Genomic DNA, 72,089 nt, shown 5'->3' on the forward strand with positions numbered 1-72,089 from the left:
ATTCCTTTAATGAAAGACCATTGTTTTTTCTAATGTTTTCTTATGTTCTATTACAAATAAAAATACATTGGATACCTTCATGATTATAGCTTTTTATTTTCCTTAAATTATTTTACTGGGATAAATTCATAGAAATAGTTATCAACCAGTAAAACTAATCATAAAGCTGGCTGAGAAACTAGAAGAAGAAAAGTGAACTACTTAAGTAGCATCTCTTAATTGGGTATAAATGAAATGATATTTTCTACTCTTAAACAGTAGCTAGCCAAAAGGGGAGGTGCTGCTCTTGACTTTTCTCAGTTGTAAATCTTAAAATATGCACTCTATGATGGTGTTGGCAGAGTAATTATTTCTAGTAGCAATTAATAGGGATTAATATTCTTTCTTTCATGAAGAACTTGTACTTAATAATTTCATAGCATTTTTAAATGAAGTAGACACACTGTTCTTCTAGTGATTCCCTTTCCCAAAGGTAATGCTTATTATTTTTTTGTTACTGAGGATGGAACACTCATAAGCAAAGCATGAAGTAAGATTCTTTATTGCACATGGAGGAAGAGTGGCTAAGACATATACTCTGGAGCTACATTGCCTTGGTTTAAATTCCAGAGCAATAATTAACATATAATATAAATGCTTAGAACAAATTAGTTAAGTTGACTGAGGACTACATATACAGATGTAGCTAGAGATATAGATTGATATAGATAACCCTAATATTTTCTTAATATACAAGATATATATGAGGTATGATCAAAACTAAGGTGAATGTTTCAATAAGAATTTTAAAACATTTATTACAGTAAAAGACACATTGTCATTTTCTCCCTCAAAATGCTCCCCATTGCTTGAAATACATTTACCCATCATTCTTGCCCCTTTCTAAAGGAGTTCTGGAAGTTCTCTTTCATGAGTGTCTTTCACAGCTGCCATGATATCTTGAATTGATTCAAAACATTTACATCAATTTCTATCAAATAAAAACATTAGTGTCAACCTGTATCCATTTATTCAGTGGATCTGGCTCTTTCCTGTGGTCAAAATGGCTGTGAAAGGTAGATATTTTACACTGATTCAGGCACAAATATATACTCACAAAGAGGACTTCCAGAACTGCTTTAATAAGTGACAAGAACAATGTGTTCCAAGAGATGGGGAATATTTTGAGTGGAATTATGGCATTGTGTCTTTTATTATAATAAAAATTTAAACATTCACCATAGTTTGTGATCACACTTTGTGTTAAATATTAATTTATACATAATTTATTATACATGTACATATTAAATTTTTATATTCAAGATCTATCCAAGATGTTAAGAAACTTCTGGCCCAACTTTCTATTGACGTAAAGAAAAGTTCTAACTTATTTATGGCTAACAACACCTTTCAACAATGTACCACATTCAGTTACTGAGGAATACATTTTTCAAGCAGTTTATCATAGTATTGTTCTAGGAAATTGCATTGCTCATGGCTAGACAGTCTGGGGGTGATTTATTCAAGTAGCTTTTGGTTATACCTGCTTTGAAAATACCCACATTAAACTTATTAACACATGACATGATATAATCTCTTGAAGTTTTTGTAATTTAATTGAGAACATACTGCAAATTATTTCCTTTAAAGGTCTATATCTTTCTTAAGAATATGCTCTGTTCGTTCTTTCAAGCATAAATGAAACAGGTTCTTCTACCAATTATCCCTATATAGCATTTCAACTTTTGTAAGAGGTCAAACCCACTCTGCTTGGCTCATATGTCAAGTACATGTTTTCATTCTTCATATGGAATTTTCTTCATTCTGAGAAGTAGGCAGAGAAACACAATGTTAAAACTGATTGTCATGTACATGTATGAAAAGTTTATTTTTTAAAAAAGATATTCATAATAGATGTTAAGCCTCTTCACTACTCACAACTTTTTTTGAAGCCAAACATCCTTCTAGTGAGAACTACAAACCTGTCCTCAGAAAAACTCATTCATGCTGATACACAGCCATAATGTTCACCATTTATAAGGTTTCTAGACCACTGTCTCAAAGTATATTAGATGTCTTAGGTTTCTGAATCTGGTTGGGAAAGTCTGTTTAACATACTCTAGAGATCCCTTTGCAAGACCACTGAAGTGCTGTATGCCTCAGTGATACAATGCTGTTTGCTACAGTGGGATTCTTATCATTGATTTGATTTTATTTTATTTACCATGATGATTGCCTAAATTGAAACACACTCCCATAAAGCTCTTTGCTGTAGTTACCCAAAGGAGGACTTTGCTCATTATGTCACACAGTATTCTCTTCATGATAAACTTCAAATATGATTAAGACATAAAAGCCAGAACTTACTGTGTTTCTCTTGAATGAATGATTTGCCTCTGTCATATAGGCAATTGTGAATGATGTATCTGTCTCTTTCTTTAGATTTACAGCTAGAAAGCCAAGAGCTATATCTGTGGCCTGTTGCCGGTAAGTATTTAGGATGTAAGATTCTTTTTAAGCACTGACCTCATTACTGGATCCTCTTTACTTCCCCTTGGCCCTAACTTTATATCTACTTTTTATTGATGTTATCTTGTTTAGAAGATATTTTTTAGTAAATGGCACAAGGATTCAAAGAGGGAAGAAATATCAATATAAGAATAAAGGAATTAAAAAAGAGAGGAAGGGATTTACCAAAGATTACATTCCTTTGCATTCAATTTCTTTCAAAGTAAACAATTAAATTTTTGAAGCTTGATACTTTAAATTTTGTCTTTAGAAAATTTAGAATAAAACAAAGAAAATAATAAAAATTAATAAAAATTATTTTGTTGATTTTAAAATCACCCAAATTGTCAAAACTTCTTAACTTTTTTTTAGAATGTCTGAGGTAAGCAAATGCAGAGTTCCTTTACTTCCGTTTAGCTGTCTTGTTTCCCTCTAAAACTCATCTGATGGCTGAGTGTTAAGTGGTAACACAATGCCAGTGATGAAATTGATCATGTGGAGATCCCATTCAGTATTAAGAGTTGACTTTAGACTGCAGAAGTCATTAGCAAGAGATATCCTCTAAGAAAATTTCATCTCTCAATATTACTACAAAATAAGGTATTATTTATCACAAAATATCTTCATTAATTTCTACCAATATGCACTGATTTCTTAATACAGGGCCACTTACCAAAATATCAGTTTGCAATATTTATAACCTTGATACAAATACAAGCTCTTCCAGTTATTTCAACAATGTTACACATTTTTATCATTAGCATTTAATGCTGCACTTCTACCTGCTGTTAAAAAAGCTGGATCTGGACTAATAATTTACACCCTTTCTTGCAAGTTTTCTTCTGGTACTGGACTCAGTCTTGTTCTTTTATATGCCATAGAAATGCTAGAGATAAATTTCCTTTTCTAAAATTTTCTTTCAGCCGCATTATGTCATAAACATTGCCTAATTTTATAAAGCATCTGTAGATCAGGGATCTGGCATATCTTGTTTTATTTTTAAAAACAAATTTCCAGTAAATGCAGTTTTCAGTTTACACTTATGAAGTCAAAATGTCAAGATGACTCAAAAACAATATGTTAAATTGCAAGTGAACTTTACAGATTTGATTTGGCAAAGATAGCACAAGATTCAATGAGACGGTGTGTCTACAATATGCCCCAGTGAGCAGTCAGAGAGCACTGAGGAAGATAACGTCAAAGGCCAGACCCACACTACTTATGAAAATATCTTGGGGTGGAATTAACTCAATAGTATGAAGCAAATTTTTCAAAAAATAAAGTCAGACCATGCAGCCAATGTGGCTGAAGTGTCTCCTCTAATGAGAATTTCTGTGAGGAACAACCTATGAAAAGCATACACATAGGGGAAAGGCAAAAAACGAATCACTACACGTAGATCCTCTCCCCTTTTGCTAAGACACCCTCCTCCAGAGAATGAAAAAGTCTAAACGCCATAATGAAGTTTCATCAAGCAACACATTTGCCCTTTGTGACACCAGTATCTCCTCACTTTAAGATCTTTTTGGAAAGGATTTAAACAATAAATTCTACATTTTGTCCAGAAGAAATGGTTTTGATGAAGAAGGAAATTTATTCTTACACATTGGAGGACTAAATCCTTGAAATAATATGGTCCAGATTTTGGAATTGAGATATGAAGAGGCAGCCTTTTAAGCATCAGGAGGCATTGCACAGTCTGAACACACAGATTCCCAGTTAAGGAAAAGTATGCTTCTGAGCATGCTGAAATACTTGAACTAGGAAAAGACTGTTACAGTATTAAAGAATATAACTTGCTGAGGGAAAAATAACTGTGAGCCTTAAGTGGTAACCAAGCACTAGAGATATCTTTATTACAAATTGCAGAGTGAAGGATGCAAATGAATATTTCAATGCATTTGGAAGGTTTGCCCTAGGTATAGATAAATAAATCCAAAGAAACTCAATCTACAATGGAAGAGAGCAGATTCACATTGGTGGGATGAGTAGGTATTGGCTGGGAAAGGACACAAGGAAATATTCTGTGATGATGGAAGTGTTATATACATTGATGAAAATGATGGCAACATGGGTGTGTACATAGGTCAAAGTGGATTGAACTACACACGTAAAATGTATGCAATTTATTGTATTTGAAATAAATTTCAGTAATGTCTTCAAATGCAAATTTAAAAAATTTAGCATTTGCCCATTTTTAAGAAACTAACCTCCTCATATGCAAGTTTTAAAAAATTAAGGTTTGCTCATTTTTTAAATACTAACCCAACCTTTTAAAAATTCTGAAATCATACCATCCAAAGTGTCAGTTTGACAAGTTTTTTCCATGTAAATATTTTTAAATGTTTGTATATTTTATTGTATTCTCTTCATTTTAATATCTAAATGTCTCCTTCATTTGAACTTCTATTGAGATGAATGAAAAAGAGATTTTTCTCTGCAGCTCTCCTGTTTTCCCAAAAAAATTAATTAAATTTTTCTTATTTATTAGAAATGACACTTTCATCATAAGTGATTTCCCACATCTGCTTGGTTTTATTTCTGTACTGTGTATTCTTTTCCATTGATTTGCATATTTATTTCCCTTTTCTCTTTTCTGCATGATTTTTAATTTTCATTTTAGCTTTGAGAACATTTTCAAGGGTGGGAGAAGTAGCTCAGTGGCTACATGTACCTCAGCTTGCACTGCCTGGCAAGTGCAAGGTCCTGAGTTAGATTCCCAGTACCAGAAAAAAAAAAAAAAGAGAGAGAACATTTTGAAGTCTAATAGACTGAGGATCTTCTTGTTACTCTTTTTTTCTCAGAATTCTGACAATCTGTTTCTCAAGTTTTTATTTCTAGGTAATTTGTTATCTTCGTCTAAGCTAAAAGCAAATACAAAAGCAAAACAAAGCCTGTATGTCAGTATTCTGGCTCTTAAAACAGAATGTTTCAGTTACTTTAAGTATTAAAGTAACTTAAATCCTGAGACTTCTTATCTATAAATAGGGCAAATATATTGAAATATTTGTTTGCATCCTTCACTCTGCAATTTGTGTAATAAAGGCATTTCTGGAGCTTGGTTACACTTAAGACTCATAATCATTTATTTGCTCATTGGGTTTTATTCTTTAGTATTGTAACAATCTTTTCTTATTTCACATATTTCATTCAGATAGTCATATTCGGTGCACTTTAGTATAGCTTTGCCTAGCCTTTTTCAACTTTTCTGAGCCACTTCATTTTAGCAAGATTTATGATTGCTTGCAGCAGGAAATGCAGCAGAGCTTGCGTGTGTGCGTGTGTGTGTGTGTGTGTGTGTGGTTTCCAACTGTTGCAGAGTCTTTTTCCTTAATTTGAGAAATTTTGTTCCTATTTGCTTGAAAATGTGAATTGGTCATCTGACTGGAACTTCAGATATTCAGGCACTTGTGAGTTTTCTCCACAATATCATGCTGTGGCCCTGAGCTGGAAAGTACATGTTGCTTTTGGTGTCTCTTACCAATCATCAAAATTCTATTATTTCTTCTTGCTATTCTTTTTTTTGTATTAAATTCTTTTATTGTTTTATTGGTACATTGTAGGTATATAACACAATTACATTTCTCATTGGGAATTGTACTTTTACGTAATGCATCTTGGTTCTTATTTTTTCCCCATTCCTAGCCCTCCCTTCATGCCCTCCACCCTTCCCTATTTACAAAGACTTTATTTCCATTTTTTCCATTTCTCAGCATTTTTCCTTTCCCTTCTTTCCTTTCCCCTGCCCCTCCCACTACCCCTACCCCTTTGGACCTTTTCTTCCTATTTTGCATTATCAATTATTCATTCTAATCATTGGTACATTTTAGGTATACAATATAATGACATTCATCATTGGAAATTTGCACCTTTACATATTCTCTCTTGGTTCTTATTTTTCACCCTTGCCCAGCCCTCCCTTCAACCCCTCCAGTCCTCCCTATTTACAAAGATTTTGTTCCTATTTTTCCATTTTCTCATATTAATCCCATTCCCTTCTATCCTTTCTCTTCTTGCTATTCTTTGTGAATTCTTAGAAGGAATTTTTATTTTTCTTTACTTACAGGGAAGTGAGAGAATTTTCCCCCTGTTTAGAATTTTTATGCTTATTTTTACTTGTAAACTTCCAAATGTCTATCTCATAATGATTCTTACCAGTGATCTTATGAGCAATTTATCTGATAGCATTACCTCTTTGCCCTGGATTTCATCAGTATTGTCTCTGTATTTGCTCTTACTTTTTGAACAAACATCTTAGGTTACTCCCTTCTGCCCTGATTATCTTCACATTCAGACGCCCACTGTCTGCCTATTTGCCTTCTGTTCCTCAATAATGGCCAGCCCTAGTTCCTTCTGACCTCATCGTGGTCAATAATCCAATTTAAGTTTCAGTCCTCCCATTGTTTCTCTTAGGTACACAGAAGGTTATCTACAAAATTTGATTTTTTTTTTTGTACTGGAGATCGAGCTCAGGACCTAGCACTTGCAAGGCAGGCGCTGGAACCACTGAGTTAAATCCCCATCACCAAAGTTTGATTTTTCAATGAAGACCCTCAACCATCATGGAATCCTTGGCACTGTGAGAACCCAGCTCTTAGCTGTATCAATTCATGTGGTTACTTTATAGTAGTTCCAAAACTTGTGCTATGAGCAGCAAGAATTTCTGGCTCCAGTGACAGATACTGATGCAGCCTTGTGCCCTTCTGGTCAGGCACTTTGGAATAGACTCTCTCCTTTCCCTGACATACCTTTCAAGAGCCAGCATGTATGTTACAGCACTTCTGCATCTGCTTTTTATTTTACTCAGTACGTAAGAAAGATTCAATCAAATCTCTACTTGGTGCATGACCTCATCTCTGAAAACCACTTTAAAGCTACACCTACAATATATAATGCTTTTCAGTAAACACAATTTATGAATGAATCACAAAGATAAGAGATGACATGCATTTATAACAATAAAGTGTTGACAGAACACTTGTTTTTCCGATCAGGTCAGGGAAATACCTTATATCTCCCCACATTCTCTCAGCACAAGGACAATCCTAGGTTGTATGAGTCAGTGGATAAATATTTTTTGCAGGACCCTATCCTGCATGGAAAAAGCTGGTTAAAATGTTTTATAAAATTCATGGGAACAAATGAGAGTTAGTGATATTTCCATGGATGTTTTATGTAGAAAGGGAACACATAAGTGTTATTATCCTATGAGTACACCTGAATTTCTTCATTTAAAATGAAAAACCTCATAATCAGCCTGTCAGCTCCATTCTGGTGGTAAAATATTGGGTAATCCCATGAAGGAAAGACATCCCTTTCTGCAGAAGTGGTCTGATTGTCCTCTCAGAACTGGGATTTTACCATGGAGAACCCATAGATGCAAGTCATAGAATTGCTGAGGCATCTGGTCACCTCTGTCTATTGGATAACCAATCAAAGGACAGCTGAGACAGAAGAAACATGACCAGGATCCACACAGGTCTTTTTCTAAGCTCAATTACTGTCCAAATAGTACTGCCAGGCCTGGCCAGTTCTACACATGGGATTAAGATTTAGAACATTTCTTAGAAAATGCTTCAGTGTGAGGCTCTGTGAGACATAAGGGTCCTGCTTGCCTGGGTCAAGCAGAACGAGCCTAGTGCCTAGGCCTCAATGATCCCTTTCTTATCATCTGTCCCTTAAGGTAGCTTGGGAGCAAATTTCTTTCAAATTGTCAAGTGATAAAAAATATGTAAGTAACTTAAGCAGTGAGAGTTTGTTTAAAAGGATGCTTCAGGCTTTTTACTGTGCTTTTCTAGTGTCTTTTCTCCCTGAGATCCCTTTGGGGGGTAATTCTGTCTCCTTTCATCTCAACTTCTCACCCCCAGAGCAGGACAGATTCAATAAAGCCAGTTGTTTACCACCTGTTGTAGAGTGAGATGCATGGTGAGTACAGGAGGATTGGACTCCCTAAGAATCTATTGTCTTGTTTCACTAAGAAAACAGTGTGTCTGGCAGGCATGTTGAGACCCCTGGGTTGACCCTTAGCTATCAGACCCCGAAGGGTCTGGCAATGTAAGGCTCTTGATGTTATTATATCAAATTGTCTCCCAAAAAGGCAGTCCCAGCTTGCTCCCAGAACATGTGGGAGCCTTTCTTTCTTAGTACATTTGCCACATTTGCTGAAAGAGAGGCAGTTCGTTCTCTTATAAATGATTAGCTACCTGCTGCGCATGTGCAGGGACCCGAGTTCGATCTCCGGTACCAAAAAAAGATTAGCTAATATGATTATTAGCTAATATGATTATGAAAATGCTGGAGTATTGTTTAAATATATATGGGCACTTTCCCAGTAGGAATATTGACTGTTTTAGCAAAAATTTGCTAATCAATTAATTATTTTTTGTGAATTATCAGTTTTAGTTTTTTACTTCTTTATTTAGAACTGTTTTGGATCATAACCTTAATTTTTTGTCCATATTCATACTAAGTTATATTCTATCTTTCTTTCTTGATATTTTTCTTTTGGTTTTGGTATTTTTCTTTGTTTTTAAGCTTTTGATAAATTTGCCTTTTGATAAACAGATTTCAGATTTTTTATAGAATTTTCTTTGTAATTCATTCCATTCCTTTGGCTCTTAAAAAGTGTTTTTTTGCTATTTCATGTACTTGCTAAACATATATTAAATAATTCTGAAATTTAAATTCATGTTTTTAACAAATAATTTACTATTCTTCTCTTTGCATCAGTTCATGGAAAAATTTTGTTGAATTTATTTGTGATGTTACAAATATTGTTATACATTTTTATATAAAAAGATTGTTTTTCAGTCCACTCATTTACAAAGAATGGTTTAGCAGACTTTTATTTCCAATGAATTTTAATAAGTTCAAAACTCCATAGTACAATGTTTCTTCATCTGAATTGTTTTTTTACTCATATATTAGTTTTACAGTTTTTCTTTTTGCTTTTTAGAGGTGTTTTTATTACTTAATAAATGGAATCAAAATTGACATTAATTTAAATTTAATAATAAAGCATTGCAAATAAAACAAATACAACTAAAGTTTTTGCTCTAATTTCACATTTCATAAACTGCACAATATTTATAAGATACTCATTTTGATTGTTTTGCAACTAGTGTTAGGCAGCAGGCAACAATTTTGCCAGATAATTTAACACACTAGAGAGTTTCTGCTCTCATTTCCCTCATTTTGAAGCAGTTTTTACCCATCATTACAAATTCTAGAAAAAAATATAATTTGCTTATTTCTTGTTAAACATTAAGAATGACATGCAAGTTAAAAATAGCCTTGTTATTAAGTTAAAGCTCTCCTGAAATCTTACTTGGCTATGTTACAATTTCTATATTTCCTTATTTAAAAACCAACCTACATCAGATTGATTGTCTTGTTAGCTTTTCTTTTTGCTTTCTTCCTTCTTTCTTTCCTTCCTTTCTCATGTACTTAGAGAACTTTTAATGGGTATAATACAGAATAATTTCTCTTGAAGAACAATGGATAGTGTAAGATATATGACATTAATAATGAAAATGCTATATAGAATCACCTTATGTAAAAATTTTTGTGTTTTATTAATATATGTTTGTAATACATAATAAATACATTCATCATAGAGAATTGGCACATATACATATTGCATCTTGATCAAAAATTTTATATTCTTGAGCACTGTTCAGACACCATTAGCTGGGATCACTGAGCCACAGAACCTAAAATGAGAGTAAGTTTTTTTCACTGGGAAATCCCAACATTCTGAGAAGTATACAAACAAACAAACTAAATATTTGGTATATCAAGAAATGAACCACAGGAATTTTGAATAATACTCCAGTGAACTCCTGTCCTTAAATACAAAGGGCAGCCACTGACATCTGGTGCATACCTGTGAACTCCTTAAATACCTATCTGCACAATGACCACATGACATGATTTAATCACTGGACAGACTTCAGAGAAGATGAGATTGAAATTCAGAGAGAGCACGCAAGGGATGGAGCCTGGTAGTCCAGGAGGATTTCCCATCGTTTAACATGGATGTCTATGACAGGCTTTCTCTCCAGTGACCCATCTTTATTTGTCTGGAAAGTTACATGACAAGATCCCTAGATCCAGGACTTTTCCTGTTGCTAGCTCTAAATCTAAGAAAGCAAATTGGCCCCTTAAGAGAACTATGAGCTTGATGTTAAACCAAACTTTGTTTTCAGGTCAAATGAAGTGGATGTGATGTTGTTTTTGTAATGACATCACTACAATAATGAGGAAAAATTAAATCTTCCTGTTAAAACCCACAGATTTTACTTCAGTGATGTCCATAATTATTTTGGGGGAAAAAACTAAAAGGAGTCTATCTGAAAAACCAAACTAAAAAACCTATCAAAGCACCCTACCACATTAACAGAGTTCAGCTTCCTTGATTCATAACTTCTCATAGATGAGTGAACTCGAGGAACTTTAGGGACTCCTGTGTTTTTGCATTTTGTGGCCATATGAAGCCATATGATTCAACTCTCATGCAGAAGAAAGTAAAATTACAATACCTTAGATTTTGACTTTTTTCTCTTTACAGTCACATTGAAAAATGAAGGGTGTAAAGCACAAATATCTCAAGTTTTTATCTAAAACACATGCACTGCATCATAGCTAACTCCTAGATTAGAATCACTATCTTTAATAAGCCTAACCTTGAACACAAAATGTATAAATATGTAACAATTTTAGAAAATTCCCTTTTTGTGAGGCATATGGAGAGAAACGTGTTTAAAGAAAATACATCTTATATTGTAAAAGCCCAGCTTTTGAGAGAATTCAACTGAGAAACTCATTGTCATGTGGGCCATGCCTTCTAAATGCTGCTTAGTCTATTCATGATTTCCTTTCATTGAAAGACAAAAAGAGAAAACACCAAAGCAGAGCTCAGGAGTCTGGAAAGGCCTTGATGATGGACTCGTAGGCCGGCGGGGCTGGCTGGGCCAGGCTGGCCCACGGGAGGTCCGGCCAGGCCGGGCCTTGGGCAGTGCCCGCGGGCGCGGAGGAGCTGGGCGCTGGCAGGGTCACCAGCTGACTGTCCGTTTCCACGTGGAGCGGGGGACACTGCAGAAACGGGTGGAAAGTGGAACCCCTGAAACTTGGCTTTCTTGGGAAGGAGTTGGCCAGTTCCATGGAAGCTTGGCGTTGAAAGGTGAGGCTGGCCAGGCTGAGGTTGCTGCGCCGCTCACAGCCGCTTTGGCGGTAAAATCCAGTCCTGAGCCCGTGGCCGTGGGCGGCCCGCGACCGGCGGCTGGAGCTCCACTGCGAGATGGGCGCACTGGCTCTTCTTCGAGCCAGACACACCAGCAGCGCCCAGAGGAGCCCGCCGATGACCAGCCCGATTGCCATGGAGACTGTGAAGGCGGTTATCAGATTCTCTGAAACAAAGGAGACCAGTGGCTGAATTGATTTTAATTCTTCTGTGCTGGGGATCGAACCCAGCTAGGCAAGTGCTCTAGCACTGCGCTACACCCCAACCCTACAGTACTTTTTAGTTGGGTATTCAAGGAAAACACAGAACATAGTGTAAACTGTAATTCATGGAATACAAGATTAAACAAACTTTGAATTAGAGAAAGAGAAGATGGTGGTAGATGAATATAGACAAATGCAAGCTGATAATGCTTCCATTTATTCAAACAGAAAGGTACAAACTAACATTATCATGGGTAACATTCCAGATTGCTTATGCTATTTATCTACTCTCAAGCTTGCTATGTATTCCAGGCTGGCCTCAAACTCACAATCTTCCCGCTTCATTGCCCCTAGTGCTGGTATTACAAGCATGAATTACTGCACAGCTATCATCTCCAACAAACAAGAAGAAAAAATAGTTTCACTAAGATCATATTTCAGCTCATTGATTTTTTTACATAGATTTGTAAATGTAGCTCAAATATCATTTTCTTCTGATTTTCAATGGTAGCTGATGTGCCAAAGTGATAAAGAATTTCATTGTCACTTTGCCTTTGCCATTTCCTCTGTCTGCACTCATCAATCACATCGCTTTCTCCCACCTGCAGTTTTCACGATGCTTCACTTCCTGTGCTCCTTCTGAAATAGGAAGTACTGCGATAGTACCGTCTGGTGAGTGATTTATGCCATATTTCCTGAACTCCCAGACTGTCATATCTCTGACTCCTTGGTGACATGACCTATGCAGAATACTGGGCTCTCTCTTTTCCCAAAATTTCCAGTTCATGCTGCTTTCCTGCCCTCATGATGACAATGAAATTCCTGTGCCCTGACTCTCCATAGTCCTTACTACACAACAGTATCCTCCAATTCATGCAACTTGGGTTTGTTCAGATTTCCTGTTTTGGAAAGAAAACATATACCCTTCCCAAATGGAAATGCTACCTTACTATCTCTTGCAAACTAAAAACATGTTCTTGGATGAAATTGAGTAACCAAGCCTCTATTTTGAATGGAAAAACTTTCTGCTATTAGAGGACCCTTGCAGCCTCATTTCCCTAACCACCCTGTTTCCCTACCTTCACCCCATGATCCAACTCCCCCACAAGTTATTCAGAACCTCTTACTACCCCGAAGGCCTGTCATTCTCTCTAAAACTCTGTGTTTTCACACATATCTTTAAATCTTCTGCCTGTCTGGCCAGTTCATTCTTCAAGATCCATTTCAAATATTTTTTCTTAAACAAAGACTGTTAAACTTCTTGGACAAAAATGAGTTACTGTTATAGAGAGAGGCAAGCTATTTTCACCTGTTTATCTACAGAATCTCTATTGAAAGAGCCATAGCATGAAAACTAGCTGATTAGGGTTGCAACACTGGGGCAGGTCACAAATGCTTTGCTGTTCCTCCCATCAAGTGGCAAAGTCTATTTTCAAATCTGGTTGGCTAGTGATTTGCTTTGCCAAATAGGATGCAGTGGAATTGAAGTCTTGCAAGTTCAAGCCCAAACTGTAAGAGGCTTTTAGCTTCCAACCCTGCCATTCTGGGGAGCCCTCCACCATGGGCCTATGAATAAGGCCTTCCTAGTCTGATAGATGATAAAAGACACAAGCCCTGGTTACTCATGTTGCTCTGGCTAAGAGCCTGGTATTCTTACATGTAAATAGAATCATTTTACACAGTTCAGTTCCTAGCAGTTCACCCACTGATTGTGAGTGGAGCAAAGCCAGCAGCAACCCACCATGGTGACCAGATCCCAAATTGCCCACCCACAGAACTGTGAGGTAAGTAAACAATTACTGTTTTATATCAGTATGTTTTGAGGTGGATTGTTGGATATCAAAACCTCAAAGGAAGGCCTTCACATTTAGCTCTCTTCCCAATATCTCGTATCATTTTTAGGGAATTTGTTTAGACTTATTGATTTCACATTTTTTTTAATGACAGAGTTAGATTTTATGATTGCCAAGGTTGTTTCTAGCTTATCATAATCTATATTATATAGAAAACCCAGGATACTGAAATAACATATCAGTATTAATCAATACATAAGAATAATCCTTATGGCCCAATTTAAAGATATATTGAAGGGTCCTTTCACCATGTACAGTATTGTGACATCTGTCTTCCGGAAAAGTAACTATTCTTCTTTCACAATTGACTTTACAAGTAATTATTTTAAAACTCTCTAAAACAATGGTTTATACAAAATCTAAACAAAAATTCTTTGCAATAAGAAGAGAACTTCTAAATTATAGGATGATTTGCTAGACCATGAACTGTTATTCCAAAATCTACCTCATAAAAATAATACTGAGTTATACCTTTAAACTGTAGTCTCTTTAGAGATTTCACAAAGTTAGGCTCCTGCTCAAGGAAGCAAATAAACAGACCCTAAAATTAACCTTATCAGTAATATACAGTGATTCCCAATTAACTTTATCAGTGCCCAAATATTTGAAACCTAAAATTCTGCTTATGAACACATTATAGGAATTCTTCATTGTCAAAGCAATGACAGCCATGAAAATCAGCATTTCTCAACATTTCTTTAAAAAAATAAAGAATAGCAAAATAAGCAAATAAAATCATGCAATATGATTTATCCTTTTCTTATAATTAGAAGACAAACATCTAAATTTCAAGTTACTGAGAAAAATAAAAAATGTAAAAGAGCTACAGTAAGTTTGTCTCCCACATTTCCCCCATAAGCCTCCATGGAAAGGAGGGCAATTCTGTAAAAGGTGTGGAATTAATGAAAGGTATCCTAGTACATGAACACACACTGACTGAACAAAAGGGACTCACAGATGTCTTGGGCATGTGGGGAAGAGGTCTTAGAAAGTAGGAAGAAGGAGGCAAAGATGCAGTGATAAATATCATATATTTCACAATTTCATTTGTACACAGGCTACACTCTAGTGAAGGAAAGTAGATGATTGCTTGCCTAAGGCTGCAGGATAGGAGAGGAGGGAGGGAGGGAGGATGCTAAGGGGTACAGGGTTTCTTTCTGAGGAATAAAAATGTTCTTAAATTTGATTGTGGTGATGGTTGCACAAACTCTGATCTGAAACTATAATGAAGCCATTTAATTGTAGGCATTAAGTGAGCAATTCATATAAAATGTGAATTATATCCTAAAGCTAGTTTTAAAAAGAAAGAAAAGATGCAATTTTCAAGAAATCATGCATAAAAGGAAGAGTCAAGATGGCAAATAAAATTTAGTTCTTTAAAACAAAGGAACAGTTAAAATCCACAAAAGAGCACACAATTTTTCCCTTACCTCTGTCCTATAAAAAATAAAAGTCAGCCAGTAAAAGCATCATGCTTTGCCACACTGAGGATTAATCCCAGGACTATGGTGTGGACAGGCAAGGACAGACACTGGTATCATTCAGTCTGACAGGAAGAAAGGTATCCCTGAGATTATTCATTTGAGATGTCAGAGTTAATTAAAAAGAGCCCAAAGGAGAAGCTAAAATTGTGAATATTCAGGCTATAGGAGAGTTTCCACCATCCATAGGAATTTTTGATACTAAAAAATGAAAGTGTGTTTAAAGGAGTAGAGAACAACCCTTCAGGAAAATCAGAATTTAATAGGTATTAGAAATAAACATGGAAACCAAGAACCAATTAGTGGGGAATGAGGAGAAAAGAAAGAGTATTAGCACTGAGTCAAAGAAGAAAAGAATATTAGGTCAAAGTCACTAGCAGCCAGGGCCCCAGAGATATTTATGTGCTTATTTGTTTAACATAGAAATGAGTTGTGCTAAATACACAGACAGCAGTGAAGAAGAGTCTCAGCCCCAGCAGAGTTCATCTTTGAGAAGACTTCAATTAGGATAAGAAAAACATCCTTTAAGTCGGATGGTTAAGGGGTTGTTGGCCACTTGCCACTTGGTTGGGGTCAGATGATAGAAAATCACAAATACCTAAGTTCCTCTCTCCACCGTGGGCATGGGCAGCAGCGGAGAAACTTGGGGAAAGCTACTAATTTGAGACTGTCCATTAGGGAAGATCTCAAAGATCCTTTGTATCTGTTGAGAAAGATGGAGCTGGCAGTGATACTGTGATAGGCTGACGTCAGTGTGGTGAAGACAGTGAAACAACTGAACATTTCCACCGTGATTCAAACATGCAAGAGCCACTGCTTAATCAGAGAAGTGACAGAGAGGCTAAGAAAGAAAAACTTGGCCACATCACATGAAACCCAAAGTCAAGACAATTTAAAAGTTGCTTCCCATGGGGTAGGAGGGCTGACCAATGTGCGGTACCTTACAACCAGACAGGAATAAGAAGCCCTGGTGTGCTCTTATTGCATACCTGGGTGACTATACATAACAATTATGACTATAGATCTCAAGAAATTCTAGGAAAGGATTTTGAATGTTTTTAACATAAAGAAATCATAAATCTTTGAGGAGATAGATATGTTTAAACTGATTTAAATACACAATGTATAAATGTATTGAAACATCACACAATATACTCCAATCATATTACAACTTCCATGTTTTTATGTGTCGGTTAGAAATCAATTTAATTTAACTTTTCCAAAAGGCCGGGGAGGGAATGCAAAAGATTATTTGTAATCTATACTCAGAAAAAAAATATGTCAGTGCAAAATGGAAAATAAGAGATCAAAATAAATATAGCATGTTTCATTAGAAACATTTATTCAAATAGTAATTTGATAATCAGATTAAATCAGAATGTTTTTGAAAAGCTTTAAGTATTTGCCTACTTCATGGTGTTTACATGCATTTACTGTTTTATATAATATTAGCTTCTGAAAAGATATGATCAATCAAATTTTATTATAATCACTAATTCTTAATTTCTTTTCTATTTTGCCACTTTTAAACATTACAAAAATTCTGTATTTCACTGAGAAGTGCTTTAATTGAAGTTCATGGAATACTCCAGGAATAAAAGTCATGCTGCTCAAGTACTTCATAGGATCAAGTCCTTTTTATTTTTACAAATAAGTGCACAAGTATAAGCATTTCATTAAGTATGATACTTTGGTTTAAAAAACTAATTTTACCTAATTCCAGAGAGTTTTAGGTGATCTTTATTTTTGTGAGACTAATACAAGTTCACTAATATATTATTTTACATGATTAAGTGACCCGTTGTCCCTGGGAGAGTTTACTCATTCATACACTAGTTTATGCACCAGAGAACCCATGAGTTAATTATCAAGAGAAACATTTTAATCAAAGAATATGGAAAAAATCACTTAGGAATTTTATCTTCTTCATATTCAGAATAAATGAATGAAAAATTTTCTGTGGTCCCTCTAGATGTTGTGATTTTGAGAAGGAAAGGAATGCAGCAGACAAGGAGCCTAAACTGTGAGTTCCTTCTAAATGCAAAATTCCAGTGTTTCAACTTAGAATATTTTAAATAAAATTGATTTAATAATTGATGTTTGGAGGATATACTTTACAAAAATCAAAATATTATTATTATTACTATTATGATGTACTGGACATTGAGAGAGTACTTCATGCATGCTAGGCAAGTGCTCTGCCACTAGCTATATCCCTTATTCTTTTTAAAATTTTTAAATTTTGAGACAGGCTCTCACTAGGTTGCTGAGACTGTCCTTGAACTTGCAATCCTGCCTCAACCTCCATGGTAGCTGAGATTACAAGCATGCTCCACCATGCTCAGCCAACCCTTATTTTTAATTCATTATGTATTACAATAGCACAGTATCTAATCTCTAATTGAATATTCATATCTACTCTGTAAGACAGCTACACATAGCTTGGAATTTGTAGTCCACAGGTATTGTTATAAATATATCACTTAATTTTCAAGCATCCCCAGAAGGTTAAACCTAGTGTTATTCCCATTTAATAATTGAGGCTACTGAGAGACATAAGAAACAAATTTAGGGTTACACAACTGGTGAAGGGTCAAGTCAGTATTTGACTCCAAGATATTAATAACTAAGTTATTTATTCCTTGGGTATAAGATAAGAAACTATTAATTGAAATGGAAATTAAAGACATAAAATGCCTAAAACTTTAATAAATTTAATCAGTCTCATAGTCTGTCATGAACAAAACTTCATATTGAAAATGGTAGGAGAATAATACTGTGTTTTTTACAGATCTGTTTTTCTGAATCAGTAGTCTCAAGTGGAACATTTTAAATATAAGCAACTTCAAATAGAGAGTCACAGAGGTGAAATTTTAAATAAAACAAAATCTTAAAAACTGCCCTGCCTCTACTTCCTCATTTGATATTGAAACAAAATTAAGATTTATGTGGTAGAATTGACTCTTTATTCTTTTTTAAAAAATTAATCAACATCTATCCTGGTCAAAGGAATACCATTTACACTGATGTATGATATGAAATGAGAAGACAAGTGGTCAAATTCACAAAGTACATGCCTTTGCTTTTGTGTATAAACCTGCTTCATCTCTATGAGGTCTCATTGAAGACTCTAAATATTACAGAATATTAGGAATTATAATATATCAAATTAAAAGGATACATTTATTTTTTCAGCAAAGGCAGTTCAAACCATAATCTGAAAGAAGAAAATAGATTCAATTACCAATAAAACCATTTAGAAGTTACATAGGGCCGGGGATTTAGCTCAGTAGTTTTGCCGCCTGCTGCGCAAGCACAAGGACCAGAGTTCAATTCCCGGTACCAGAAAAAAAACAAACAGTTACAGAAATTCCAATACATAGTCTCAGTGACTTGCATGCCTTTCTACTACCAGTTTTCTGACACATAAAATGTTCCCAATACAAATGTTATTAATAGTGGAATTATAGCAAGAGTTAATTTCATAAAAAATATAAAATCAAGTGAAAATAATATCTGGCTTATTGAAGTAAATGAGGACATTAGCAAAGACAATCAAAATACATTGAGTGAGGGCCATCCGGCCGTTCCGGGCACAAAGGGAGGTGCTTCCTGGCCGCAATCCCACTGCTCCCAAATCAGAAAGAGGTAGTGCACTCCCACCCCAGGTCGAAATGAGAAGACATTCAAACAAGTCTCAAAACCAGACTTCCAGATCACCTACAGCAACCTCAAAAGGAAATGAGGTGGGACACTTTGATACTCAACCACCTGGACTCCTGGAACTGGCAACAAAAGAGAATCTGGAAAAAATGAAATCAGAAATAATTTCTCTGATAACAGCAGAGATTGTGCACATAGTGCAAGACAGGATTAATAAATCTAGAGAGGAGCTGAGGAACATGATGGAATCTCAACATAGGAAACAAATGGAATCCATAAAACAGTCACAAACAGATTTCCAGGACATCAAAAACTCCCCTGAAAGTCTACACAGCAGAATAAGCCAATGTGAGGACAGAATTTCAGATATAAAAGATAAGATTGCAATTAGTGACCAGGAAAAGAAAAATTGCTTCAAAATTGTAAGGGACCATGAGAAATCAATCCAGCAGCTGCTAGGTGATGTAAAGAAGAATAACATAAGACTGATTGGAGTCAAAGAAGAAACAGGAGAGAGTGCAAATGACATAAAAAAAAACTTTACAGAAGTGATGGCAGAAAACTTCCCAAGCAGAGGAAAAGAACTTGACATACAGATAGGTGAGGCATATAGGACTCCAAATAGCCTTGATAAAAAAAAAATCTACACATAGGTATATAATTGTTAAGATTCCAGAAGCTCAACAGAACAAAATTCTACAAGCAGTTAGAGAAAAAAACCAAATTATATACAAAGGAAAGCCCATCAGAATCACAGCAGACTTCTCAACATAAACCCTCAAGGCAAGAAGACCTTGGAGTGGTGTATTCCAAGCCCTAAAGGAAAACAGCCTCCAACCCAGATTGATGTACCCTGCAAAACTATCTTTCAAAATTGATGGAGAAATAAGATACTTTCATGACAAAGAGCACCTTAGGAACTTCGTGAATACCAAACCAGCACTCCAAACAATTTTACACAATATCCTAAGAAGAGACAATGAGGATCACAACCCCAGGAAGCACAGCAGAATGAACCCATTGCGCGTGACAAGAAATTAAATGTAAAGGGGGAGAATCCAACAAAAAGAAAAAGTCATGACAGTGATAAGTCAATATGTATCAGTTATAAACATCAATGTTAATGGTCTCAATACACCAATCAAAAGAAATAGATGTCTTGCCAGGATGGGTGAAGAAGCAAAATCCAACAATATACTGCATACAAGAAACAACTTAATTCAAAATGAAACTCATAGGCTGAAAGTTAAAGGGTGGCAAACAATACTCCATGTGACGGGAACCTGAAAAAAAGCAGGAGTAGCTATTCTCTTTGCAGATCAAGTAGAATTCAAACAAAAACTGATTAAGAGAGACAAAGAAGGACATTACATCCTTGTAAAGGGAACAATCCAACAAGAAGAGATGACAATCATAAATATCTATACACCAAACACTAGTGCACCCAACTATATAAAACAAATACTAACAGACATGAAAAGTCATATACGCATTAATAAAATTGTAGTGGGGGACCTCAATACCCCACTGTCACAAATAGATAGATCAACTAGGCTAAATATAAGTACTGAAATACTAGAACTCAATTGAACTCTTGAACAAATGAACTTAATAGGTGTTTCTAGAGTGTTCCACCCTACAAAATCAGAATACACATTCTTCTTAGCTGCACATGGGTTGTCCTCCAAAATAGAACATATACTCACTCATAGAACATGTTTAAGTAAGGGCAAAGGAATTGAAGCTACCCCTGTATATTATCAGACCATAGTGCGATGAAATTGGAGATCCATAGCAAAAGAAACCACAAAAACTTCATAAACACATGGAAATTGAACAACACACTTCTGAATAATGAACGGGTCCCACAGGAAATTAAAGAAGAAATCAGACAAATCCTTCAATTAAATGACAATGACAATACAACATATTGGAATCAATGGGACACAATGAAAGCAGTCTTACAAGGGAAAATCACAGCAGTGAATAAACATATTAGGAAAACAGAATGAGCCCAATTAAACAATCTGATGCTGAACCTCAAGCTTCTACAAAAAGAAGAGCAGGACAAACCCAAAGCTCATACAAAGGAGGAAATTATAAAGATCAGAGAAGAAATCAATGCAGTGGAGACTAAGAGAATGATACAAAAAAATCAATGAAGCCAAGAGTTGGTTCCTTGAAAGAATAAACAAAATTGACACACTCTTAGCCAACCTTATCAGAAAAAGGAAAGAAAAGGCCCAAATCCCTGCAATTAGGAATGAAAATGGTGAAATTACAACAGACCCAGAAGAAATCCAGAAGATCATCAATACCTACTTCCAGAACCTACACACCAATAAGATGGAAAACACCAGAAATGGACAGATTCCTGCAGATATATGAATTACCAAAGTTGAATGAAGAAGATCTAAAAATTCTAAACAACCCAATGTCAATCAATGAAATTGAAAACATGATTATAAACTTACCAATTAAGAAAAGCCCAGGTCCTGATGGCTTCACTGCTGAATTCTATAAGACATTTAGAGAGGAACTACTGCCACTACTGTTTAAACCCTTCAATGAAATTGAAAGGGAAGCAATACTCCCAAATTCATTCCTCTATGCAAGCATCACCTTGATCTCCAAAGCAGAGAAAGACCCAACTGAAAAAGAGAACTATAGGCCAATCTCACTAATGAACATAGATGCAAAAATCCTTAATAAGATACTGGCAAATAGAATGCAGAAGATCATCAAGAAGATCATACACCCTGATCAAGTGGGATTCATCCCAGGGATGCAGGGATGTTTCAACATACACAAATCAATCAATGTAATACACTATATCAATAGAGCCAAGGACAAAAACCATATGATTATCTCCATAGATGCAGAAAAAGCATTTGACAAAATCCAACATGCATTTATGATAAAAACCCTACAAAAAATTGGAATAGATGGTCTCTACCTCAAACTGATAGAAGCCATCTATGAAAAACCAAAAGCCAATATCATACTAAATGGTCAAAAACTGAAATCCTTCACACTAAAATCAGGAACAAGGCAAGGATGTCCACTATCACCAATCTTGTTCAATATAGTTCTGGAAACATTAGCCATGACAATTAGACAACAGAAAGAAATAAAAGGAATAAAGATAGGAAATGAAGAAGTCAAATTGTTGTTATTTACAGATGACAAGATACTGTATATAGATGACCCCAAGAACTCCACCAAAAGTCTTCTAGACTTAATAAGCAAATTCAGTCAAGTAGCTGGTTACAAGGTCAACACACAAAATTCAATAGCTTTCCTCTACACAAATGACAGACTTACTGAGAGAGAAATAGGGCAAATAATTCCTTTCACAATAGCATCCAAAAAACTGAAATACCTAGGAATCATCCCAATGAAAGAAATCAAAGACTTTTCCCTGAAAACTATAGCACTCTGAAAAGAGAGATTGAAGATGATATCAGAAAATGGAAAGACATCCCCTGCTCCTGGGTAGGAAGGATTAATATAGTGAAAATGGTCATACTTCCAAAACTGCTATATAGATTCAATGCAATCCCAATTGAAATTCCAGCAGCATGCTTCACAAACCTTGAGAAAACAATACAAAAATTCATTTGGAACAAGAAGAGACCTAGAATAGCAAAAGCAATTCTAGGTAACAGATACATGGCAGGGGGTATCATCATCCTCAACTTAAAACTATACTACAAAGGTACTGTGATAAAAACAGCATGGTACTTGCTAAGAAACAGACCTGAAGACTAGTAGAACAGGTTAGAAGATGCAGAAACAATGCCAGACACACTCAACCATCTCATCTTTGATAAAGGAGCCAAACACCCTCATTGGAGGAAACATAACCTCTTTAATAAATGGTGCTGGAAAAATTGGGTTCCAACTTGTCAACGAATAAACTAGACCTATATCTTTTGCCATGCACTAAACTAAAATTGAAATAGATTAAAGATCTAAATATTAAAATAGAGACACTGAATTGGCTGGAACAAAGGTTAGGTAGAACTCTTGAAGACATTGGTGTAGGAAAAGATTTTATGACCAAAACCTCAGTTGCCCATTTATGAGCACAAACAATGAACAAGTGGGATCTCTTCTTATTAAAAAGCTTCTGCACAGCAAGAGAAGCCACCAACAGTGTGAAGAGACAACTCACAATGTGGGAAAAAATCTTCACCTGCTCTTCCTCAGACAAAGGTCTACTATCTCGAATCTATAAAGAACTTAAAAAGATCAGACCTCCCAAATTTAAAGACCCAATCCAAAAATGGGCATCTGAAATGAACAGACATTTCTCACACAAAGAAGTAGCAATAGCAAATAAATATATGAAAAAATGTTCAACATCACTGGTCATTCGAGAGATGCAAATGAAAACAATGCTGAGATTGCACCTCACTCCAGAAAGAATGGCTGCTATCATGAAATCAATGAATAACAAATGCTAGCAGGGCTGTGGGGAAAGAGGAACCCTGCTCCACTGTTGGTAGGTGTGTAGACTGGTGCAACCAGTGTGGAAATCAGTATGAAGATAGCTCAAAGAGCTAGGACTGGAAGTCTCATTTGACCCAGCTATTCCCCTGCTGGGTATCTTCCCCAAATAATTAAAAGAATCATACCACAGTGATATATGTGCACCCATGTTCATAGTAGCACAGTTTGTAATAGCTAAAACTTAGAAGCACCCTAAATGCCCATCAACTGGAGACTGGATAAAGAAAATGTGGGGTTTTTTAAATAAAATGGAATACTACTCAGCCATAAAAATGAGAAATTAGAGGCATTTATAGCTAAATGTATGCACATTGAGGCAATACTCTTAAGTGAAATAAATAGGACACCCATGTAAATACTGAATAGTTTCTCTACTGTAAGAAACTGAAAGTGTAGATAAGGACTAAAAGGTATAATAGATAATGTGAAATAGGAAGAAAGGGGGCAAAGGAGAAGGGGAAGTAGGAGGGGTAGGGAAAAGGAAAGAAGGGAAAGAAAAAATTGTGAGTAATGGAAGAAATGAAAACAAAGTCTTTATAAGTAGGGAAGGGTGGAGGGAGTGAAGGGAGGGCAGGGAATGGGGAAAAAATAAGAACCAAGATACATCATGTAAAGGTACAAATTCCCAATGATAAATGTAAATGTATTGTATACATAAAATGTACCAATAAAAGAATTTAAGGAAAAAAAGTACATTGAGTGAGAGAGATATTTATGTTAGATGACTGTTTTGTTCCCCAAATATGTTATTGTTCTAATGTAAGAAAAATAGGATAGTATCCAAACTTCAGTGGGCCAATTATTAAAAATTATGCTGGACCACCACAATCTTTTTAAATGACAAATTTCACTGTTTCGAATAAAAGGATTATTTTTTATGGCATTAAAACTAGAACAATATTATCAGGGAAACAATTTGACAATCAACTTATTTAAAAGATTATCTGTACTGTGATAATTATTCTATTTGATACTATATTAGTATTGTCAAAATTTGGGAGAATGCCTCAAAATACCATCAAATATGAGGTTATATAGCTATCTGAAAAGAATTATATAACAAATTTTAAATATACATAAGAATAATTAGAATAATGCTTGCACATCAATAATATTTTAAATTTTGAATAAATATAATGTAGGGTAAGTTGGAGCTAAAGAAGTCATAAAACTAACATAGATTGCCTTTCACACATAGATTTGATAAGTATTTGTTCAATTGAGTACATATACCATGGCAATTACTTCCTACCCCATAAAGTGAGCCAAATGTGTGTTTTAGAAATCACTGTGCTAATTCCTTAACCTTGCCAGAAATGAAGAATTTTTAAGTAGTTTCAACAGATAATTCTGACATAAGATTTGGAAGACTTCTTTTTTTTATAGACACTTTCTCTCTTTTTCAACTACTTTATTCTCATTTTATTTTAAAACATTATTATTATGCATCATAAATACATCCACGGTGAGGAGGTGGGACATATATGTTTCACATCTTCCTCCATTTTACTGCCCCTTGCTGCCCCTCCTTCCCATCTCTCCCCATCCTCAGGTCCCCTTCCCATCTCCATAAACTCTATCTCCCTGTTTCCTATCATCTACCTTTACTTTACTCTTTAAATACATTGTACTTTAAAGCTTAGCCATCTTGTTAAGGTCCCTTTCAGTCCAAACTGCAAAAAATAAGTGTAGAAAGAAATGCAGAAAAGCAACAAGAAAGAAATGTCAAGAGTCATAACTGAAGTATAGCCCGTTTCAGTGTGGTCTTCCATAAGCCTTTTTTAAAATTTAACTCTAGTTAATGATTATCTGACCCACCTACACTGTAGAATTCAGGAAATACATAAAGAAATCCACATCTACTAGTCACATAACTAACATTTTTCATATAACCAAGTCCATTCTGGCAGGCTTTTAACAATAAATTTTAGGAACCTTTTTAAAAAACTCAATATAGAATAAAATGTACCCTCTCAAAATAAAGATTTTGGCACAGATACTGCTTCTTTGAAAACTGTTGTCTTCTTATTTCTCAACAATTTTGAGGAAAGAAAGAGGAGCCATGATTTTACTTCTTATAATTTTAGTGTAATGCAACTAATGAGACAAAATAATTGCTTTCTAAAATCCAGTTCTCTCACTGAAGATAAAATGAACTCACTCTAACATTAGTAAAACATGTCATAATTAAGGGTTGCTACCCTAATTGGTAATTTATATCTATACAACTCGCGAGTGCCCGGCATGTAATAATCCCTCAGTAGATTCCAGCCATTACAGCAGTAGTTGTGTGACTTACTCAAGTCATTTGCTCTTTCTTGGTCTAGTAATAACAGCCACTGTAGTATTTTCCAAGTCTAAGGTCCTAGAACTCACTATTGTTTTCAGTAAACCTCACCAACACCTGGAATTCTGTCCCTTGTTATTAAAATTTGGTACAGGCCACCATCTAGTGGTCTTCAGTTGAAAGTGATTTTATCAGTGACAATAGAATAGAATGGAAGGTTGATTCAAACTTTCAAGATTTTTGCAAATACAAGAATCATAAGCTCATCTTTTACCAAATTAGGCCATGTAATTTGTGGTATCTCAAAGGATGATGCTTTAGGCAACAGAAAGACTTTTGGAGAAAGAATTTTTAGGAAGAATAACAATTTAGGGCCAGAAATTTGATTAATTATAAAATGGAAGCACCTTGAGATTGTAATGTTAAGTGAAATAAATCAGACACACAAGTTTAAATATCATATCATTTCTCTTATATGAGAAGCCCAAAATATAAAGAGCAAAACAAAAGATAGAGAATGGGAAATAGGGAGAAAATAAGAACTAGGGAAAGGGGCCAAGAGATGGAGGCAGGAAGGTAGAAGGGAGGGAGCAGAAGGAAGTGAGGAGACAATTCAGATGTGTTATGTACACGTACCAACTCCCCATGAAAAACGCAGTCAGTATGTACTACAAACATGCACTAATAAGAAATAAAAATAAAAAACAGTCAAAGAATAAGTATTTTATGTGTTTATTTCATCTGCTAGAAAATCCTACTGGGTCTATTTTTACAAACAGCCCAGAATTCAAATATTCTCACTGTCCAAGTGACCACCATCTATACCTGAAATACTGCAACACTCTTCCAACTTCTCTTCCTGCATCTGTCCTTGCTGCATTCTCCACACCCAGCTACATTCTATTCCCAACACAGTTGTCAGAGAAAAGCTTTCAAACTATTAGTCAAATCATATCACTATAGCTCTAAACTCTGCTCCTCTCAAAGCAAAAGCAAGTTCCTAAAACTGGCCCCAAATTTCCTATTTGAGACTCCCTTCCCCATCCAAGCTCATTTCCTCTGGGCCACTGGGCTCCATCCACTCTCCTTTCCTTGCCATTTCTTAAGCAGATCAGATGTGATTTTGATTTAGAGCCTTGTACTGGTTGAAATCTGGTCTTGAAAATCTTTTTGCTGCTATCAGCATGATTAATTTGACGTATACGTTCATGTGTAACTTTCTCATTGAGGCCTAATTCGGCTAAATCTAAAATTATATCCTGTCTCACCTCTTATGCCTAACTACCACTCTTTTTTTTTTCCTAATTACTGGAAATTAGATTCCCTAAGGTTTATTTTGCCTCACAATTTTGGAGGACACAGTCCTTGATTGAGTGGGCCAAATGCTTTTGGATCTATGGTACGGTGAGTTGAGGGATAGCATTTCATGGTAAGAGGGCAAGGTATACCAATGTTGTTCATCTCATGGCCAAGAAGCAAAAGAGAAAAAAGTAAGATACCAGGATCCCCAATCCCCTCCAAGGACACACCTCCTATCACCAGCAGACCTTCCATCAGGCCCCATCTCTTAAAGGTTCCACTTCCTCTTCACACTAAAATCAGGAACAAGACAAGGATGTCCACTATCACCACTCTTGTTCAATATACTCTTGGAAACATTAGCCACAGTAATTAGATAAGAGAAAGAAATAAAAGGAATAAAGATAGGAAATGAAGAAGTTAAATTGTCATTATTTGCAGATGACATGATACTCTCTATAGAAGACCCCAAGAACTCCACCAAAAGTCTTCTAGACTTAAAAACCAAATTCAGTAAAGCAGCTGTATACAAAGTTGACACACAAAAATCAATAGCTTTCCTCTACATGAACAACAGAGTCACTGAGAAATAGGGCAAACAATTCCTTTCACAATAGCATCCAAAAAACTAAAATACCTAGGAATCAACCTAACAAAAGAAATCAAAGACCTCTTCTCTGAAAATTATAGCACTTTGGAAAAAGATATTGAAGGGGATATCAGAAAATGGAAAGACATCCCCTACTCCTGGGTAGAAAGGATCAACATGGTGAAAATGGCTATATTTCCAAAACTGTTACATACATTCAATGCAATCCCAATTGAAATCCCAGCAGCATACTTCATGGACCTTGAGAAAACAATCCAAAAATTCATTTGGAACAAGAAGAGAACTAGAATAGCAAAAGCAATTCTAGGTAACAGAGACATGGCAGGGGGTATTACAACCTCAAACTTGAAACTATACTACAAAACTCCTGTGATGAAAACAGCATGATACTGGCAAAGAAACAGACCTGAGGAGCAGTGGAACAGATTAGAAGATGCAGAAACAACACCAGACACACTCAGCCACCTCATCTTTGACAAAGGAGCCAAACACCCTCACTGGAGGAAAGATAGCCTCTTAATAAATGGTGCTGGAGAAATTGGGTTTCAACTTGCTGAAGACTAAAACTAGACCTGTATCTCTCACCATGCACTAATCTAAAATCAAAATGGATTAAAGATCTAAATATTAAAACAGAAACACTGAACCGGCTGGAACAGAGGTTAGGTAGAACTCTTCAAGACACTGGGGTAGGAAAAGGCTTTATGAACAACACCTCAGTTGCCCGTGAACTAGCACAAACAATCAACAAGTGGGATCTCTTTTTACTAAAAAGCTTCTGCACAGCAAGAGAAACCATCAGCAGTGAGAAGAGATAACCCACAATGTGGGAAAAAATTTTCACCAGCGGTCCCTCAGACAAAGGTCTACTATCCAGCATCTATAAAGAACTTAAAAAAATCAGACCTCCCAAATTTAAAGACCCAATCCAAAAATGGGCATCTGAAATGAACAGACATTTCTCACACAAAGAAGTAGACGTGGCAAATAAACATATGAAAAAATGTTCAACATCACTGGTCATTCGAGAGATGCAAATGAAAACAATGCTGAGATTCCACCTCACTCCAGAAAGAATGGCTGCTAGCATGAAATCAACCAACAACAAATGCTGGCAGGGCTGTGGGGAAAGAGGAACCCTGCTCCACTATTGGTAGGTGTGTAGACTGGTGCAACCAGTGTGGAAATCAGTATGAAGATAGCTCAAAGAGCTAGGACTGGAAGTCTCATTTGACCCAGCTATCCCCCTCCTGGGTATCTTCCCCAAAGAATTAAAAGAATCATACCACAGTGATATATGTGCACCCATGTTCATAGCAGCACAATCTGTAATAGCTAAAACTTGGAAGCACCCCAAATGCCCATCAACTGGAGATTGGATCATGAAAGAAAGAGACTGGAATTTTTTTAATAAAATGGGGTACTACTCAGCCATCAAAAATGAGAAATTAGAGACATTTATTGCTAAATGGATGCACATTGAAGTGATACTCTTAAGTGAAATAAACAGGACACACATGTGTAAGTACCGAATAGTTTCTCTAGTGTGAGAAACTGAAAGTGTAAATAAGGACTAAAAGGTATAATAGATAATGTGAAATAGGAAGAAAAGGGGCAACGGGGAGGGGGAAGTCAGAGGGTTAAGGGAAAGGAAAGAAAGGAATGGAATTAATATGAGAAAATGATAAAATGGAAACAAAGTCTTTGTAAATAGGAAGGGGTGGAGGGGAGGGCAAGGTAAGGGGGAAAAAATAAGAACCAAGAGAGTATATTAAGGTGCATATCTCCAGTGATGAATGTTATTATATTGTACACCTAAAAAGTACCAATAAAAATATATACAAAAAAATAGAACTACTACATGATTCAGGAACACCCCTGACTATGTTGCCCAAGATAATGAAACAAAATATATTTAGGATATATCTGCACTCCAGTGGTCACTACAGCATTACCACTATAGTCAAAATGTGGAAGGAAACTAAATACGCATCATTAAGTGAATGGATAAAGAAATTTAATTGTACATAGTCATGAGGTGCATAGTGACTTTTTTTTTGCAGTACTTGCAACTGGACACATGAGCTAAAACTGGCTCAAAAAGTCCCTACTTGAAAGACCTCCTTCCCCTTCCAAGCTAATTTTTTCTGTTCTTCCTCTGGTCATTGGGCTCCATCCACTCTTCTTTCCTTGCTATTTCTTAAACAGATCATTGTTTCTATTTTTTTTCCTTAAATTATTTTATTGGTACATTTTAGGTATACAATACATTTATCATTGGGTGCTTGTATCTGTACATGATGTATCTTAATTCTTATTTTTTCCCATTCCCTGTATTCCCTTCACCCCTTCTACCCTTCCCTATTTACATAGAATTTGTTTCTATTTTTTTTTCTTTTCTCATAATTTTTCCTTTTCCTTGTTTCCTTTCCCCTTCCCCTCCCACCCCTACCCCTTTGGACCTTTTCTTCCTATTTCAAATCAATTACTGTTTCTATTTTGGAAAAGGGTTTTATCAGGCTAGGCTTGAACTTGTGATCCTCCTGCTCAGCCTCCTGGAGTGCTGGATTACAGGCATTTGGGTCAAGTATGGCCCCATAAGATTATATTACCTAGTGACACCATAGCTATCTTAGTTTGCATAAGTATGCTATATGATGGTTGTGCAAGAACAAAATTACACAACAACGCATTTCTCAGAATATAACCCTGTTATTATGAGATGCATGACTGTATTTGTTTGTGCGTATAAAAGAATATTATATAGGCCTTAAAAAACAAAAAAGGAAATTCTGTCATTTACAACAAATAGATTAGTCTAGAAGACATTATGATAAATAGAATAGGTTAGGCATAGAATTGAGGATTGTTCAAACAGAATTCTTCAAATGGTTTTGTATATTTATACATTTTCATAATGAAGTATTGAGGAAATGTGAGAGAATATCATAAACAAATTTTATACAATGTATTTGGAAATTTAATTTAAATGAGCAAACATCTAGAAAACACAAACTACCATAACTAACAGAAAAATCAATAGAAAGTTCAAGTGGTCTGCTGTTGTTCAAGAAATTGAATGTGTTGCCCAGGTATATTGCAGCACAATTCAAAATACCTAAGTTATGGATACAGCCTAGGTGCCCATCAATGGATGAATGGATAAAGAAAAGGCGGTGTAGATATACACAGTGATGTATCATTCAGCCATAAAGAAGAATGAAAACATGTCTTTTATCGAAAAAAAGGATGGAACTAGAGATCATCATGTTAGGCAAAATAAGCCAGAGTAAGAAAAATATGTCATGTGTTTTCTTAGATATAGAATCAGACAGAGATACAGACAGACAGATAGACAGAGAGACAGAGAGACAGAGGACATGAGAACAGAGTAAGACTAATTGTGAAGAAAGGAATAAGGGGGACAAACAGGAAGGAACATGAGTGAATATCCCACAAATGAAGCTCATTGTTCTGTATAACTAATTTTGGTTAGTTAAGAAAAAAAGAAACTATGTTATTTAAAACCTTCCAATTAAAATTACTATAAAGCATTACACAAGTGAACTTTTTCAAACCTTTAAACAACAAGCTAAGCCAATCTTGCACAAATTTGTCCAGAAAATAGAAAATAAAGGAATACTACCTAACTTGTTGTACAAGGCTTACATAACATTGATAACAAAACCTAATAATGTTGTCATAAGAAAAGATAATTCTCCTGAATGTCAATGCAGTTCCGAAGCCAGAGAAACATGAAGAAGTACAGCCTGGTCGACTCAGCCTCATACCTATTGCATCAGAATCTCAGGAGCCCAGTGAGAGATGAGTTTTCATTATTCTAATGGTAATTCAGATGTAACTGTTTTAAGGGCCAGCACTTGTAAACACTTCTTTTTCAAACTTTCCAAGTATCTGAGATAACTGAGGAAATAATGAATAGGCTATTTATACACAATGATAAAGAATTATTGAAGACTTTTAAAAATGGTAATTGAAGAATTGAGTTTGAATATAGGCAGCATTTGTCTATTATTTGGGGGGGCGGGCATAGGGACATCCCTGAGGCTTGTGTTCAACCATAAGCCTGCTCCCCATCCCAGCTTTTGTGGGACCACCTTACTCCCTTCTGCTGGGTAGGCCCCTTCCATGGGCTGAGGAATAACTTTGTCAGCTCTTAGTCAAGAATTTCTCCCCTCAACAGAACTAGATTCCCCAGATGTGTGTTCACCATCATTCATCTCTTTATTTACTTCAGAGAAGGTTCACCACAATGCATGTTAGCCAGAGTGCACAGCAAAGGAAAAAGTTAATGTTTCACTGTTGGATTACTGAATTACTAAATTAATTGTTAAATATAGAGAATAGTTACTAGTTTTGAAAGCCAACATCTTTATTGCAATAGCAGGATATTTTGAGGGGAAAAGGGATGCTTTGGAGTTTTCCTTGGTGATTATTTTAGCTTCAAAATGCTAACAGTCTAAAGGCCTCAAGAACATTACATTTTACCACAAACAGTGCTGGAAACAATACAAGATGAGTCAATTTTCATGAGCAGTGTAAGTAGAAGGTGTATGGAGTGAGAAAAGAGGAGATACATACTAGATGACCAGGGAGGGTTTCAGAAAAGGAGACTACCGTTCTATTCCCCCTATAATGAGCTACAGATTGGTTTAGGGAATCCAGCAAACTTGGTATCCATTCTCAGCTCTCTGGGCAAGATTGCATGTAGAGAAAATAGCAAGTCCCTCAGAATCCTAGGTCCTGTAGAGGAGAATGGGAAACCAGGTTTCTACAGCTTCAGGGTCAGGGGGAAAATTGTTCTGTGCCATTAAGATAGATAGAAAATTACCTGAATGAGGGCCGGTAGACAAGAATGGCTTCAGAAAGAAAATAAAACATGCCATTAGCCATGGTTGCTTAGATCTTACAAGACAGATTTTTCTGGTTAGAGGCTTCAACAGTGAAGACAGAAAGAGCAATGTCCCAAAGCACATGAGGAATACTTGTCAGTAGATGTCAGTAGAGGCCAGAATTTGAAGAAACCAAGAAACCAAAGGCACTTTCTCTCTCTCTCTCTCTCTCTCTCTCTCTCTCTCTCTCTCTCTCTCTCTCTCTATATATATATATATATATATATATATATATATCCCTCCCTCCAATATCCAGGATAGAATATAATGCCATGCCTTCCACATCACCTTTCTTTCTGGTTTGTTTTGTTTTGGTTTTGGTTTGTTTTTGGTACCGGGGATCAAACTCAGGACATTGAACTTGCCAGGGAGCTGCGGTGCCACTGAGCCACAACACGTTTCTAAGGGACAATCCTAGGGAGGTGGAACATGACGAGACTTGAAGACATTAACCTGGCAGTGTTAGGCTAAGGTAAGTCAAACTTTTACAGTGACATTCAAAATCTTACAGAAATCTGCCTCCAACTTGCCTTTCTCACAATGTGCCTATGATTTCCATACACAGACATCCCAGGAAGTCATTCACTTCTTCATAAAGGGTTCTAAATCTTTACTTCTGCATATTTGCTGATAACATTTCTCCTGATCACCTTGAAATTCTTGAATGATGTCTTACATATGTCATTAACTCCTAACACACTGCCTAGGTAAGATGGTTAGCCAGTGCTTCTGAGGCATCCAGGGAACTGAAGGGGAATAAATTGATGAATGAAAAAGGAATGATTAGAATGTCCTTAGAATTATCTCCCTATTTGAAATTTACCTGAATTCCCAAGAACAGGAAATGTTTTTCTTTTTTTCTAAAAAGAGTTTAGCGGATATCAGTATTTTTAAACTTCTATGACATATTATTATTTATTATCATTTTATATAATATAAAGGTAATATATGCTAAAATGGCAATGATTGCTGGTATTACTTCATATTTGCATATGCATATACACATAATCACCTCCAAGATTGTAATCCTCTTGAAAGACATTGTACTTATAGTGAGAGTTAAATTAGGTGAATAAATACAAACTTTTATACCAATACCTTTCCCCAATTATTCACAATGCTAGCTAAGTGAGGGGGAACAATATAAGATAAGATAGATACCACAAATCTATGTCTTGTGTGACGCTCTCAGGTACTCTTAAATACTAAGACAGTAACTGAGTTCAGTGACGTTTGTCTCTTCTTTTGAAAGAACAGGGTACAGCAAACTTTCGGGCCTATACTTCCTGCTGCTTGGTGTTAAAGAAAGCCAAATGGACCATTCAAAGGGGAAGTATGTGTCTGTATTACCACTTTCAGGCCAATTTCGCTGCCAGCTCTTACACTAATGATTTTACCTCAGAAATGACATTTAATAAGTTTTAGTGGGTGATAACTATGAAAATGTGTGCAGTCCATCTTGGTAACCTTTGTACTTTAAGGACATTAAGTCTGGAAACACTTAACAGATACAACTTTTTATGTATCATAACCACAGTCAGTCTGCTCATGTTAGTTTTCCTTAACTACAGTGGAGACTTGACTTACGAACTTGATCAGTTCCCAAGGGCTGGTTTTAACTAGTCAATACAGTTGAGATCTGGATGTTTACCTGGGTACACACTGAAGAAGACAAGAGGCAGATGAATCTTCCATTAACCTAAATAACTCAAGTCGTTTGTATGTCAGGCCAGTTGTAACTTAAGGTTCCACTGTATTTTTTCATTAAATTCCAAACCCCAGGCAGACAACTGATTTTGAAAGCAATAAACAATGCATTACTCTGTAAAATCTTTTCAGATTAATATTTTGAGAGAGTCATTGATCAAAATAGATATTGATTTTGGTACAAAAAATAAAAATGAACAGAAAGACTTATATTTCAGGAAATACTTACATATTTTACACTTACAGTATATTTATATTTGCATTTTATACTTAACTTTTTTCCAGAAGAAGTAATATAATCTTTTACCTATTTTCCCCAAATCATCAATCATTTTATCTGTTCACTGTATTTGCATTGGTTTTAAAATATTTTTCAATAAATGTAACATGCTTTTTACTAGATTTTATTACTTTCACTTATTTTCCCTTATTTACATGTTAACAGAAAGGAACATTAGACAGATCCTTGATATACTATTTAAATGAAGATTTTCTTACTAAATATGTCTAAATTTTAGGATTAAGGAATGGATTTCAACTTAACATTTTCTTATTAATTTCAGCTTTATTTTAATGATTATCATCATGTTTTATTCATGGGTAATGAATCATTTTCCAATGAAACCATAAAAGTTAATTTTGAATGGTTTGAAAAACTATATCCGGCTTTTATATATTAATTTTTGTCATATGAATTATTATGTTTTTGAATAATTTATGCAGTTACTCATACTATAATGATGAATTTGGTTTACACATATTCTATTTATTGTTAGCATGTTTACTTTCTCTGTAAAAGCAGATAGCAGTGCCAGGGATGTAGTTTAGTGGCACAGTGCCTGCCTGGGAAGCAAAAGGTCTTGAGTTCGATCCGCGGTACCAAAAAAAAGCAGGTAGCAATAATATTGCCCCAAATATATAATTAGACCCCTACAATTCAAAAGCTTATGTGTTTCTTGGTATTGAATAACCTACTTCTGATGCTGATTTCTACTGTGTGGAAGCATATTTTCTTTTTAAAATTTTATTATGTAACTTTATTAAGGTGTTCGTTAATAAATCTCTTCTCAAACAGAAATGGCCATTGAGTAAAAAAAAAGAAAAGAAATTAATTCCCTTCAAACAAACTTCCATGGTGACAATTAGGCCAAATTATTAGAAAGAGCAAGCCAAGACTGCTCACTTTTCACCCGTTAGTTTCTAAATTCTCACTTTGCATCACAGCAGAAAGTCTGACATAGTTTTCTGTGATGAAAAGCTTATTCAGGACATGCAAAGCTGGTTATAGATCTCTTCCTTAACTCCAGTTTTTCCTTTAAAGATTTTTTTTCTGTCTAACTCAGACTGTCCCCTTTATTTTAAAATTTCTCTTTATAGGAGAGTACATGTCAAGTTTATATTCAAATCCTTCTTCCTTTCACCTCTAGCCAGAAGCCACTGGTGGTTTTGACCTCAGCAACTCACCATCGGGGGATCCTAGATGTGGTTGTGACTGAACTCAGCCCAAACTACCCTGGCATGCTCGTTCCTGTTGCCTCTGAAAGAGGCCTCCTTTGTAATGTTGTATGTGATGCTATTTCCCCTTAATTTTTTCCATTTCATAACATTTTCCCTTATTTTATCTATGTCATCATGTTCTAAATTAATTCAAATACAGACCTGTTATTTAGATTGATTTTGGAAACTAAAGAGTATAACACTGATGATTACAGTAATAACTTCCGTAGAATATCGTGGTTTCATTAAATAAAACACATAATCCATAACTCTCAGATAAATAACTTTTAACCAAACTCACACTGTCATATTCCAAACAGCAATTAATTCCACGTTATATTTCTTTTCCTTTGTATTCTCATTTTTACATTTTCATTATTTTTGAATTATATTCTGTAAACCAGCCAAGATCTATACTGTTTCTCAGATTATTCTTTAATGTCTCTGTAGCTCACTCTAAAGACATTTTATATGAATATGTTTCTTATAGTAAATCTATGAAAACATTAATCAGTTCATAATAAACAAAACATCTCAGATATTGCTAATGTAATAAGTTGCACAGTACATTTTTCTGCATCTTCATTTAAATTAAAAACATTTAAAGAAAATACCTTACCCCAAAATTTTTCTGGCCATGAAATTTCTAAAGTTGTTGTGTTATTAGCCATAATATCCACAAGACAGAGAAGACAGAAAAGCCAGTATGTCCAAAAGAAGCAATTTGATTCTACGTCTTTGTACTTCAGCAAAATAATTTTCACACAACCCCTCATGTACTTGTGTTTGCATTAAAGGAAATAAGTGTATCATGTTTCCTGCTTTTATACTCAAATTAGCAAGTGTTTTTCTTATCTTGGAATTCCACATGGTTCCCGAGACACAAAACTATTTCCTTCTGGTCATTTCCTCAGCTAAGCTAAGTTCCTCCTCCCAAACACCTCCAGAGCTGCACTGGAACAGAGGCTTTTGCTGCTGCTGTTTCCCCATCCCGTACTGACAGACACAGGAAAAATGCTCAGCTATAGACTGCTGTTAAATTATATACCATTGAAAATAGCCTGCTTTTCAATGTTTGAAAATCATATTTATATAGTAAATGGGGAGTAAGGAGGTTATCCAGAATTTCATTCTCTATCAAATGCAATTAGCTTTTATTTAAGAATTTCGGTTGCCTATTTAAATTCTTAGTATTTCTATTTCTTATTGCTCTATTAGGTTTGAAAAGTTATTTAATTAACCAATTTCATAAATATTTGAGGATAGTTTATACATAGTTTTATTACCTTTTAATTGATATTTAAATACAAAAAAGTTTCTACACTGACTAAATCCATTTGAATCAGAAAGGGGAAATATAAAAGCAAATCTTTCAATTACAACAGAATTCTCAGTAGTATAGCAAGGATAAAATGATCAGAGGAACTTGTTACTCAGGCAGAGGTCTGAGAAAGTTAATACAAGAGAGTTACAGGAACCTTTTCTGAGGATGTAGGTCAGTTAAAATTTTTAGTCTTTGTCCTTGACCTTTACTAGTTTAGATTGGATACTCTGAACATTTGAGACATGTTGCAAGTGGGAATAGTCCAAAATGCACTTAATAACTGCACACAAATGTATTCTCAGTAATTCATTTTGCTCAATTTTTTAAAAACTCTAGCATAATCTCATGCATGAACCTATTGTCACTAGAAAATGGCTTAGTGTGAAGCAGGAATCGCCTTTATGAAGTCTGTAATATATTCCTGAGAAGTTCTGGGAAAATCAGAAAAAAAAAAAGATTTTTCACTTATCCTATACTAATTTTACAGTCCTAACTCTTCAAAAGTGCAGTTGTTTTTGCTTAGTTTCTCCATTTTGTGGGTTTAAGTTAACTATACATTTATTGGAAATTTAAAAAAAAAGCAAGTGCAACCTAAAATAGAGCATGAGACTGTAATAGAAAATTTAGAGAATACACTGAGCAAATATGAAGGCTCACCTGTATGGCATTTTTGCTAAAGTTTGTTTCTACATAATCTGATAAATAATTATATTATTAGTTAAGAAAGGTAAAAAGGGCTCATAGTACAATTATCCTCACTTTTACTATTATTATAGACAAAGTTTATAAAAATAAAAAAAATTAAAACATTATTTCTGAAAAATATAATATAAAGTACATTGAAATATTATTTATTTACTTTTCTAAAAATAAAAGGTACAAGTCTTCAATCACTACATGTATTTTTAAATATATATTTTGTATTATGAAAGGGTACCTAATGTCAATACATCCTAATTTCAAAACTGCATATAACTTCATAAAGAGCTATTCTGGCTACATTTATGAGTGGAGCAGAGAACTCTGGCTTTGTGTCAACTGCCCAACCCATTCCATCGCGGGGCTGGATGCAAGCTGAGACTTCCTTTCATTGTTTCGTGTTTAGCCACCGAGATTTTCTACCAATAAATTTTCACTTTTGCAGATGGTCAAAACTCTAAAGGAAATGTGTTTTCTGTCAACTTATGACCAAGGAGTTTTTCTTTCTTTTGTTCAAAGGTGGTTGATAGCACTGGCAGTTATCTGTAGATGTAATTTGCTTGGTAAGGATTCATACTTTTCCTTGGCATAGATCCATATAAGAGAGTGTTTATGTCTATGTGATGTTCAAGTCCTGTGACTTGTCAGGCCATAACAGGAAGTTGATTTTTATCTTTACAAAAATGTTAGGTCTGCTTTTCTACTGTGCATTATCTCACAAATTAGGGCTCCAGTCCTCATAAAATACACATAGAGGTTTGTTTTTACCTCAGATATTCATAGGACTTCCTGTATTCATTCATGTCTCTGCCCAGAAGTCATCTCCTCAAGAGGAGGCATTCACTAACCACCTTGTCTAATATGTTTCCACATAACTACTCTTTCTTGCCTGACCCTACTTTATTGCTTTCTTCAGAGAAGTTATCACTCCCTGACATTATACTATCTATGTGTCTTAGTCTTTTCCAGTTACTATAGCAAAATACCATACACTATGCGGATTTCCAACAATAAAAATTTATTTCTTACAGCCTAGAGGCTGAAAAGTCAAAGCTCAAGTCCCTGGCAGACTCAGTGTCTGTTTAGGGCAGGCTTCCTGAAAGACAGACATTTTATCCCTCTGTGTATAGGAAGAGTTGCTCTCAGCTACCTTTAGAAGGGCACTAATTCTATTTATGACCTATGGCTTTCCTCCTAATACCATCACCTAGGTGAGGATTTCAACATGTGAATTTTCAGAAGACATAAATATTCAGACTACCGGAGCTCTCCGTAGCTGCTGGCAACTGCAGCCCCATATTCTCTCACTTTGGTTCTCTCCCATATGAGAACCCTGGCAGTATACTACCCACGGTCCTGGATGTACTGTCCTCCACCCTTCTAAAATGTCCAATAAAGTACAGAGGGTCTTCCTGAAACCCGCTGAGGAAAATTCAGGCAATGCCTCACATTGATTCAGAATGAGATTACATTAATATTAGAAAACTGTATTCAAGGAAGCAAGGAGGAGAAAGATTCTCAAGAAAGCATTAATAAGGCATCATATATAAAGAGTGATGCTGAATTTAAAAAGATATTTGGTCCCATCAAAGATTTGAGAGTTTGCCTTACTCAAATTCCTGACCATTTGGGCTCTGGAAAAGGTTTTGACTATGTTAGCAGTTTGGTGAGTGGTACATGCAGAGACAGAGTTTGTGGTGAAGGAAGGGAAAACAAACAGAATTTTGGTAAGAAAAGCAAAAACCATTAAGAAGATGGATCACACAAAGAAGAGAAAAACTGAGAGTGCTTTTAACACAGTCACTAATGGGGAAGCAAATGTCACCACTTCTGAACCCCTTAGCAGTATTTTGCCAACATCAGATATACTACAACATAACATTCTCCCAAGCCACAGCAAAACCAGAGAAGAAAAGAGAACCAATATAAAACACTGTTCCCAAGAGAAGCAGCAGAAAGGTGCATTGAACTCAAATGTAATTTTTGACCAAAGTCATTCCTTTAATAAAAGTTATACTGAAGATATTTTCCCAGTGACACCACCAGAACTGGAAGAAACCATCTGAGATGAAAAAATAAGACTTAAACAGGTGCTGAGAGAGAGAAAGAAGCAGCTCTTGAAGAAATGCGTAAGAAGATGCAACAAAAATAATAAAATGTCTTACACTTAAAGACTTCAATGCAATAACTTTTTAAAATAGCCGTTTTTTATTAATAAAGTAGTTGTCCCATGTCTACCAGGGATATATGACCCACAGTGGATATCTGAAACTGAAGATAGTGCTGAACCCTGCAGTTCCTTGACAGCCACTCCAATAACTGAGACAGCTACTTAAATACCAGTGTGGATACCACGGACAAAAGTGTGATTTATGTTTTGAGCAGAATGGTATAAGATTTCATTGCACTACTCAGAATGACATCCAACTTAAACTGAGGAATTATTTCTTCCTAGAGTTTTCCATTTAGTATTTTGGACACCACTGAAATAAAAACTAAAGAAGGACTACTGTAAATTAATTATGGATGTATTCTGAAAGTGTTTTTGAATATGAAACTTGATTTTTCATCAATTGATTATAAAATTTTATTTAAGGAACATAGAAAAGCTTGATTGACGTTAACATATGACTAATATACATGGGGTACCTGAACCACTGTCTTTAGATACCTTTTTTGGAAGAAAAAATTCTTTATTTTTCTATTGTCTTAACTGAAGTTTGGGTGCTTGTACAGGGTTTTTTTTATTGTATCTTTAGCTAAATTTCTCATGTGTTGCTCTAACAGTAGTTATTATATACTGTTGAAATTCTGCAATTCAAGAAAGGAAGTGAGTTGTAAACGTAACTTTATCATTGAGTTTGTATATGTACTCTTGATCTCCTTACCCATAAAATGCTACTTTCTATTCCCCATTGTTGATATCTTTTAAATTTCACAAAAGAAAATATATTAGAGCAGCATTATGCAAATGTTGAGATATTTCTCAAGTGTGAAGGATACTTATTTTATAACTCTACAAAGTTATTTTGTAAATCTAAAACAGTATTTAGAATTCAGGCTATTTGAGTGTTTATTGTTGGTTTAAAGTGATGTATTATTAGGCAGCAATTCATTCTCTTTCTCCATTTCCTTTTTTTGTATATGTGCATATGTTAAATAGCGTGAAAAGTAGATCTGAACACATCTAATACTTTTTAACCCGTATACTTTTCTTAATAGAGCGATACATTTTTCTATCTAGCTGATCTTTGATTTGGGAGAGATTGTGCGAGTAGTGTGGGCATAGGGATTAAGAAGGGGAGAATATTAAAATGATTAACAGGTCATAGAAATAAGACATTTAAGAAAAACTGTACAATAGTAATAAAAGAAAATAGTATAAAATTCTGGACAGGAATAAAACACATCCATCAACTAGATTCTTTTCTTTTTAGTAGCAGCTTTATTGACATATTCACATACTATAAAATCCATCCTTGTAAAGTGGTTTTATTCAAAGGTGTGCCACTATTAATACTTTAGAATACTTTTAGCATCCTCAAAGTCATGCCCATTAGCAATTGCCTCATTCCCCATTCCCCCATCTAAGCAATACACTGTTTCAGAAGAATTATTTATTGTGGACATTTTTTATACATGAAACTATACATTTACTTTTGTAACTTTTTTCACTTAATATTTTCAAGATTTGTTCACATTGTAGCATGTATAGGTACTTCATTATTTATCACCAAATAATATCCCATTGTACTAATGTAGTGATTCCTCAGTATCTGTGGAGGATTTGGTTACAGAAACTCCAGGATATCAAAATCTATGGATTTCAAGTCCCTTATATGAAATGGCATAATATTTGCATATGTTACATCCTCCTGTATAATTTAAATGACATATAGATTACTTATAATACCTAATACAATGTAAATTCTATATAGATAATTACAGTCTTGTATAAAGAATAATGACAAGGAAAGAGCAGATATATTCCATGCAGATGTAACTTTTTTCCGAATTTTTGATGCAGTGTTGTTTGTGTTACAGATAAAGTGAGCTATTTGCACCACACTTAATTGTTCATCTCTTACAGGCATTTGGGCTACTTAAAATATTTCTTTGAATGTTAATCTACAAGTTTTAGTGTGAACATGTCTTCAGTTCTCTTGGGTATATACTTAGTCATTTAATTGTTGAGTCACACAATAACTCTTATGTTTAACACTTTGAGGCACTGCTAAATTATTCTAGTCAGGTTTTGCTCCCACAACTTCACTGAAGCACATCTTGTCAAAGTCACCACTGATTTCCACATTATTCTGTCCCTAGATTAGTTATCAAGCTTCATAGTTTATCACTAAAACATGATTTCCCAAATCATCACTTCCTTTCATAAATGTATAAAGTATCACAGAAGGAATGTATATTATAGAAAATTAGAAAATATAGCAAGCTAAAATATTAAACATTAAAATACACTCAAAAATTAAAATATCGCACTTCCATCATTGAATGCTTATCACTTACGACTTTAATGTATTTTTCTGATCTTTAAATGTGCTCCCTCCATCTTTATATATCTGTACATAGATATACATATGTGTGTGTGTGTTACCAGAGTAAGGTTCTTATTTATACTGTTTTGTGTCCCACTTTTAAAGTCAACAGTCTTCAGCTCTTCCTCTGAATAAGGTTTCATCTTTTCTAATATTGATGCCAAATTCACCAGCTTGACCCCAGAATATGGTTTATAGCTGTTTTCTCCACAACACTGTCAAATCTAGGCCTATGCATTTTAACTGGTTGTTATACCCTATAGTTTTGTCAATTTAATACATTTTATAAAATGCATTGATTTTTGCTTGTTTGTTTTTACAAAGATCAGCCAGTTGTTCTCACTCTTTTTTTTTAGGACTCATACTAACGGTGCTAGCTTTTATTAGAGCATTACAATTAAGACATTAAATTATAAATCAGTGTGGTATAGTTAGAAATTAAATTACAAAATTATACAAATACTTTCAAGTGATGTGCCAACAAAGTTAAAGTTTTTACCATTAATTAGGATTCAGGTTTCGGATTAGGCAAAAAGCTTAGTTGATTCTGTGATGTGTGTAAAGGTTGAAAGGACACAGCAAGAGGAAGATGTCAAGATAAATTATTTCACAGAAAATTTCTTTTTTTTTGTTTCAAAAGGTCTTTTTTGATGTACTTTTGCCTCCAGAAGATTATACTTATATATACTTCATTAAAAAACATTCAGACTATATCAGTAAGCTTTGCTTTTTTTTAAAATCAGAATTCAGTTTCATGTAGATGGGAACTACTGTGATTTGGACAAGATTTCACCGTATCCCCCAAAGTTCTTAGGTTGGAAGTTTGGTCTCGGGTGTGACAGTACTGAAGTGGAAGAACATTTAAGAGGTGGGGTTTAGTGGAAGGTTACAAGGTCCTGGGGTCTCCAGCATCATACATAGATTAGTCCTGGTCTCACAGAGTAGGTAGTGTTTCACAGGAGTGAGATAGTTCCCAGGAGAATGAGGTGCTACAAAAAGAGCATGGCTGGCCTCTCCCAGGCCTCATGCTTCTGTCTCAACATGTGATCTCCCCAACAGTAGTGTTCCTAGTACTGTGATGTCCCCCACCACCACTATGAGTCCTCATCAGAACTGAACAGATGTAAATGGTATGCTCTTGACTCTCCAGAACTGTGAGTTATAAACATCTTTCCTTTACAATGTACTCAGTCTTGGGTATTTTATTATATCTGTTCAAAACCAACCAAGAGAGGAACTTTATCCATCTTGCTCAGTCTATGACTCTAATGGCTAAAATAGCACCTGGCAAACAGTTGAATCTTTATAAATATTTATTACATAAGGGAATGTAGTGATTTGAGGGTAGCTTAAGATGAAAGTACTTTGAACATTTCAAATCAGGTTAATAAAAGAAGTCACCTAACACTTTAAAACAAAAGTTAAAAATCCCTATTCATAGTCATTTCAATATTTTTATATTCTGACTTATCACTTGATACAGTCAAATGATACAAGAGAACATTGTCCGATTTAAGTGAAGACAAAAAACTGAATTAGAACTTCCTTTTTTAGCTTTATCTATTAAAACTGAATATTCTTTCTCCCATATTAAACTGATCAAAGAATTTCACTGAACTGTAAAAGAGTACTAAATTCTAAGATATAATAATTCATTCAAAAATGAAAATTTTAAGTGTTGTGCCCAGATTGTAAGGTCCCAAAGACCACCAGGAGGCCGTTTCCAATGTAAGCACATGAGGGTCATTTATTTAAGCTTAAGCAGGGACTCTCAATTGTCACCGACACAGCGGATCGAGATTGAGAGCCCCAAGTTCCAAATTAGTGGGGTTGTTATAGAGGTTACAGCAAGGTTTGGAGATTTTCTACTTAGCAGTTACATGATTGGTTAACATTTAGCGAGCATGAAGTGTACATTTTTGATTGGCTGAACTCATCAGGGGTAAGGGGTTGTATAGGTTGTACAAAAGAAAAGAAGGACAAAGGTTAGTGGGCAACTGTCATGTGTTGATGGTCAGCAGACACGGTGACTAATGGTCACGACCACCCAGCATTGACAGTCAGCACATTAACAGACTGTTCCTACAGATAGTGGGCCCAGGATGTTCATTTCCTGGGTAAACAGATGGCTGAGTAATTAACTTAGGAACTTTGGTTTGTTACAGATTGTATCTTTTGTTCTAGAGCAAACACATTTTAACCATTAATTTGAGAGGCTAGGAGAATGGTGGATTTTAGCAAAATGGAGTCGCTTTGGTCTCACATTAAGTCTATTTGAAAAAATTCATTTTAAAAAGCCTGAAATGTGGATTAAAATGTAAGTTTATTATTTTAACATGTTGATGCCTTTTCTTTTCCATTTATATGTTACGCAAGTTGTTTTTATTTCTCCTACTTAAATTCATTTGCTTTTATAAGGAGATAACAAAATTAAGAAAAATCAAACAATATAGGTCAGGTTATATATGTGAAAATTGAATTGCTAAATTTGAATATTTTCCAAATTGCAGTGGAGATAAAAATAATTTCCCAGGTCAAGGATATACATTTTTTACATGATTTTTTTTGGGGGGGGTGGGCCACCAGGGATCAAACTCAGGACCTTGCACTTACAAGACAGGTGCCTGAACCACTGAGCTAAATCCCCAGTCCCAAGGATATACATTTTTTTCACAGTAAATGTCATTATGATTGACTCATTGAGGATAAGGTTTGTGATGAACAGATTAAAGGTGTTGGAGAAATCTCGGAAAGAAATACACAGAGACACAGAATTCAGATAAAATAATAAAATTTCTTCTCGCCAGCAGCGGGAACACCAGAAACAGGTCTGGTTAGTACTGAGCGCCCTTTGTTCACCATTTCCCTTTTTTATATCCTTTTTAGCCATTATCTCATCCCTAGTGGTTTTTGATGTGTAAATACAATTCCAGTTCCTATTTACAAGTCACAAACACAAGATAGGCACGTATACATTGTAAATTCACCCTGGCATTGTAACTTTGTTAGGTTAATGAAGTTACTGGCTAAAGAGTCAGATAACCATCACCTTAAACAAGGAGTTATGGGAAAAGCAAATCTTAAAAGAACACATTACTTATTTTGCTTCTACAACTACCTTAATATTCAATCTATTAAGTTATCTAAAACTTTTCCCTATCGAAGGGAGAAGTTGGCTCAAATCTAAACTGTGAAAAGTAGAGCCAAGTGGTCAGAGAGCCCTGGAGTTAGATGCAGCAGATTTCTGATTGAGTCTTTAGGATATATGATCATGTCATCTGAATACAGAGATAATCTTACATCTTTCTTTCTAACTTGGATGCTTTTATTTCTTTTTCTTATCTAATTGCTCTGGCTAGGATTTCCACTACTATATGGATCAGAGTGGGTATCAACCATGAGCCAAAATAAACCTCTCCTCTTTTACATTGTGAGTGTTGGGCATTGTGTTCCAGGGAAAATAAAGTGACTAAGACAATCCAGAAAAGTGAAAAAAATCTTGCATTCAAAGATGGAAGAATATTGTCACAATGTGCATCTACTTAAAGTGCGTGTAATTACTATCAACTGGAAACCTGTATTTCTTAGAATTTTACCTCTGGGAATTCAGGGAATGTTGCTTTAAAGTGTGTATCTTTAAATAGTTTTAAATAGTTTATTTTTTCATGCATGTTGGTCATGGTTAATTTAGTTACTATAATCTACCTTTTCAGCTTGAAAAAAATCACAGCACAAAATGTAGATCCCTAATAGGTGTGAGCACAGGTTCTCAATTAGGAATGCTCAGGAGAACCTTACTTTCCTTCTCCATCTCCCAGAAGCAAGGAAAGGTGGAAAAATCTCCTATAGAACATTTTCTTTTCTAGACTGTATTTTATCAACAGCAAGGTCGGACAGCCATCCTCAGGACAAATATCAACTCCAGGAATTTATTTCCTCAGATTTAGTAAAACTTATATATATATATATATATATATATATATATATTTATATAAAAGGAGCATTGCAGTCAAGCTAATTAACTTTTTATCACTTCATATAATCACTATTTCTTCTGTTTTCACATGTCTTCATGGCAAGAAATCTTAAGATCTAGTCTCAGCTAATTTCAGGTTTGCAATACAGTAGTGTTAACTATAGTCTCTTGCTGTACATTTGACCTGCAGAACCCATTCATCCTGCATAATGAAAAATTTGTATTTTTTGGTCAGTATCCCCTCATCTCCCACTCCTCCTGCTCTTGAAAACCATCAGTTTACTCCCTGCTTCTATGTTTTTGACTATTTCATATTCCACAAATAAGTGAAATATTTGTCTTTCTGTGCATGGTTTATCTCATTTAGCAAAATGTCTTTCAGGTTCATATTGCTGCAAATGACAGAATTTCTTTCTTTATTATAGCTGAACATGTACTTTGACACATTGTTTTTTAATAATCTACTCCATAGAAATATATCTAGCTTACTGTAGCAGGGGTTGTAATCACAAAAATTCAATATTTTTGTTAAATAAATTTCAAAGAGCAAAAATTTAGGAACAGCATAAATATATGTTATAGCTTGTGTTTAGACATTCTTCCAAAGCCTCATGCAGTCATATATGGGGCTTTTTCAGAGGTGGCTGGATCTAGAGTATGTGGTTGATTCATGATGCAATGCTCGGATTAAGGCTGTGTGATACCACTGATTGATTTGGCACTGCCCTAATCCTAGTAGCATAGATACATTATAAGGGACATAAAGAGGCTTGTCTTGTCCCTTGCTTGCTTGCTTTGCTACCTTCTGTCCCCCATGAACTGTTGCTCCTCTGTAATGCCTATCTGCTGTGCCAGGCTGCCTGGGAGCCAGCCAATTATGGACTGAACCCTCTACAAACTGTGAGCTAAATAAGCTCTTCCCCCTTTAACTTTGGGTGTCAGGTATTTTGTCTCAGCAATGAGGGAAAGTAACTAAAACAGAATTTGGTACCAGAGAAGTGGGGTCATTGGTGTAACTATACCTAACCATGTGGTTAAGGAGCCTTTGGGCCTAGCTTGTGGGAAGAGTTAGAAGGGAAAGGGTACAAGAAGGGGCTGAACTTGCCCCTTGATGATACCATTACTCCCACCCATGCAGACATAGCCTTCCTGGCTTACTCACTTCAAAAGGTGCTCTTAACATCCCTACAATGACAATTAAAGTTAAAGTTCAGCCTGAGTTATGAGGGGAACAAACTTTCAAACCACAGCAAAATTCACCTGGTGGAGCCTAAGGAGTCCTACTGCTGAGAAGCAGTGATGCTTCACAGATTTTCCCTCACCACAAGAATATTTTACTTTGGCTCATATGATCATGGTTTATAGTGAGGTCCTGTAGCCACAGCATATTTTAATAAGAAAATGAATTATGCCTGCCATGATTTCCTTTTTTTTTTTTTTTTTTTGAACAGGGTCTCACTATGTAGTGCAGGCTGGTCTTGAAGTCTTGAACTCACTATGTAGCCCAGGCTGGCCTCGGGCTCACAGTCATCCTCCTGCCTCAGCCTCCAGAGTGCTGGGATCACAGGCGTGCATCACCAGGCCTGGCACAATTTGCATTATGAAACAGCACAGCTTCCTAAACTAAATAAATAAAATGCTATTCATTTGTGAGTACCCCATTTATTTATTCATTTATTTGGAAACTCATTCTAACACCTATTAGGGTTGATAAAAGTATTTATCTTAATTTTTAGGAATAAGTTTCACTCTTTTTATTAGTACATGTTTGTAGTACATAATGTTTATATTCCTTGTGTGGAGTTGGTACCTACCACTTTCCCACATTCTAACCTTTATTTAACTTCATTTCAGTTTTACCTTTGTAAATCTTTTCTCATCATTTATGAATTTTTATTGAAATTTCAGTTTATTATAAAATTCTCTGATTATTCTCTAAGTGTCTTCCATGTACTGAGCTTTCCTCCTTACATCAGGATGCTTGGTTGTGTTTCTTTCATCTGTTGAGCACAAAATAGTTGACTATCATATTTACCTTGATTACTCAATAATTGTTGTGATTTATGACTTGTAAACTATTTCAATCATTAGATATTTATTAACCTAGCAAAGCTAAGTTTTTGCTTTAAAATCATGCTAGTAGTTGCAATTAGACATTATTTTATATATAAAAATATTTCATGCATTTTTAATGATGCATGATGTTTCTTGATGACTCTTAGGCATATTGAGTGTACCTACACTGACCATGTGGAGACTTTTGAGTGAAATATTAGTGGAAACTTGAAAAGCGTGTTGATCTTTCTAACAAAAAAATTCATTGAAATCATTTTGTTTCATAATTTATTATCTCATCTGTGCACGGTTGTTTATATGACTTTTTTTCCTAGGTAACTGCGCACTTTCACAGAGTCAGAACCATTAAAGCAGTGGTTGTGCTGATCTTCTGTTTTGTTGGTTTCTGCAGAGATCCTTAGGTCCAGAGGATGGAGTTGGCTGTCCTGGATCTTTTATGATACACTTCAGCAACCCATGATTTCTCACACACTTTTATGTTAATTTCACTATTCTTGCTTATTTTTATCTTATTTTATGTATTTACTCTTTTCATTCTCATTCACTGTTTCTATTTCCCTCTCCCCAACAGCAACTATATATGTGTTATCTGTCTATCAGTTATTCAGTTGGATGTTAAAATAGGATTTGAGTGTTTAGTAAGTATCGTAGTTTCGCTATAAACATAGGTGCACATATATCGCTGTGGTATGATTCTTTTAATTCTTTGGGGAAGATTCCCAGTAGGGGAATAGCTGGGTCAAATGGGAGCTGTAGTCCTATTTCTTTGAGGTATCGCCATATTGATTTCCACAGTGGTTGCAACAATCTACATTCCCACCAACAATGGAGAAGGGTTCCTTTCTCTCCACACCCCCACCAGCATTTGTTATTGGTTGCTTTCTTGATAGCAGCCATTCTTTGTGGGGTGAGGTGGAATCTCAGTGTTGTTTTCATCTGCATCTCTCGAATGGCCAGTGATGTTGAACATTTTTTCATATATTTACTTGCTGTTTTTACTTCTTTGCCTGAGAAATGTCTGTTCATTTCAGATGCCCATTTTTGAATTGGGTCTTTGAATTTGGGAGGTCTGATTTTTTTCAGTTCTTTATATATTCTTGATAGTAGACCTTTGTCTGAGGTACAGCTGCTAAATATTTCTTCCCACATTGTAGGTTGTCTCTTAGCTCTGTTGGTAGTTTCTCTTGCAGTGCAGAAGCTTTTTAATATGATGAGATCCCAGTTGTAATAGCTAAAGCTTGGAAACAGCCCAAATGCCCATCGATGGGAAACTGGATAAAGAAGATGTGGGGTTTTTTTATAAAATGGAGTACTACTCAGCCATAAAGAATGAGAAACTAGAGACATTTATAGCTAAATGGATGCATATTGAGGCCATAGTCTTAAGTGAAATAAATAGGACACATGTGTAAATACCAAATAATTTCTCTAGTGTGAGAAATTGAAAGTGTAAATAAGAATGAAAATGATTAAAATGAATAATTGATAATTTGAAATAAGGAAAGGTCCAAGGGTTTGGGGATGGTGGAAGGGAAAGGGGAAAGGGAAGAAGGGAAAGAAAAAAATTATGAGAAAAAAAATGGAATCAAACTCTGTGTAGATAGGGAAGGGCAGAGCGGGTGAAGGGTGCACAGGTAATGGGAGAAAAAATAAAAATTAAGATGCATCATGTTCTGGTACAAACACCCAATGATAAATGTAAATGTATTTTATCCCTAAAATGTACCAATAAATATATATATTTAAAAAATAAAAAATAAAAAAATTAAATAAAAAATAAATTCTTTAAATATACTAAGACTTGCTGACTTGTACATTTAAATGTACAAATTTTATGGTATATAACTTATATCTTAATAAAGCCACTATTAAAAAAGAAAGGAATATTTTCCTAAACACTAAAAATGAAGCATGCTTTGGAAAATTGTATTTTAGTTACACATTTGATTAGTGATGATAATTTACAAAGCAATTTTATACCTATTTTTAAATTTAATCTTACAGCTATTTTATGAACTGAAAGTATTACTTGTATTTCACAAAGAAAATAAACTTGGATAATTCAATGTAAAAAGAAAAAGTAAGTATCGTAGTTTCATTTTCTCTTTCTTATTCTGTCCATTATCTTTTTTCCAAAAATACTGTTTTTCAATCCTATCTATTTTTGTTTGTTTGAGCATCTGGTCTGTTGTACAACATTTGGTGCATTAGAGTATTCCACATCACCATTTCTTACTTATTTACCAGGAGCACATTTCTAAGTTCTCTGCCATAAGCATACAGTGGATTGTATTTATACTCATTACTGTTTGCTCAATTTTATTTTGCCTTTTTAAATAGCATTTTACCTAATTAATATTTTGAATCTGATTAATTCATGTTCTTAGAATTTTAATGTGCTTTGTTGTTCTTCCAACTGAATTTCACTAGTATTTGTTTGCTCATGTATTTGGTAATTTTTTTGTTGTGAGTTTATATGTGGTTGAAGATACTCTATGGGAGTGTTGGGAAACACTATGGGAGAGGCTCCTTTTTTCTAGAACTAATTTGCATTTTTATCTCTGCTGAGCAGTGGGTTCACTTCAAGCCTGGGACCACTTAATTATTATCTTGGTGTGAAGTTTCTCTACAGGTACCATAACACAAGAGTGTAAATCAATGTTTACAAATTCTAAGGCAAAACATCTCTCTAGAAGTCTTGGAATTATGACAGGGCAGGTGTTTTTCTCCTGACCTCTTTGTGCTTACAGGCAGATTTTTTTTAAAACTAACCTTGTCACTAAGGTGTAGTCCTTTTAAGAATTGCAGCTTTATGCATGGGTTTGGGGCTTACTCTCTCCTTCTAAATGGGCCTAAGGCCAGGTTTTCTTTGGGAATTCTAATTCCCAAAACTATGAATTTCTACTTTCAGCATTTGCTCCCAAGCAACTATAACTTCAAAGTTTCATTTCTTCTCCAGTTTTAATCCCATATTGTTTGCTTTGTTGATTAATACTTGTCTTTGTTTGTTTTTGCATTTGGACATGTCTATCCCTTACTTTCCAGAGAACTCAGAAATTCATTTAAGAGTAGTGATTTTACTTTTATCCTAAAAGAAATGTTAATTGATTTAGGGGCAAAAGGAATGCAGAGAGCTCATGTAAGGGAGAGACAATGTAAATTTCATTTCTAACAGACTGGTTTTTGTCTGAAAAATGGAAAATAGATTAAAGAGTGTAGCTGAAGAATGTGAGTAGATTAAGGTGCATTGCAGTAATCCAGAAAAACTACTGTGCTAACTTTTTTAAAAAGTGGCAGTAGAGCTGTAGAACAAGCTAAAATTTACGAAATGTTTAGGAGATAAAAGTGCTGATATTGTTGAGGTTGGATGAACTTTAAAGAATAAGATTACCATATATATGAACGCTGATTAAAGAAATGCGAAGGTAAATGAGTTTGGTGCAAGTTGACTCTGGGCTGCCTCTGAGATATTCAAACAGAAATTTGAGGTAGGCAACAGTACACAGTGTCTAGAAAGCTGAAAGGAAATAGATTGTGCATGTAAACATAAATGAGTTTCTGCTGTGCTTTCTTTCTTTCTTTCTCTTTTTTTTGTTTTTTGATGGTCATTGCAGAGAAGACAGTTGATGAGTTTATTCTTTGAAAACAATGTGGGAGGCTGGGAGAGAAGTCCCTGGATTGAACCTTAAGAAACTTTACTATTTAACATCTAGGTAGAGGAATGTGAGTCTGACAGAGAGGATACTGTTAGTGCCAAAAGTGAGAAATGCAGAGTGTACTATCACAGACCATTAGGAGAAAGCATGCTTTGAAAAGAAAAGGAAACTCAATATAGTTAGGCTGTCAGTTCTCTCCAAATCAGTCTATTGATTTAATAAAATTCCTATCAAAATCCCAGCAGATCTTTAATAATCATAGATGAGCTTACTCTAAATCTATATAAAAGAGTACAAGCTATAGACCTGTTTTAAATTTTTTGAAAAAGAAGAATAAAAGAGGAAGAATCACTCTTCTCAATATATAGTTACAGTACAAGATAATCCAGTATTGTCAAGAAATAGACATATGGAATGGTAAACTGAAGACACAAACTCAAACACTGAAGACACAAACATGCTGAACTGATTATTTTTTAATGTGCAGAAGTAATTCAATGGAAGATAACCTTTCAATAAATAGTGCCAGAACAATTAGACACCCAGAGCAAAACACTAACAAATGCATAAATATTTCAACCTAAATCTTACACCTCATACAAATATTAACTGAAAATGAGCCATAAACTTTAATATAAAATTGTAAAAATGTAAATATATTGCTAAAAATGTAAAATTAAAAAAATACACATAAGTATAAACATCCAAATTCTAGAAATCTTAGACATCAAAAGCATAGCCTATGAAAGGAAAAATTTGTAAATTAGACTTCATCAAAGTTTTAACTTTAACTCTCTGAAAAAATTGCCTTAGACAATGAAAAGGAAGAGCTAAGAATCTGGAGAAATATTTGCAAACCACATATTTGACAAAAGATTAATATCTGAAATATATACCAACCTTTCAAAGCTCAATAGTTGAAAAGAACCCAGTTTGAAATTGGGCTACAGAAACCCACAGATCTTCCAACAGAGAGGACATGCAGGTGGCAAATGAGCACCTTAAAGACACTCAACACCATTAGTCATTAAAGCAATGCAAATAACCTACAATGAGATAGCACTAGACATCTACCGGAGTAGATACATTTTTTTTTTCATACTGGGGATTGAACTCAGGACCTTGCACTTGCCAGGGAGGTGCAGCCCCACTGAGCTACATCCTGGGGTATTTTTTTTCTTTTTTTTCCTAGATACATTTTTTTTGGAGAGAGAATATTTAAAAACTGTTACTATGTACTCAGGAACCACAAAGACAAAACCCTCTGACTTTAAGATATTGTGGGGCAGCAGCCACTGAAAAGATAGAAACAAAGAGAAAATCAGAATATTTAAAACAAGGAAGCTGGGAGAAGGAGCCCTTGATACCAGGCCCCAGACCTCTGAAGAGGAGCTCAGTGCTGATATCTTTCTTTTTTTTTATTATTCTTATTTTTTATTAGTACATGTTCGCAGTACATAATGGTAACATTCCCTATGGGGATTTGGTGGCACACATATATAATATACATATATAATAAGTTCTTTTCTCATTCCCTCTGTCTTCTCTCCTTCCCTCCCTCCACCTATTGATTCTCTTCCCTTTTGCAAAAGATCTATGTTCCATTTTTTAATTTCTACATTTTACTTTGCTATTTATTTATGCTCTGAGTTTCTCATATTTTTAAACTTGTATCTGTTTTATTTTATTTATTATTATATTCTGAGGATGTACCCAGTTTCCTAAAAATGACTCAAGTTTATCCTTCTTTATGGCAGAGTACACAAAATTTTTTTAAAAGTAGCAACACTAAATGTTGGCAAGGATGTGGAAAAATTGAATTGCTAGTTGAAATGTCTAGTGGTAATGGTAGAGACACTTGGGAAGACAGTTTCTTAAAAACTACATATGCAATTAACACAAAACCCTGTAATTATATTCTTGATTTTTATTCTAGAGTAATGAAAACTTATGCCCTATAAAATCCTATGGAAGAGCATTTATAGTAACTTCAAAGTGGAAACAACTCACATGTCCTCCAATGAGTAAATGGTCAAACTGTGGTATGTCTGTCCCATACAACACTACCTAGCAATAAGAAGGAATAAACTGTTGCTATAGCAATGGCTTAGATATATCTTATCTTGGGTGAAAAAAACCAATCCTCAAAGGTTGCATGATGTGTAATTCTGTTCATAAAATTTCCTAAAATGACAAAATTATAGACAGACAGAACTAGCTAGTGGTTGGCAAAGGTTAGAGATAGAGTAGAAGGGTGGGTAGAAGTTGCTGTAGTTACACAAGGGCAACATGAGAAAACCTTTGTGGTGGTGGAACTGTTCTGTATCTTGACTGGTGGCTACATGAAATAGCACAGAAACAATTTGTGCATCCACACATACTACTGGTGAAGTCTAAGATCAATGGGCTGTATCACCATCCACATACTGGTTGTAATGGTGTACTCTAGTTTTACAAGATATTTCCACTGGGAGAAACTGGGCACAAAGGATCCTTCTGCATTATTTCTTAGAACTACATGTAACTCTACAGTCATCTCAGAACTAAAGGATTAACTTTTAAAGTAAAATGAGGAGTATAGAAGTTGAGAACAAAGAGGAATAAACATTCAAATTTAGTGAGGAATTTCAGTACTCTCTGAATGATTAAAGTAAGTGAGGTAATGGTGAGCAAGACAGAAGAAAATACAGGAGGAGGGTACTGGGAATCAAATCCACCTATCTTGCCAAACTTCAGAGAATCCTGACACGTAAGAATGCTTGGTTTGAGAAAAAGTATGGGTGAGACATGGGAAAAAGAGTTTCACTAGTACATTCATTGTGTAGTCAATCCTCATTCCTCCCAGAAACTTCCTCAGAAGGCACCTTATAGCCAGTTATCTAGATAGTCTTCAGACCACCTCCCAAACCCCACTCCTCTGGTATCACTCCTTACTCTTTCCCTCCATCCCTCACTCCATTGTACAAAAGATCCATGCCTAAGACATTCTGTGAACATTTGGGAAAACACATGAACCCCAAGATTTACAGGATATTTTAATCTCTCCCCACTTACTAATAATAAAGCAAAGTTCTTCTCTGTAACAGAGATCCTTATAATGTCTGGTATGTATGATTATGGTAAGAATTAAGTAAGAGAATTCATAAACATAACTTTTACAACATGTAATAGGATTTATAAGGTTTAACTAATAAAAAAACAATAGTAGTGTTAAACCCAAGGAGGAAAGTATAAAGGAAAACAAGGTCAAAGATTGTGGGTGGGAGTCAGGGGAGAGAACTTAGGGGCTATCTGCTGTGGCTGACACATCAGGGTGATCCTTGTTGAGATCACCTCATGCTCTGGCCATCTGACCTGCCTTAGGTTTTTCCACTGGCCACAAAGCACTGCGTTATCTCCCTTTCTATAGCACTCACAGTCATGCTGCCTGCCTGAATTCTTTCTCTTCCTGTCTGCCTATGACATTAGTTAGAATCAGGAAACCTTTCCTCTCTCAAATACAGTCATATGCTGCATGACCATGTTTCAGACTATACAAGATGACAGTCCCGTAAGTTACAATGGAGCTGAACAATTCCTACGGAAAAGCGACAATACAGTCATTATAACATTTTAGATCAACACATGACTCACATGTTCATGGTGATGCTGGTGTAAACAAACCAATTGCACAGCCATTCCTACGAAAATATAGCACAGACAGTAGTGCATAGAAAATATGACTTGCTAATGATAATAAATGAGTTACTTATAGTTTAGACATTTACTATGCTATGCTTGTTGTTATTTCGGAGTGTACTCCTTTTGCTTATATTGACAGAAGCCTCATTAAGTCTTGTGTTTGTATCAAGATCCCATGAGAAAGGATCAGCTTGTGCCTTCAAGGCTCATGTAAATATACCTGATAGTGTCCACTTGATGAAATCCCCTATGGACTTCCTTTCAGAAGCATCTGTGTTGTTAATGGACATTTGACAATAATTGGAATGTTCTAGACTCGAGGAGGTGAGATTTCCAGGCAGCCATACCACTGCCCCCAGTGCCAAGGAGCAGAGCCACTCCCAGCATTGAGGAGGTGAGCCTTGCAGATGACAGCAGCACACACCCATCTCCTCCCACCTCCCCCACCACAGTTTAAATGAGAAGACACGAAAACAAACCTCAAAATCAGACTTCCAGATCACCAAAGCAACCCCGAAGGGAAACAAATTGGAACAATCTGGTACTCAACCACCTGGACTCTCTGAACTGGCAACAAAAGAGCATCTGGAAAAAATGAAATCAGAAACAATTTCTCAAATAACGGCAGAGATTGTGCCCATAGTGCAAGACATGATTAATAAATCTAGAGAGGACACAGATAAAAAAAAATAGAGGAGCTGAGGAACATGATGGAAACTCAACATAGGAAACAAATGGAATCCATAAAACAGATGCAAATAGATTTCCAGGAGATTAAAAATTCCACTGAAAGTCTTCGGAGCAGAATGAGCCAAAGTGAGGACAGAATCTCACATATAGAAGATAAGATTGCAATTAGTGACCAGGAAAAGAAAAATTTATTTAAAATTGTAAGGGACCATGAGAAATCAATCCAGCAGCTGCTAGATGTTGCAAAGAAGAATAACATAACACAGATTGGAGTCAATGAAGAAACAGGAGAGAGTGCAGATGACATAAAAATCTGTTCACAAGAAGTGATGGCAAAAAACTTCCCAAGCAGGGGAAAAGAACTTGACATACAGATAAGTGAGGCATATAGGACTCCACTAGCCTTGATCAAAAAAAAAAAATCTACACATAGGCATAGATAACAGAAACCCAACATAAAAACAAATTTCTACAAGCAGTTAGAGAAAAGAATCAAATCACATACAAAAGAAAGCCCATCAGAATCACAGCAGACTTCTCAATGCATACCCTCAAGGCAAGAAGAGCTTGGAGTGACATATTTCAAGCCCTAAAGGAAAACAGTCTCCAACCCAGATTGATGTAGCCTGAAAAACTATCTTTCAAAATTGATGGAGAAATAAGATACTTTCATGACAAAGAGCACCTGAGAAACTTCATGAATACCAAACCAGCACTCCAAAAACTTTTAGACAATATCCTAGGAAAAGACAATGAGGATGACAACCACAAGAAGCCCAGAAGAATGAATCCATTTGGTGTGACAAGAAATTAAATGCAAAGGGGGAGAAGCCAACAAAAAGAAAAAGTCATGACAATGACAAGTCAATACATATCAATTAATAACCATCAATGTTAATGGTCTAAATTCACCAATCAAAAGAAATAGACAGGCAGCATGTGTCAAGAAGTAAGATCCAACAATATGCTGCATGGAAGAAACACATTTAATTCAAAAAGAAACTCATAGACTGAAGTTAAAGGGTGGAAAACAATACTCCATATGACAGGAACCCCCCAAAACCAGGCGTAGCTATCCTCTTTGCATATCAAGTGGATTTCAAACCAAAATCTGAAACACTTCTGGTCCCAAGAATTTCAGATAAGTGATAGTCAACTTGCATGTACAAATCTATTGTGAACATATGTTTTCATTCCTTTTAAATAAAAATTTAAGAACAGAACTGTTGGTTCTTAACAGTAATACAAGAAATTTCCATATCGTTTTCCAAAATGGTTTTGTCATTTTACATTCACATTAGCAATATTAGACAGTTCTAACTGGTTCACACCTAAGCTGACATTTGTTCTTTTAAAACTTTTAACTTCATTTCCCTAATGAGTGTATAATATGATCTTGTTATTGTATTGATTAGTATTTTTCTGATTCTAGTGTTGCACACCTTTCCTTGTGCAATATTGGCTATTTATCATCTTCTTGTGTCTACTTTTTAATTGGGTTGTCTATTAATGAGCTATAAGAGTTCTTTATATAGTCTAGTCATAAGTTATATGTATTATAAATATGTTGTGGTTAAGGACTACTTTTCCTTTTCTTAACGATGTCATTTAAAGTTCTAAATCCTGATGGAATCTCACTTATCAATTTCTGTCTTTTATACATCATGTTTTTTGTATCCTAGGAAACTCTTGCCTGCCCTAAGTTCAAGAACATTTTCCCTTATGATTTCTTCTTAAAGTTTTATCGTTTTAGTCTTTCATATTTAGGTTCATATATCCTTTCAAGTTATTTTTATGCATGGAAATAAAGAGTTGAGGTCAATTTTTTATATACAGATACCAGGTGTTCTAGTACCATTTGCTGAAAACACTATCTTTTCCTCTGTTCTTGAGTTGAGTTTACGTCCTATAAAATGTTAATGTTAAATAGTCTTTCAAAAATCAGTGCATCACATATATGTCATTCTATTTCTAGATTCTCTGTTTTATTCCATTGATCTATATGCCTTTCCTTATGCCAACACTACCTTGATTACTGCAGCTTTAGAGGAAGTCTTAAACTTAGGTAATAAATGTCTCCTAACACTATTTGTTTGCTTTTTTTTTTTTTTTTTTTTTTTTTACTTTTCTAGGTCCTTTGTACTCCTGCATAACTTTTAAATTTCAATATCCAATTCTGCATTTATAGCAAGTATAGACCTGAATTTTTGTATATACCTTGTGTTTTCTAATCCTACTAAATTCAAATACAAGTTCTAGGGGATCCTAGAGATTTATTAGTATTTTCTCTGTAGATGATCATTTCATCTACATATAAAGATTTTACTTCTACCTTGCCAGTCCTATGCTATTTGTTTTTTTTTTAATTTATATATTAATTGGTACATTTTAGGTATACAATACATTTACATTTATCATTGGGTGTTTGTACCTGAACATGATGTATCTTAGTTCTTATTTTTTTCCCCATTACCTATGTGCCCTTCACCCCCACCACCCTTCCCTATTTACATAGACTTTGTTTCCATTTTTTTTTTCTTTTTCATAATTTTTCCTTTCCTTTCTTCTCTTTCCCCTTCCCCTCCCACCACCCCTACCCCTTTGGACCTTTTCCTATTTCAAATTATCAATTATTCATTTTAATCATTTTCATCCTTATATACACTTTCAGTTCCTCACACTAGAGATACTATTTGGTATTTACACATGTGTGTCCTATTTATTTCACTTAAGAGTATGGCCTCAATATGCATCCATTTAGCTAAAAATGACTATAGTTTCTCATTCTTTATGGCTGAGTAGTACTCCATTTTATAAAAAAAACCCACATCTTCTTTATCCAGTTTCCAGTCGATGGGCACTTGGGTTGTTTCCAATCCTTAGCTATTACAAATTGTACCACTATAAACATAGGTGCACATACATCACTGTGGTATGATTCTTTTAATTCTTTGGGGAAGATTCCCAGTAGGGGAATAGCTGGGTCAAATGGGACCTCTAGTCCTAGTTCTTTGAGGTATCTCCATATGGATTTCCACAGTGGTTGCACCAGTCTCCACTCCCACCAACAATGGAGAAGTGTTTCTTTCTCTCCGCACCCCTGCCAACATTTTTTATTGGTTGATTTCTTGATAGCAGCCATACTTTGTGGGGTGAGATGGAATCTCAGTGTTGCTTTCATCCACATCTCTCTAATAACCAGTGATATTGAACAATTTTTCATATATTTATTTGCTGTTTTTACTTCTTTGTCTGAGAAATGTCTGTTCATTTCGGATGCCCATTTTTGAATTGGGTCTTTGAATTTGGGAGGTCTGATTTTTTTCAGTTCTTTATATATTCTAGATAGTAGACCTTTGTCTGAGGTACAGCTGCTAAAAATTTCTTCCCATATTGTAGGCTGTCTCTTAGCTCTGTTGGTAGTTTCTCTTGCAGTGCAGAAGCTTTTTAATAAGATGAAGTCCCAGTTGTTGATTCTTTGTGCTAGTTCCTGTGCTATTGAAGTTTTGCTCATAAAGTCTTTTCCTATGCCAATGTCACTGAGAGTTCTACCTAACTTATCTTCCAACAAGTTTACTGTTTCTGTCTTAATATTTAGCTCTTTAATCCATTTTGCTCTTAGTTTAGTGCATGGTGATAGGTATGGGTCTAGTTTTAATCTTTGGAAGGTGGAAATCCAGTTTTTCCAACACCATTTATTGAACAGGCTATCTTTTCTCCAATGAGGTCAATTGGCTCCTTTGTCAAAGATGAGGTGGCTGCATATGTCTGGAGCTGTTTCTGCATCTTCTAATCTATTCCACTGATCCTCAGGTCTGTTTCTTTACCAGTACCATGCTGTTTTTATCACAGTAGATTTGTAGTATAGTTTCAAGTTGGGGATTGTGATACCTCCTGCCATACCTCTGTTGTCTAGAATTGCTTTTGCTATTCTAGGTTTCTTCTGGTTCCAAATGAATTTTTGGATTGTTTTCTCTAGTTCTGTGAAGTGTATTGTTGGAATTTCAATCAGTATTGCATTAAATCTGTATAGTAGTTTTGGAAGTATGGCCATTTTCACTATATTGATTCTTCCTAATCAGGAACAAGGGATATATTTCCATTTTCCTATATCCTCCTCATTCTCCTTTTGCAGAGTGCTGTAGTTTTCAGTGTAGAGGTCTTTTGCTTCCTTTGTTAGATTGATTCCTAGATATTTCATTTTTTTAGATGCTATTGTAAAAGGAATTATTTCCCAAATTTCTCTCTCAGTGGGCCTGCTATTTGCGTATAAGAAGGCTATTGTCTTTTGAGTGTTGACCTTATATCCAGCTACTCTACTGAATCTGTCAATTAAGTCTAGAAGGCTTTTGACCAAGTTTTTTGGGTCTTCTATGTAAAGTATCATATCATCAGCAAATAATGACAGTTTAAATTCTTCCTTTCCTATCTTTATTCTTTTTATTTCTTTCTCTTTTCTAATTGCTATGGCTAACGTTTCCAGAACAATATTGAACAAGAGTGGTGATAGTGGGCATCCTTGTCTTGTTCATGATTTAAGCATGAAAGTTTTCAGTTTTTGACCATTTAGTATGATGTTGGCTCCTGGTTTTTCATAGATAGCCTTAATCAGGTTGAGATAAATACTTTCTAGTCCAATTTTCTGTAGCGTTTTTATCATGAATGTGTGCTGGATTTTGTTGAATGCTTTTTCTGCATCTATTGAGATGATCATATGGTTTTTGTCCTTGACCCTGTTAATATGATGTATTACATTTATTGATGTACGAATGTTGAACCATCCTTGCATCCCTGGGATAAATCTGACTTGGTCAGGGTGTATGATCTTCTTGATGACCCTCTGTATTCTGTTTGCCAGTATCTTGTTGAGGATTTTTGCATCTATGTTCATTAGGGAGATTGCTCTATAGTTCTCTTTTTGGGTTGGGTCTTTCCCTGGTTTTGGAATCAAAGTAACACTTGCTTCCAGGAAAGAATTTGTAAGCCTTGCTTCTCTTTCAATTTTCTTGATGAGTTTAAAGAGTAATGGCACTAATTCTTCTTTAAACATCTTGTAGAATTCAGCAATGAATCCATCAGGACCTGGGCTTTTCTTTGTTGGTAAATTTTTTTTACATTTTCAATTTCACTCATTGTTATTGGGGTGTTTAGAATTTCTATATCTTCTTCTTTTAACTTTGGCAATTTGTATGTACCTAGGAATCTGTCCATTTCTTCTGTGTTTTTCATTTTATTAGAGTACAGGTTCTCTAAGTAGGTATTGATGATCTTCTGAATTTCTGCTGGATCTGTTGTGGCTTAACCTTTTTCACTCTTAATTGCATGGATTTGAGCCTTTTCTTTCCTTTTTTTGATAATGTTGGCTAAAGGTTTATCAATTTTATTTATTCTTTCCAAAATCCAGCTCTTTGAGGATTTGAAAACTTGCTGGGGTTTGAAAGCTGTATAAATAAAAGATGAAGCCACTCTTCCCTAAAAAGAAAAAAAACCCCAGCTCTTTGATTCATTGATTTTTTTGTATAGTTCTCTTAGTCTCCATTGCATTGATTTCTCCTCGGATCTTTACAATTTCCTTTCTTGTACAAGCTTTGGGTTTGTTATGCTCTTCTTTTTCTAGGAGCTTGAGCTTCTGCATTAAGTTATTTAACTGAGTTCACTCTGTTGTCCTAATGTGGGCATTCACTGCTATGAACTTCCTGCATAGAACTGCTTTCATTGTGTCCCACAGATTCCTGTATGTTGCACTGGTATTAAAATCAACTTGTAGAAACTGTCTAATTTCTTCTTTAATTTCCTCTGTCACCCATTGGTTGTTTAGGAGAGTGTTATTCAATTTACATGTGTTTGTGGGTGTTCTGCAGTTTCTTATGTTATTGATCTCCAATTTTATTGCACTATGGTCTGATAATATACAGGGGATAACTTCAGTTCTTTTACATTTCCTTAGATTTGCTCTATGAGCTAGCATGTGATCTATTTTGGAGAATGACCCCTGTGCAGCTGAAAAGAATGTATATTCTGATTTTGTGGGGTGGAACACTCTATAAACATCTCTTAAGTCCATTTCAATAGCTTGGTTCAGTTCTAGAATTTCATTGTTAACTTTTTTCCTAGATGATCTGTCTATTTGTGATAGAGGGGTGTTGAGGTCCCCCACTACAATTGTGTTAGTGCTTATTTGGTTTTTCATGTCCATTGATATTTGTTTTGTATAATTGGGAACATTCGTATTTGGTGCATATTTAGGATTGTCATCTGTTCCTCTTGGATTGTTCCCTTCACAAGGATGTAGTGACCATTTTTGTCTCTCTTAATTAGTTTTGATTTTAAATCTACTTTATCTGGCAAATAAGATCACTACCCCTGCTTTTTTCTGGGATCCTGTCACATGGAGAACTGTTTTCCATCCTTTTACTTTCAGTCTATGAATTTCCTTTTGAGTTAAGTGTGTTTCTTGTATATGGCATATTGCTGGGTTTTGCTTCTTAATCCATTCTGTCAGTCTGATTCTTTTGATTGGTGAATTGATTCAGTTAATAGTGATAGTTATAATTGAGAGATATTGACTCATTCTTGCCATGATGTTTTATTGTTGTTGGCTCTTTTCTTAATTTTTCCTCCTTTCCTCCTTTAGTGCCTTTCCTTGCGTGGTGTCTTCTCTCTGTTGGCCCTCATGGAGTTGTGGCCTTCATTGCTTTTTTCCTAGGATATTGTTTAGAATTGCTTGTAGTGCTGGTTTGGTGTTCATGAAACTTCTCAGGTGTTCTTTGTCATGGAAGTATCTAATTTCCCCACTAATTTTGAAAGATAATTTTGCAGGATACAACAGTCTAGGTTGGAAGTTATTTTCTTTTAGGGCTTGAATTACTTCATTCCAGGCTCCCCTTGATTTGAGGGTTTGTGTTGAGAAGTCTGCTGTGATTCTGATGGGCTTTCCTTTGTAGGTGATTTGTTTCTTTTCTGTAACTGCCTGTAGGGCTTTGTTCTTCTGTTGGGTTTCTGGGATCTTGACTATTATATGTCTAGGTGTAGATTTTTTTTTTTTTTTGATCATGGCTGGGTGGAGTTCTATATGCCTCACTTATCTGTGTGTCCAATTCTCCACCTCTGTCTGGGAAGTTTTCCACTATTACTTCTGTGAACAGTTTTTTTTATGTCAATTGTACTTTCTCCTGTTTTTTCATGGTCTCCTATCAGTCTTATGTTATTCTTTGCATCATCTAGCAGCTGTTGGATTGATTTCTCATGATCCCTTACTATCTTTAAGAAATCTCTGTTTTCATGGTCCTTAACTGTGATCCTGTCTTCTATATCTGATATTCTGTCTTCAGATTCTCTTAGTCTGCTCTGCATGCCTTCAACAGAGCTTTTAATCTCCTGAATATCTGTTTGAATCTGTTTCATGAATTCCATTTCTTTCTTATGTTGGGCGATCATGGTTTCCATTTCTTTCTTATGCTGGCCATTCATGGCTTCCAGCATGTTTCTGATCTCTTCTATTTTCTTGTTTGTTTCTGCTCTAGAGCCTCTAATCATGTCTTTCACTCTACTCACCATCTCTGTATTTATCTGGGAGATTATTTCTGCTTTGAATTTTTCTAGAGCCTCATGTATGTGCTTTGTTACTTCCTGTGCTATCAGTTTAGGGTGTCCAGGTTCTTGATTATCTGACTTTTCCACCTCATTTCCCCCAGAATTTCCTTTTGTGGTGTGGAAGCCTTCATTTGTGCCTTGCTTAAATGTCTTCTTATTTTTGTTTTTGGTACTGTTCTTGGTTTAATTCCTGGTTTGCTATTTCAAAGTTGCTTAATGTAGGTATCTTTGATGCTTGTGTCTAAAACCCTTGTGGAATGATTGCTTTTCAGAGGTGTTTTGCAGATATGAGTTGTGTTTAGATTTTGAGGCTCTAATGACTCTGAGGCTATTTTATTTTCCTTATACCAGGAAGGAAAACTGATTAGATCAATCACAACATGTTAGGCCAAATGTTACAATCAGCAATACCATAGTATCAAACATAGCTTAGAAAATGACAATTTGTGGTAGTTATTAATCTATCATGTTTAACTATGTGAAGTATAATCCCCTGTGCCTCTGTAGTGAGGGACCAGGTAGCAGAAGAGCTGTAAGGGGGGGGGTGGAATTGGGCCTTGCAGGCACCCACGCAGCTAAGTGGACCACTGGATGAAGGCAGGACTCGAAGCTGCTCCTGGGATCTCACCATGCCATGGATAGGACACAGAACACAGTTGAAGAACCTCAAGCTGCTTGGCCAACCAGCATAGAGAAGTTCTGGATGAAGGCGAGGCTCCAAGCTGATCTCAGGACCTCACCTTGTCATGGACAGGAACCGGACACTATTTGTTTACTTTGATTGCCAGACTATTTTTGTTTGGGCCTATGTTTCAAAGTTTAATGGACAAGTGAAGAGTAGGAATATCTGCCCTTGTTCCCCACCTTAGGGAGAAAGCATTGTATCTTTTCCATTCATATAAGGCATTTTTGCTGGAAGTATAGAGCACATGGCTTCTCTGTTCAGAAGGTCCTGTTCTACTTCTAGTCTCCTGATAGCTTTTAAAATGAACAGCTGTAGAATTTAGTCCTTTTTTCTGCAACTGCTGACAGGATCATATGGCTTTTTCCTTTCATCTGTTAAAATGATGGCTTATGGGGGTGGATCTTCCAATCCTGAACCAACACTGCCATCCCTATAACAAAACCACTTTCTACATACTGCCAGATCTGACTTCTAATCATTTGTTTTGTTAATCAAATTTCTATCTATGTTCATACTTTTTTCTTCTATTATCTTTATCCAGTTTTAGGATTAGCACAATGTTGAGCTCCTAAAATGAGGGGAGAAGTGTTCCTTCTTTTTTCTGCTTTAATTGTTCAATATAAATTATCAGTTAAAATGTATATGAGCCTGTTGTTGTCATATAGGTAGGTTTTCAAGCTAGTAATATACTTTCTTTAATAGGTGCTATTCAAATTTTATATTTCCTCCAGAGTCAGTTTCATTAATTTATCTTCCAAGGTACTTCTTAGAAGTTGTCAAATTTAGAGCCAGTCCCAGCACCTGGAAGGAAGCTCCCCGACCACCATCCCAAGCTCCTAGGGTTGAGAAGGTGAGCTGGTCCCAGCACCCGGAAGGAAGCTCCCCAGTCACTATCCCAAGCTCCTGTGGCAGAGAAGCTGAGCCAGTCCCAGCACCTGGAAGGCAGCTCCCTCACCACCATCCCAAGCTCCTAGGGCACAGAAGGTGAGCTGCATGGGCCCCGGAAGCAGCGCCCCCCCCCGTGGAAATGAGAAGACACATAAACAAGCCTCAAAAACAGACCTCTGGATCACCTACAGCAAGCCCAAAGGGAAACGAGATGGAAGAATCTGACACTCGACCACCTGGACGCTCTGAACTGGCAACAAAAGAGGATCTGGGAAAAATGAAATCAGAAATAATTACTCAGATAACAGCAAAGATTTTCTCATGGTGCAAGACATGATTAATAAATCTAGAGAGGACACAGATTAAAAAAATAGAGGATCTGAGGACAATATGATGGAATCCAAACATAGGAAATAAATGGAATCTGTAAAACAGATGCAAACAGATTTCCAGGACATTAAAAACTCCATGGAAAGTCTGCACAGCAGAATGAACCAATGTGAGGATAGAATTTCAGATATAGAAAAAAAGTTTGCAATTAGTGACTAGGAAAAGAAAAATTACTTTGAGAGAAGCTCAGCTGGTCCCAGCACCCAGAAGGAAGCCCCCTGCCTCCATCCCATAGGAAACAAATGGAATCCATAAAACAGATGCAAACAAACTTCCAGGAGATTAAAAACTCCATCGAAAGTCTGAGCAGCAGAATGAACCAGTGTGAGGTTAGAATTTCAGATATAGAAGATAAGATTGCAATTAGTGACCAGGAAAATAAAAATGTCTTTCAAATTGTAAGGGACCATGAGAAATCAATCCAGCAGCTGCTAGATGATGCAAAGAAGAATAACATAAGACTGATTGGACTCAATGAAGAAAGAGGAGAGAGCGCAGATGACATAAAAAACTCTTCACAGAAGTGATGGCAGAAAACTTCCCAAGCAGGGGAAAAGAACTTGACATACAGATAAGTGAGGCATATAGGACTCCAGCTAGCCTTGATCAAAAAAAATCTACACATAGGCATCTAATAGTTAGGATTCCAGAAATCCAACAGAAGAACAAAATTCTACAAGCAGTGAGAGAAAAGAAAATCACATACAAAGGAAAGCCCATCAGAATTACAGCAGACTTCTCAATGCAAACCCTCAAGGCAAGAAGAGCTTGGAGTGATGTATTTCAAGCCCTAAAGGAAAACAGCCTCCAACCCAGATTGATGTACCCTGCAAAACTATCTTTCAAAATTGATGGAGAAATAAGATATTTTCAAGATAAAGAGCACCTCAGGAACTTCATGAATACCAAACTGGCACTCCAAAAAATCTCAGACAATACCCTAGGAAAAGACAATGAGGATCACAACCCCAGGAAACCCAGCAGAATGAATCCATTGGGTTTGACAAATTAAACACAAAGGGGGAGAATCCAACAAAAAGTAAAAGTCATGACAAGGCTTTTAAAACTTTTAACTTCATCTCCCTAATGAGTGTATAATTCAATCTTGTTATTGTACTGAATAGTATTTTTCTCATTCTAGAGTTGCACACCATTCCTTGTGCTGTACTGGCTATTTATCATCTTCTTATGTCTACTTTTTAATTGGGTTGTCTATTAATGAGCTCTAAGAATTCTTTATATATTCTTGTCATAGGTTATATGCATTGTAAATATGGTCTGTTTAAGGACTACTTTTCATTTTAATGATGTCATTTAAAGTTCTAAATTTTGATGGAATCTCATTTATCAATTTTTTTCTTTTATACATCGTGTCTTTTGTATCCTAGGTAGTTCTTGCCTACCCTGAATTCATAAACATTTTCTCTTATAATTTCTTCTTAAAGTTTTATACTTTTAAGTGTTCATATTTAGGTTCATAGATCTCTTCAAGTTATTTTCATGTATGGAAATAAAGGGTTGAGGTTAATTTTTTATATACAGATACCAGGTGTTCTAGTGCCATTTGCTGAAAACACTCTCTCTTCCTTGGCTCTTGAATTGAGTTGATATTCTATAAAATGCTAATGTTAAATAATCTTTTAAAACTCAGTGGACCATATATGTGTGGTTCTATTTCTAGATTCTCTGTTTTATTCAAATCATCTATATGTCTTTCCTTACACCAACACTGCCTTGATTACTGTAGCTTTAGAAGAAGTCTTAAAATTAGGTGCTAAACGTCTTCCAACACTGTTTTTGTTTTTGTTTTTAACTTTTCTAGGTCCTTTGTACTCCTACATAACTTTTCAATTTCAATATCCAATTCTTCTTTTATAGCAAGTATACACAGACCTGAATTTTTATATACACCTCATGTTTTCTAATCCTGCTAAATTCAAGTACAAGTTCTAGGGGCTCCTAGAGATTTCTTAGTATTTTAGTATGTATGTAACTGTATTTTATACCAAAAATGTACCACTAAACTTAATAGGAAAAAAAAGGAGTTGTCAAATTTATTTCAAAAAAGATTTTTGTAATATGCTTTCTATATCCTTTTAAATTCTGTAAAATCTTTGGTAATGTCCTCTAAATTTTGATACTGTAATTTTAAAAATGCATAATTGATAACGTGTAATAGGAAGAAAAGTTCTAAAGGAGTAGGGGAAGTAGGAGGGGAAGGGGAAAGGAAAAAAGGGAAAAGAAAAAATATGAGAAAAGAAAAAAATGGAAACAAAGTCTTTGCAAATAGGGAAGGGTGGAGGAGGTGAACGGAGGGCAGGGGAAGGGGAAAAAAATAAGAACCAAGATACATCACGTAAAGGTACAAGATCCCAATGATGAATGTAACTGTATTTTATACCTAAAATCTACTAATAAACTTAATGAAAAAAATAACTAAAATTAGTGGTAAAAAAAAAAGATTACTATTAATCGATGTCACTTAGTCTGTTAATCTTGCCATGTTCTTGCTTAAGGAGCCTATCTATGAAGTACCCATGGTGATGAAAACAAAGTCTTTGCATGAACGCAACATGGACTCTTTCTTCCCCCTGCCCCTGAGGCTGACCTAGCCACGACACTGCCACGTGCCTAGTCTGCAAACAGCAGCGGGGAATTCTGACCCTCAAAACTCCATTTTCTAGGAGGCCAACCAGCCACCTAGTGGCAGTTTGAATGTGTTGGACCTCTTCTGTTATACATAGGAGGGTGTCTGGACTATATCTGCAGAGAGACAAAATGTATGCATAGATTTCCCTTCCTTGCTCACAGACTTCTTCAGTACCACCATTCATCAATGTTAATAATGATTTATCTATCATCATATTATCTCACATAACCTTTTGAATCAGGGAACACAATTTAAGGCAAAGATTATTTGACAATCTGTTTACACTCTTGAAATGCACTGATTTTAAACATGCTTCATCACCCAAATGTCATTGTTTTGATCCAACAGTCAAATGTAATGTTAAAGTCCCAGGATGCTGTGAACTGGGAGCCAACATCATGAGAGGTGAGGTCTTGTGCTACATACAGAATGAAGTATGGACCTTAAACAGAGATTCCTCTATAGTGCTTTGTTCCACATGGCATAGTCATGATGTATAGGTCTGGGAATGTTGGATAAGATGGGAGCAGTGCTATGTACTGTAATGTTGACTTGACCAATGGAAGACTTTTTGCTTAGAGTACCCACCACCTTAGACACTGTGAATGTGAATGTCCTGTGGCCAAGGAGAGGAATTCTTCCACCAGAAACATGGCATCATTCCCATGAATTGGAAATTGATACTGCTCATTGGCCATTGTGGGCTTCCCATGCCTGTGACACAAGAGGCAAAGAAGAAGGCTTGGCTTCCCTGTGAGAATCACGAATGCACCAATCTTGTACAGAAAGTAGGTTGCTGTCATCCAATGGGGCATGAAGTATTATCATTAACACCTCTGGGTCTTGCTCAGGTGTCTTCAATCTTCTCTTGCTTAGTAGTCCTGAACTAAGTACTGCAGCCATGTATTAAAGATAAAACCGCTAAGCTTAAAGATTCTTCTGAAGTTCTGGTTCTGGATTTTTTACTCACCAAATAAAAACTCCATCCAGCTGAAGTGCTGGTAGAGAGAAAATACATAGGTCTTGTGAACATAGTGGCTGCATTTCCTGTTATTTAATGTTTCTTTTATCCTTTAATTCCAGTGATACCTTTTATAAAGTGCACACATCTGGCTAAAATATTAGGTTTCAGAGGAATATAACTGAACTCACCTCCCACAATAGGGCACAGCAGTCAATGTGATACCTGATTCCTTTGTCCATACTGACAGGGAAGCCAGACAATTGGCAGGTAAATCTGAGGCTTTACAATGGGAAAGTTCACTCCAAACACAAAACAACAACAAAAAATAAAAAAGAAGAAAATTTTTAACTCCAAAGAAAACAAGGAATTATACAGAGAAGGACAAGAATTCCTGGTATAATCCACTGATCAATTATGAACCTATTTTATTGGTCTTAATGTAAATGCTGGACATTTCTCTGACTAGAATGATGATAAACTCTAGCAGAAAAATGGGGGACAGGAAGTGTATATGTGTGTAGAAAAGGCAGAGAGGAATGTTGGGGTAGAGTGAAAAGTCAGTGGATAAGATCTGAGATATCAAAACCAAGAATTAGCAAAATAAGCCTGTTCTCGAAAGATATGGAGGTAAATATTATTGAAAATCAACAAGTGTGTCCAATTTGATGCCCCTGAGAAAGAAGAAAGAGAAGGTTGTAAGGATGAAGGACTGCTGTTTTCAAGAATAAGACCTGTGGTACAGCCACCTGGTTCCACACTACAAAGACACAGAGGACACCAGACCACCAGACCACGGTACTGAGTCCCGCTGCTCCTGGCCCAGAGGTAGGGGCTTCTGAGCTACCGTCCCACTGCTCCTGGTCCAGAGGAAGGGGCTTCCCGGCCACCATCCCTCCTGCTGCTCCCAGCCCAGAGGAAAAGGCTTTTGGGCCACCTTCTGTTCTGCTGCTCCTGGCCCAGAGGAAGGGGCTTCCGGGCCACCAGCCCTCCCACCACTCCCGACCCAGAGGTAGGGACTTCTGAGCCGCCATCCCACTGCTCCTGGACCAGAGGAAGGGGCTTCCCGGCCACCATCCCTCCCACTGCTCCCAGCCCACAGGAAAGGGCTTTTGGGCCACCATCGTTACCACCACTCCTAGCCCCTGTCCCACCTCTCCCAGCTGAGAGGAGGTAATCCGTGCAGGTGCCAATAGCCCCCCCCCAGTCGAAATGAGAAAACATGTAAATAAGTCTCAAAACCAGACTTCCAGATCACCTACAGCAACCTCAAAGGGAAATGAGATGGAACACTCTGATACTCAACCATCTGGACCCACTGAACTGGCAACAAAAGGGGATCTGGAAAAAATGAAATCAGAAATAATTTCTCAGATAACAGGAGAAATTGTGCCCCTAGTGCAAGACATGATTAATAAATCGAGAGAGGAGCTCAGGAACATGATGGAATCCCAACATAGGAAACAAATGGAATCCATAAAACAGATGCAAATAGATTTCCAGGAGATGAAAAACTCCATTGAAAGTCTACACTTTCAATGAATGAGCCAATGTGAGGACAGAATTTCAGATGTAGAAGATAAGATTGCAATTAGTGACCAGGAAAAGAAAAATTGCTTCAAAATTATAAAGGAACATGAGAAATCAATCAAGCAGCTGCTAGATGATGCAAAGAAGAATAACATAAGACTGATTGGACTCAATGAAGAAACAGGAGAGAGTGGAGATGACATTAAAAAAAACTCTTCACAGAAATAATGGTAGAAAACTTCCCAAGCAGGGGAAAAGAGCTTGACATACAGATAAGTAGGGCATATAGGACTCCAAATAGCCTTGATCAAAAAAAAATCTACACTTAGGCATATAATTGTTAAGATTCCAGAAACTCAACAGAAGAACAAAGTTCTACAAGCAGTCAGAGAAAAGAAACAAATCACATACAAAGGAAAGCCCATCAGAATCACAGCAGACTTCTCAACACAAACCATCAAGGCAAGAAGAGCTTGGAGTGACATATTCCAAGCCCTAAAAGAAAACAGCCTCTAACCCAGATTAATGTGCCCTGCAAAATTATCTTTCAAAATTGATGGAGAAATAAGATACTTTCATGACAAAGAGCACTTTAGGAACTTCGTGAATACCAAACCAGCACTCCAAAGAATTTTACACAATATCCTAGGAACAGACATTGAGGATCACAACCCCAGGAAACAAAGCAGAATGAACCCATCTGGCATGACAAGAAATTAAATGGAAAGGGGGAGAACCCAACAAAAAGAAAAAGTCATGGCAATGATAAGTCAATACGTTTCAGTTATAACCATCAACGTTAATGGTCTCAATTCACCAATCAAAAGAAATAGACTGGCAGAATGGGTCAAGAAGCAAAATCCAACAATATGCTGCATACAAGAAACACAATTCAAAAGGAAACTCATAGACTGAAAGTTAAAGGGTGGAAAACAATACTCCATGCTACGGGAACCCGAAAAAAAGCAGGAGTAGGTATCT

General features: G+C 35.7%; 1 protein-coding gene and 1 pseudogene across 5 annotated transcripts; one reads left to right on the forward strand and one right to left on the reverse strand.

The window, feature by feature from the left end:
• Positions 1 to 10,045: 10,045 nt before the first annotated feature.
• Myct1 (MYC target 1) lies at positions 10,046 to 36,532 on the reverse strand. Of its 5 annotated transcripts, none has more exons than XM_087193442.1 (3): positions 36,376 to 36,532; positions 15,864 to 18,482; positions 10,046 to 11,894 (listed from the first exon to the last, which is right to left on the reverse strand). In XM_087193442.1, exon 3 carries the CDS (start codon positions 11,863 to 11,865, stop codon positions 11,404 to 11,406), a length of 462 nt encoding a protein of 153 aa, XP_087049568.1. In that variant the 5' UTR covers positions 11,866 to 11,894; positions 15,864 to 18,482; positions 36,376 to 36,532; the 3' UTR covers positions 10,046 to 11,403. The 5 variants fall into 5 exon arrangements, 3 of the variants coding, with proteins under 3 accessions (XP_087049568.1, XP_087049567.1, XP_004856919.4); XM_087193441.1 differs by lacking the exon at positions 15,864 to 18,482 and adding an exon at positions 34,204 to 34,342 and having other exon boundaries at positions 36,376 to 36,514; XR_015444020.1 differs by lacking the exons at positions 10,046 to 11,894; positions 15,864 to 18,482 and adding exons at positions 30,100 to 33,298; positions 34,204 to 34,342 and having other exon boundaries at positions 36,376 to 36,514.
• Positions 36,533 to 39,164: 2,632 nt separating this feature from the next.
• Positions 39,165 to 39,931, forward strand: LOC101716084 (ligand-dependent nuclear receptor-interacting factor 1 pseudogene; annotated as a pseudogene).
• The last annotated feature ends 32,158 nt before the right edge of the window (positions 39,932 to 72,089 follow it).

This window comes from Heterocephalus glaber, unplaced genomic scaffold (assembly GCF_053883595.1).
Source record: "Heterocephalus glaber isolate CG9 unplaced genomic scaffold, H.glaber_assembly_v1.0 deba00001593, whole genome shotgun sequence".
NCBI lineage: Eukaryota > Metazoa > Chordata > Mammalia > Rodentia > Bathyergidae > Heterocephalus > Heterocephalus glaber.

Excerpts from the sequence above, each read along its gene's own strand:
- Myct1 (XM_004856862.4), bottom strand. The coding sequence starts at position 36,427 with ATGGCTAATAACACAACAACTTTAGAAATTTCATGGCCAGAAAAATTT. Across the intron at positions 11,895-36,375 it reads ATGGCCAGAAAAATTTTGGG|AGAATCTGATAACCGCCTTC; the intron begins GTAAGGTATTTT and ends CCTTTGTTTCAG.